This window comes from Dermacentor andersoni, chromosome 2, assembly GCF_023375885.2.
Source record: "Dermacentor andersoni chromosome 2, qqDerAnde1_hic_scaffold, whole genome shotgun sequence".
Classification (NCBI taxonomy): Eukaryota; Metazoa; Arthropoda; class Arachnida; order Ixodida; family Ixodidae; genus Dermacentor; species Dermacentor andersoni.
Window position 1 is genome coordinate 82,623,029 of NC_092815.1, and position 72,089 is coordinate 82,695,117.

The 72,089-nt window shown below is 45.9% G+C and overlaps 1 protein-coding gene across 1 annotated transcript; it reads left to right on the top strand.

Annotated features, from left to right (window-relative positions):
* The first annotated feature begins 14,296 nt into the window (after positions 1–14,296).
* LOC126541763 (monocarboxylate transporter 13-like) lies at positions 14,297–48,810 on the top strand. Its single transcript, XM_050188692.2, has 9 exons — positions 14,297–14,320; positions 20,857–21,105; positions 29,156–29,375; positions 34,076–34,219; positions 35,950–36,331; positions 37,479–37,770; positions 39,371–39,623; positions 46,410–46,559; positions 48,531–48,810. Exons 3-9 carry the CDS (start codon positions 29,189–29,191, stop codon positions 48,557–48,559), a joined length of 1,437 nt encoding a protein of 478 aa, XP_050044649.1. The 5' UTR covers positions 14,297–14,320; positions 20,857–21,105; positions 29,156–29,188; the 3' UTR covers positions 48,560–48,810.
* Positions 48,811–72,089: the final 23,279 nt, after the last annotated feature.

Genomic DNA, 72,089 nt, shown 5'->3' on the forward strand with positions numbered 1-72,089 from the left:
GAGAGAAATAAATGCGCGCTAGCAGTCGTCTCCTAAAATAGACACCACGCCCACCCACTTGAAGAGAAAAAGAAAGCGTCTAGGAAGGATATATAGAAACGTAATAAAGGAGAGGAAAGCACACCACAGCACATCACATTGCCACGTGCAGAGTACGAGCCCTACAAGCGAGGGTCCAGTCTCATGGTTCAGAACAATTCTTGCACAGCTTTGTGCGCCTCATATCATGTGCACGTCCTTTCGGAAACAGCATATCATTAAGCGCCGTTCTAGGGAGATTAAGTTGCTCGAACTTGCTCAATAGCAGTCGCCACAAGTGTGGATAGTTGGGCATTCCGGCAAGTGCTCAATGTTCTCCCTGATTTGTCCACAAGCCAGCCTCGAACGACTTCGCACACGTCCTGGTTCGAGAAGGCGATGTGCTACATAAACAGAGCCGATGCATGAGTTGAGCAGTAGAGATCCGCCGCGGCGGGTTAAAGCACGGCCACAGATTGGTGCGGGGTACGATCTATTGGCCACATGTTCGTGCTGGTGTGAGCCCTATAGGTGGCGCATAAGCAGGCGAGCGTCGTCAAATTCCCATAGTACCTCATCGGTAAAGTCACGGTTGCGCGCAGACGCCACAAGAACGTCAGCTGACTCGTTTCCTGAGATATTAATGTGTAATAGTGTCCACTGAAACCTCATTACTCTTCTCTCAGATATGATTTGACCGGCTATCTGAAATACTTACTGTAAAAGAGCGAAGACAGGGGCAAGGTGGGAGATGGAAATTCAAGGCGATGAGTAAAACAAGAACGAGGTGAAAGCCGGAGCCAACGTTTCGACAAGTACACTTGTCGAAACGTTGTCTACCGCTTTCACCTTCAAATCAAATCAAATGAAATCAAGGTTATTCATTACAAAAAAGGAAACGGTTACATTTTTGTTTTACAGACGAGGGTCCCAAAGTCGAAGACTGCTACCGGGACCGTCTGTGTTCGAAGACTCTGTGTTCTCTTTTTGCTCATCGTCCTTAATGTAAAACAGGTGTGTCAGCGTTGGTGCAGGACAACCTGCTTAGAGATACACGGCAGTCGCTTGGAATAATAGACTGCGATAATTTCAGATTTCTGATAATATACTTCAGGCGCCATATTGATGCTTAGCAGTTGCGAAGACGTCAACGATGCCGTATAATCTATTCGAATACAACGCTCTGCTGCAAGCTCTGCGCAATAAAACGGAACAGCTGTACTGCCTTCGTGAACAGACGTGTCTGTATAAACCATGGCAAAATTTCAATAAAAGTCTTCAAGAAGGGACGCATGCGAGTAGGCGTACGCCTACAGGGCATGCTGCTGTTTTACGCGTATTTCAAACCCACGGAATACTTAAATAAACGAGCGGTAAGGAAGGGTTGTTTTCTCCCTTAAGGGTGACGTCTTTTTCGACACTTAAAATCTCAGAGACGGCAAAACGTCATTTTCCCCATGCTCGACTCCGGTCTGTCCAGCAGTCGCTTAAGAAGCTTCCTGCCGTCGTGGGCCAGACAGAGGCGATTTATATGATGCAAGACCCTTTGATCAGCGTGTATCTTCAAAGGTAGTTGTCTGGCTTCAGCAAGCAAAGTGTTTGATTGGCCGGATTGTGGAAGGAATATAATTGCTCGATGGTCTTTCAATTGAAGAGATTGACCAAAGGCAAGGCAAGGCAAGGAGTACTCTTGACCGGGCAGCGGACTGATGTAGCCATTTGCACGATCTGTCAATGCCATCCCATATTTTACGAAACAGTGGGATAATATATGCACAACCTTAACAGCAAGCCGCCAGCTTATGTTGTCACTAAGTAATACGTCAAGTTATCAGTGTTGTTTTACCCATTGCTATAAGATAATGCTTTGGTCGAAAACACCAGGCATGCTCGTGCTCGCTGTCGAAAAAGAATGCTAAACTGTGATCCTGCGTTATTTCTTTCGTCCCTATCTTGTTACGCAAGTAATCATATCTAATTATGCTCGCTACAAACTAACCCTACTTTCCGCCTTTAGACGACCACAGGCTGGACATTTGGCAAGCATCGGCAACAGCCCACATTTCCGTCCGGCAAGCCAAAGATGCCGCTCGAGTCCAAGAACTTCGAGCCGTCACCTGAGGCCACCACATCAAGAACTGCCGGACTATTCTTTACTAAAGTTTCTTCTTCTTCTTCTTCTTGAAAGTCTTCTTATGGGTCCATGCACAAGATACTCTGTGTGGCAGGCCATGAAGGATATCATGACTATTTTTCGGAGAAAGTTAAGGGGATATGCAACTGTATTAAACGTTGGCAGTTTCTTTTTCTTCCGTTTTATTCACGTGCATCTACTTTTTTCTCATCGTTATTATCGGCATTACTTTTCTCCCGCTCCTTTTATTCTCCTTCCCTCTTACCCCAAGGTTGAGTAGCAGGCCAGAACACAGTAGTTGAAACCAACCTCTCAGCGTTTCTCCCATAATAAATCTCTCTCTCTCTCTCTCTCTGGTTCTACAACAGCTCGCAACCTTTTGCACTGGTTGAAGTGCATTTGGCGGGAACAATACCAACAAAAGCACATGATGAAAATACGACTGCGCCATGGGTTCCATATCCTCGATATTAAAGTTACATAGCCGTGGTTTTGAGAACAGCACTCAATCATCCTGATGTCCAGTGTTTGAACGTACAAAAGGTTCCTGGACCACGGAGCAACTCACCAGCGGAACCAACTGCTCCGAAAGCTGTAGTGGCATTTCTAAGAGATAGTGAAATAGTGTCGCATTATTGATATATAGCGATCAATATCGAGGATGCTTACTAATTTCTTTTTATTATTTTTATTATTTCCTAATACGTAGTTGTCTTCTGTTTTGTAGGTTACTATATTGTGCTTGTGTGTGTGCTTGCGTGGCTTTGATTATGTATCACGTTTTTCGTGTGGTACTGTAAAACATCGCAAAAGCTCTTTCTTTTATTCTTTTACTTAAAGTAACCATCTGTGAAGTCTCTGTCAAATGCCCGTGAGCAACAGAAAACCGTTTTCTACACTCTTTACACAATGCTGTCAGAAAATTGATATATATATATATATATATATATATATATATATATATATATATATATATATATATATATATATATATGTGTGTGTGTGTGTGTGTGTGTGTGTGTGTGTCACTTCACCCCCCCTTCCCTCCCCCTATCTTTTTTTAATTGCAACTGACTGTCCTGCATCCGGTGGCGAATTGCTAAATAACTGAAATGCATCATTTCACCAACCATCATTCTTCATTCACTACTGAATGTGACAGGTTTAGAAAAAAAATGATGCTCCCCAAATAACTGAACTCTCTTTCATATTGAAGTATCACTAACAAAAAGAGAATGCGAAGCTAGACTGGCATGCTGTATGTGCATATAATATAGGAAATGACATGAGAACCCCATTGCATACTGGCTCTTGTCACAGGTGCGCCAATAACCCTGAAAGAAAACTTCCATTTAAAGTTATTTCGTATTTTACTCGGCTATAAGCTATACTGATAACTTTAGTAGGGGGAAAAAAAATGGTCTCCAATCCACTCTGCGAAGGTGGTTGGACAGCGAAGCTGTAAGCGACATCTTGAACGAGTACCCATTGCGACGTAGGTTGAAATTATTCACGTGGCGACATGTGTACTTTACCTAATTATTAGCGTAAGACGTTTCGACGGTCTGCAACTTGGCTTGCGCCACTGCTTCGTGCATCCACAAAGAGTGGACGAGAGAGAAGAGAAATTCGCCCCGCCTCGTATGCACGCTGTTCTTCAGGAGTCTTCAATATACGTGGCCTTCCCATGGCAAGGTCACAGCGCAAATCAGTTGATAGACGGGTTCTTATTCTACACACGAAAGTGCAGTTACGTCACTCCCTGCTTCGTATGCTGCAGTCAAACTGCCATCGCAGCGGCAGCTTGCGCAACAGTAATCTTCACCGGGAAACGTATGCGGGGATCCCTACATGCTTCGCATTGCATGTAGGCGCAGGAGCGCCTTGCCAACAATTATGTTGTTCGATGCTTGTTTTGAGCTTGTTCTTTAATGAAACGTATGCTGTTATGTATGTTGTATGCGTGATTACAAATAATGTATTCACTGCTCGCTTCACTTTGCTGAGCACTTAACGTATTTGTTCACATGCTTGGTTTCGCGGCCTTCTTTCTTCTTTCCGGCATTTTCAATGCGCGGGCACAGTTCTGACAGCTTACATGGAGCGGAAAACACTAATTGTACACCATGTCCGCCAGGGAGGAGGAGGAGGAGTAGATTTTAATGGAGAGAAAGGAGGAGAGGTCGGCCTGGAGAGCGTGTCTCTAGCCTGCTACTCCTCACTGGGGAATGGGGAAGTGGGAAATACAGGGAAAGGTAGGTGGCGGATGATTATGATATGGTACAATGAGATACTATATACACGTTGTCCAATATGCGGATGCGCACTGGAGACGCAACACACTAAGAGTAATCTTTTCCATACAAAAGGTAATCTTGCCACAAAAAGTTTTTGCGCAAACACCTTTCGCACTGACTACACGTCCGCCAGGGACTTTCTTGATATTGTGCGACACTTCATTAATATAAGGCATCAGATGAAATTTTCTTGTTTCTTTGCTTTTGTCAAATTTTCGGCCACCTTTGTTTTTTTCTTTTAAGCTTTACACGTAAGCTCTCAGCTATCGTATTGAGCACTTGTGCAGGAAAATCCGCTGCACTTAGCCTCTGAATTTGATGGTGAAGGCTTTCCTGTAAGGCATGACAACAACCTTTCTGTAGCGCACACGGGAAACATAAAGTGGCTATACTTGTTTTTACTAACTTAGGATGGCTTGATTGAAACGGAGGCAAAGCCTTCTCAGTTCTGGGTGAGTAAATCCAGCAAACGTAGCTGTCGTCTCGAACCGTTAGTGTTATGTCTAAACACCTAATACATTTTTCCTTGGGAAGTTCAAAGGTGTAATTCAAAGCGTCAGAAAACCCTTTGAAGTACGTTAAAATGTTTTCCGCCACAGATTTCGAACAGTGAGGGCAAGTTAAAATTATCAGAAAATTGTTTACGTCTCGAACGCGCGAAGCACTCTATCGTCATTAGCTGTGACCTCCATTAGCCTTTTGTCAAACTTGGACAGAAAAATATTGCAAAACACAGACGCCACAGTGGAACCTATACAGATGCCTTGTTTCTGGATAAAGTGACGATCTCGAAATCGAACTATAGTCGATGATAAATGCATAATTAGCAACTCAAGAAACGCTTCGGCGTTGACACCCCACTCAATATGAAATTTGGCTACGCCTATTTCATCAATCAATTCTCGAATGGCAAATAACAGTTCGTCGTGGTGCACCGAATAGTATAGATCTTCAATGCCAATTGACGCATTACTGGTTGCCCCCGGCAGTCCTTCTTGTAGAACTGCAACCAAATCGATCGAGCTGCAGGTTTCGAGTGGTTCATGTGCGTCCAGGAAGTTGAGCTTTCTCTGTAGGCATTGGCCGAGTATATTCTGTACTTTCTGTCGTGTTTGCGTCTCAATTTTTTCGCTGGTTTTCTCAAGTGACAACACAGCCTTCTAAATAATATCATATTTTAGAAGACAACTACAATTGCGGACCTGTAACCCTTTTCTCTCCCCGTGGTAAATGTCATCGTGGCCAGCGTTTTCTTGCTGCAACTTCCTGCCGGTGTCAGCGGTAATTAAAGACAGGGAAGTGGCAACGCAGGAGGAGGGTAGGAAGGTTGCACTTCCGCTATATCGCATGGTCTTTTGTACGTGAGCCTCCGGGACTAGTGTCTTGCTATGCGGCGAATTGAAAAAAAAAATATTATCTAAAGTGACTAAATGAACGGGAGACAGGCTTGTTCCTTATCTACAGGTGTCAACAATAGCCGCTCCCTAGGCTTGCCGCTGGCAACAGGCAAGTAGAGTTTGTGGCACGTGGCAAACGAGCGCGGTTCGGAGCACGCCAGCTCTTATCGCTGGCGGCCCACAGGTTGTGTCATCGTGACGTGAGTGCAACTGCCTAAGAGATTGGGGGACGGACGGCGCGTCTCTGAATTTGACGTTGCGGTAATGGATGCTGCCATGACAAAAGTACTCGCTGAGACAAAAGCGATGGCTCCTAAAGATGGCGCATAAATTGACGCTGTAGCGACTAATCTGAGTGGATACCGAAAATGTAGAAACAGCATCTAAACATCAGTGACGCCATTAGTTGCACGGAGAAGCGTAATGTTACTAACGAGGTTGCTGCGGCGCGTCTGAATTTTCTGTTCAACCTTCTTAATTTTCCTACTGCCGGAACTTCAGCATTCAAAATGACCACCAGAACGCAAGTGTTCCCGATCCGTTCTCGGGTTCCAGTGCGAAATATTTTAGCGGAAGGCGAAGACCGCATATTACGTCGGAAGATCGGCAGCGCTACTCAAGTCACTCGTATACATTTTGTGCTTGGATGCCGCTACGTCTTTCACGGCGAAAACGATCATCGATGGGGCTACTTTCACGACGGGCAACGCTCTGGCAGCTCTGAAGGACGCAAGATCAGGGTAAACGGTGCCGTAAGAATGCTGGCTGGCAAAGGCTGGCTTAGTAAAGTCATGCCCTAACCTATACTTTTTTCCTCTCTGTTCGTTAAACTTATCAGCAAAATAAATAAATAAATAAATAAATAAATAAATAAATAAGACTCCGTCCCATATTTCAGCTCGTGAAGCTAAAACGAAGCAGTGTCCCTGTTACTCTCCAGCCAAGCTGATGGCTCTGCTTTGATAAATTTGTAACGTAAGATCGTTCACAGCATGAAATCTCTCCAGGGCTCTGATATGGTTAAAGTGGTTCAACTTTGGATCTAACAGTGGGTTATTACTCACTGCGTGGCCCAAAGCTGACAGAACAATGAAGATAAAGCATATCTTCTGCTATGCATTCCAAAAATTATGACACTCACCGTAGGAGGCTATTTGCGATGATGCATGCTCTGGATAGGAGGGTAATATCACTAGATAAAATTGAGGCTGCATGGCGATTAGAAAGCTTGGAAACACTGTGCAGCACGCGTATTATAGTAGCCCACAGTTTCATGAAAAATAAAGAATTTCCAAAGGTTACAAAACCTTATTAGTGTAACTTTGATGACTACGTTATATTCGTGGAACTTCATTTTTTTTTTCGACGTTTTTGAATATTCGTGTTTCCGTAATCACTTTTTGTTATCGCATTCCCACGACTATAGTACGCGTGTTCGCGAGTGTGTTGTGCTTTCCATCAATGAGGCAGGGCATTTGTACTTCAACACGAACGTTCCAATTTTGTCAACTGCTCGAAACATTTTGTTTTTGTGCTATGTATGTGAACTTTCGATCTGTAGTTTAGGAATACAGATACTTCTTTATTCCTTTTTTTTTTTGTTTGAAACGTTTTTTCGAACACATCTATGAATTAAGAGGAGTAGCCGGCGTCGTCACGCAGGCTTCAGCTTATCCTTGAATACTGGTGATGATGACGATGATGATAAAAGGTGCGATGGTGAAGAGTCAGAAACAGCTAAATCCGCGTCCACGTGTCGGTACATTAATGAAATTATGGGGTTTTACGTGCCAAAACCAATTTCTGATTATGAGGCACGCCGTAGTGGAGGACTCCGGAAATTTCGACCACCTGGGGTTCTTTAACGTGCACCTAAATCTAAGCACACGGGTGTTTTCGCGTTTCGCCACCATAGAAATGCGGCCGCCGTGGCCGGTATTCGATCCCGCGACCTCGTGCTCAACAGGCCAACACCATAGCCACTGAACAACCACCGCGGTGTGTATGTACAGTAAATCGTGCGCTTAGATGGTGGACTCCATCAAATTGATAATCGCTCCTGACCACCGGCCAAGTGTCTCACACGAGTTATGACTGCAATGCTGGCTTCAACAGCACAGTTTAGAAAAAAGTAAACATAAAGTTAAACAGGGCAATATTTGTTGCTAGAATCTAGCAAATAGCAATGAAGAATGAGAACAAGCCAATGCAAACGTTGAAATACTGGTGGCAGTGTCAATCCTGCCGGTGTTCCGAGGGTGCCGGCGTCAAAGAAAATTAGAAATATTACGTCAAGTAGAAAACATAAGAATTCCAAACACTGTTCGATCTCTGCGTTTGAAGCAAACCCTGTTATGGAAGTCCGGAATATACCCCACAAATGCATGACTGAAGCGAGAAAAAAAAAATATTCTTCAGCACATCCAAAAAAAAAAAAACAAGATATCACGAGTGATGGTAGAAAAAATTATGATAGGGAAGGACGGAAGCAGGAATAGACGGAAAGACAGGGAGGTTAGCCAGAGAGAGAGAGAGAGAGAGAGAGAGCAAATGATAAAGGAAAGGTAGGGAGGTTAACCAGGACTGAGCCCGGTTGGCTACCCTACACTGGGGAAAGGGAAAAGGGGACGGAAAGATTAAAAGAAGAAGAGAAAGTCTACTGGGTATATCGTTCGGTCACTCAGTCCGGATCACAGACGCTCACTCAATCCAGTAGCCTTCAAATATCGCAGCAGAGCTTTTGTGGCCGAGGTTAGCCAGTTCTAAATCATCGTAAGCCACTCAGCTTGACAGTAAGCGTACAGTTATCATCCGCATGTCTAACTTTATCATTGCTTACATTTATCTTTGCATTGTAACGATATATTCTTTTTTCTTTTTGCTTTGATAGGACTTTTCAAATAGTGTACATGCCGCTCTTCTTTCTCGTGAAATCTAGGTGGGAGTTGGCGCTAACTTACTGTTTTTGTTGTCGTCATTCACGATGAATTAGGTAACCACCAATTGGTCATTCGATTCGATTTGATGACAAGGTGTCATTCATCTGGCTATTAGCCTTGTAAAAAAAACCATATTCCAGGTATTTTGCACAGATGCATTGGCCTACGCTGCGGCAGGTACGGACAGATACACGCACGCGCATATTCTGTTTCTCGATCAAAGGACTGGACGTTCGTCCCATATTCCAAAAAGTATTGTGTAAATTGAAAAAAAATTAGGCAGCGTTCTCGTCGAAGGCAGAGTCTGATGATCAAAAAAAGCTTCCTTAAAGCTTACCACGCCCTCAAACTATAATTTTCTTCATTATCACGCTAGAAAGTGCAATTGTTGGTTTACTAAGCCGTGTCAACTAGATGATCATCCATTTCTACTGTTGTGATAACATCAACGCAAAGGAATACTTGCGATGTCTGGTAAAAAGAGTCATACAGGAGCAGGTTCGACGTTTATTGAACGCCCCGGTGTGGCCTTCTTATTTAGTAATATTTGCTTCGTTATCCCTTTTTATTTATTTGTATTTGTATTTTTTTACTTCCTGATTTACTGATTTATTGTAAAACGCTGAGAAATAGAATAACTTAGGTACCTTCTCCCCCAATCTCTCGGCAAAATCTTATATGTAGCACAACACACCAGGAACACGCATCTTTGCTTTTCATTCCGGTCTTTGTGTATTGATTACTGTTTGAGAGGGATTAAACGACGGTTGCTTCACCTTGTCTCTGGCGGCTCATACAGCCCATATCTACCCGAACAACACGTTGAAAAAGAGACGTTGCGCCAGAATAGACGCAGCTTTGACCTATAGGAAAGCTGTCACAGTTCGCAAGATTTCCTCATGCAAGCCCATTATCTGGCTTATCTTTCGCCGCACTATCGGTCATGCGGTACGCAGGGCCGCTAATGGCTCTACTGTGTTTCGGCAGGTTGTCAGCTTTAAAGAACGACCCTTGGTTCGCAGCCTCCCGAATGTGCCCATAAATTTTGATGGACTTGAATACGTTCAAATGTTTAGGTTCATTAAAGCCCACGTTACGTTGCCTCGGGCTCGCGCAAGGCATCCTGCCTGATGAAAAGCGAGGCTCAAGTCGGCGCTGCCTGCTTGTGTGCACGCGACGCCTAGTTGTATTGCGCAACGGCGCGCCCTATTAAAGGCGCGCCTGGCCAGACCGGGCCAGTGAGCTCTGTTTTACCGAAAAAAAAATTATTTAAACCGTCATCCTGGATGTCTGAATTCTACGTATAAGTCGCGCTTCAATAATTTCGCAACGCCGCAGCACATGGACCTAGAGGCTTTGTTTTAGAAAGGGCTATTTAGCTCACGCCGGCATCGTGGAACGATCGTGGAAGTTTATAGTCGAGGTTATGGCGAACTAGAAGAAAGCGTACGTATACTCGCAAAATATGTACGGACTTAGTCGAAAGTGTACGGGATACCTCGTGCCCTCACAATGTACGTCGTTCGACTCTGTGGTGTGGCCTCCGTGGCGTTCTTGACACTCCAGACCACTGGGTCTTGTGTACTGGAGATTATTTTTTTTTCTTTTTTTAAGTAGCCAGGGTGATGGAAGTTTTGGCGTAATACGTGAACTTCTTTCAGCAATCTGTAGTCAGCATGGCGGTCATGGCAGCGCAACCCGTACAATTTTGGCAAACGCTCTGCGTTGGTGAGCGTACCATTCTCGGGAAACGAGATTCCCACCACGTTTCAGCCAGCTCCAAAGTTCTTTCGGTTGTATGTGCATGGTTGGCTTCTGCTGTGTTCTTTGTCGGCGCATAGCGACACACTCCTCTCTTACTTGAACGCTCCAACTTCTCCCGAGGAACAATCTATGGTAGAATAAGTTGATGCCCACATCTCGGATGTTGAAATCAAGCGCACCGCGGTTTGCTCGGCAACGAGCACCCGCATGTAAAACTTAAGACCACTGGCAAATATCTAAACTCTACCAGCAACACTTGCTTGCGCCTTGCTCCCTTGCCTGCCACCGGGGAACCTCGCCGTCGCCGACAACGCTGTCCCGGAAGGAAGGGATGTAAATAACAGACTCCTATCACTAGGCCGCACACGATTCGCTTTTGTTCGCCTTGAGCCTTACTTGCCAAAGCTTTCCAAAAACTTTACAGTCGGCGGTTTCTGTGCAGGTGCTGCTGGAACACCGCTCCCATCGCTCGTAAGCCCATAAAGCGGTGAAGGCGCTTTTGTGCTTCTTAAGGACGACGGGCTTGTGCGACCATCTGTGACTATTAATGCAATTTCTGTAAGACAACACGCGTCAGCGAACTGATCGCAATTTCCTTCTTTCCTTCCCTCCTCTCTCTCCCTGTCGTCTTTGTTTTCCCCTTTCCCATTCTCCCGGTGTAGGGTAGCCAACCGGACGTTATTCTGGTTAACTTCCCTGCGTTCTGCTTTTCTCTTTCCCTCCTCCTAGCCCTGGCGCAAGGGCCTCAATAAAAACAATTACTCTGCCTGTTGTTAATACAAACTCGAGAAACTAAACAAAATGGCAGACAGCAGACACACCTTCCAACTATTTAGGTCGCAAAGGAAGCTGCTACGATGATCATTCTTCTGCAACCGTGAAAAATTCAGCCTTTGATGCATTTTGCTTAATGGGGGAGTGAACTACTACTAAGAATATTGAAATAAGTATGACGTCCAAGTCTAATGTATACTGCGAGGAAGCTGGAGCACCAACTCATCATATTTAATACGCACCGAAAACAAAAAACGAGCGTCACCGGTGTTGTCTGCGAGATACCGTGTCTAGATTATTGCAAGCTACATTTCCGAAACCGGTAATGACAAGGAAAGATTCAAACAGCAGAACATAATTGCCGCCAAAAGGCAATGCCCATCGCATGCCCTGAGCGAGTAAAAAATTGGTCACGCCATTACAAGAAATTCAGTGTCCGTCAGTGTTAAGAGAACGATTTGACATCCTGCCTGCTTTTAAAGCAATTGAGCGCGCACTATATCACACATAAAATTAAAAAAAAAACGCGAATGGCCCTTTCTATAGATACGTTCGCAGTTGTTGCGTCATGCACTGCGTGTGTATATATATATATATATATATATATATATATACATATATATATTGTGACAAGCACGGGGAGAAGTGGTTTATATAGGCGTGCGAGCGCAGGATACGGCAGGCTGCGAACAACAGGAGTGGCCGCTGCACAGTCGTCGTTTTTCTCTTCTCTTCTTGATCCCCGCGTCCCTTTCAAGCGCTTGGACGTAACATATATATATATATATATATATAAAGCAGTCTCTCTGAATATCGTTCCTTGGGAGCCAAACATCCACACCGGGCGCGAGAACGGCACTACATTAGCTTTGTTTTGCGTTGGCAAGAGCGTGCCTTCTTCTACTGCGCGGAAAGCTGCAAACAGTCCTCAGAAAGCCAATCTTCTCGAAAATCAATCGTCTGTATCTGGCTGCAGCCACGTATACTAAACAATGTCTCGGCTGCTGAATGAGCTTCATGGTAAAGCGCCAGAAATTATGTATATATCTCTCCGTGGAACCAACCGTCGAGCAGTGCGAGGCCCAGCTGATGAGCCCGAGCCCTGAATAGCAGCATCGTCTGGTGAGCAGGGCGAAGCTGTTGGCTCAGGCCCACGCCATCCTGGACTAGGGACGCTACTCTCCTCGGACGATTCCACAGTCAGCTCATTTCTACAGATAAAGCTCATTCCTCCTCCTCCGTAGAGCCACCTGTGGGTTGATATCTTTGTAAGCGTCCCTAAGGATTTCATGTTATGTAATAACGCACACATACGCATATTTATTTACGTATGACATATTTACGTATGTGCACGTCTATTGTTTTTCACGGCAGTCTTCGTTAAATGTTCATACCTTCTTCTTTCCTTTATTGGGTCTGATTTTCTGCTGATACCTCTCTAATCGGCATCGTTGATATTGTCGTTCTTCTTCTTCAGTACTGCCATTGTCTCCTACCTTATTAGGCCCCACAATATGCATATCTAGTTCTCATTCGTAGAAACGCATCTGACGCGTACCAGGGTGCCCTAACTTTTTTTCTTCATCGCGAGCTATAAGGTGCACTCGCTCAATTTTGTAAAACATGATTATTTCCATGACACGTGCCTGGCGCGCAGAGTAAGCGGTAATTGTTTCAACTCTAAATATTAGAGCGGAACCGATCTAACGATAAACGTCGACACTAAGGACCACGAGGGTTGCAATGTGGGCTTGTTGGTAATGCATCTTCAAGGGGAGTACGGTAGCGCGATTAAAATACGGGACAAAAGAAGACACATAGTGACACACACAGCGCTGTGTGTCCCTATGTGCCTTCTGTTGTCCCGTCTTCTTTTGTCCCGTTTTTTAATCGCGCTACCATACTCCCTTTGAAGACACTAATGAGTTTAGCATTGCAGCAATGTAATGACACACCTTACTGACAACACCGAAACGTGTATGCAGCATGGCTCCTCTCTCGCGTTTCCTTTTGCACACGCAGCACCATCTAGTGCCACCACCGTAAGGACCATGCGTGGCACGGATTCAATTACGCCGAGTGGCATAGGATATGGTAGGGAAAACTCTAGGCCTCTAGTACTTTTAATTGTACGAATGAACTTACAAAATGAGTTTCTTTATTTGTGATACATGGGTGCAGTTGATTCTAACTCGAAACCCAACATAAGACATTTCTATTTATTTGTTTAATTTATTGCTAGTGACATCTAATCATCCGACGTTGGCCACCGACGGCCAGAAACTGACAAACCCCAAAGTGGTAAGAAAGAGCCAAAGAAAGTAGCCCCTTTAACAGCGCACGGTCAATGTCCTCCACGACATTCCTTTCGGCCCCATTAGGGAGTAATTATGAGCCACTGAACATGAAAGGCTCATTGCTGCAACACTTTGGCCGAGGCTGGAGACATTGCGTCGGTGCATTGAGCCGTCTACTCTATGGGGCAACACATGATTAATATTCAAGCGACCTCAGCAGTTCGTTAATAAAATGAAGACTTAATTTTTCATTAATGGTCACCTGCGGTGGAGATTAGGTCGAACATGTCTTTTTTTCTGTACAGGAAAAGAAATTTACAAGTCCTGCTGAATTTAACAATACTGCAATGTTTTTTTATCTATGAGTGGACAACCCTGTGCGTGGTGGAATAAAAAAATTATTCCAAAAGCCGATTGAACGTTTACGCAAGGCCACTCATGGGAAACTCTGCCCGTGATTCATAACGAACTCGATCCGAACTCAGCCATAGTTTATGCGGCTGGTTAATTACGTGCGGTTCATTGCGTACAGCAGGTGCTAAGATCACGAAGCTGAAACACAAAGGAGCGTAACCACGCCTTCTACAAAGGAGTGCGGAGTAATTCAAAAACGAGTCGTAACTTTTCGTAACCGAGAACCATTTCTGATATGTATGGCTATACCCGGTATGTTGGAGGCAAGTGAACATGCTTGCTTTAGGTAAGCGTTACTGTACATTCTGCTGATTTCCCTAATAATAATTTAACGTCATAAAAACCTTTTGTGTCGTAAGCAGTGTTGTATAAACTTTCTATATTATGTTATATGTATTTGTCAAAAATTTGAGCGCGGTATTATTAGAGTATCGCTCGCCATATTTGAAGTTTTGTACGCCATTGTTAAGCAGACAAGGGTCGTAATTCATTTCGATTGTAAGACCTGTTCGTCATTGACTGTCAACTTTGCTGATAATACGTTCAGTATGATGATAGGTTGGCACATGTTCTGATCAGTTGCTCTAGTGCAAGAACTTATTTGTGAGTATTTGTTTTGTGTGTGTCAATGCAGATTCTAATTATTTCCTGTAGACAGCATTGAAGCTATAAAACTTTTATTTTTCATTGACAACATTATTCCTGCCGCCGGGAGCCTACCGGTGCAATACGAGGGCGAATCAGCAAGTCTTTGTCCCTATTTTTTATTAGCCAATATAAGGCACATACAGGTAATTACAAATATAACGTAATATTCTACGTATCTTACACTACTTTCCCACATAGTCCCAATACCGCATCAGACATTTGTCCCATCGCAGGAGTAAATTTGAGATGCCCCTATGGTAGAATCAGTCCAGCTGACTGTGTGTGAGGGGGGGGGGGGGGAGCGGGGGGGGGGGGCACCGTCGCATTGCTGTCTTGGCTTCATCGTGGCACGTGAATTTTTGCGAATTCACAACAACACCCTACACTTCCCAAAGCGAGTCACCTTTCCCCATACGTGGGCTGCATTTTCCTGTGGATTTCGACGGGCGTTCCTCTATTTCTTCATAGAAAACGAATCAAACTTCGTTACTCGAACGTCGTGGACATGTGAAGCAGAACCGCCATCTTCAACAACTGACAGCAGCGCAGTGCCGCAGAGCTAGCGGCAGACAACGTCGGGCCAGTGCAACATAGGTGCACCGCTGGGAATGGATATGACGACTTCGCTGTTACAGCCGTGATTCGGCTACGAAAAATTTTTTAGAGAAATTATGATTCGGCCCTCGTAGATGCAAGCGCGCTGCATGCGTGGTGCTCGGCCATTATCGAACCTCAACGCTTGGAAAGGGGTGTTTGTCCTCAACCCGAAGGCGTCCCCACCTCAATAGGTGCTTTTGGGGCACCACATGGGAAATGGTCGTCGTGGAATCGGCCAAAACATCGATTTTTCTTTTTCCTTGGGAAGCTCACGAGGGTTTCGACGGGAATTCACAGTGCAGGCTCCTTTCCCAAGCCTATCACCCCTGAAGCAAGCCTCACGCCATGCCGGGGTACACTTGCGTCAGTTTCAACCTGTGGGTGCCCGGCGGCGATGCGAATGGAACCCACAACATCCCACAGTCGAGGCGGGCACTCTACAACTAGCCACGTTCTTCCTGCTGTACAACTAGGCCAACTACATCAGTATTGTTTCGGCTGGTGGGCAGAGAGCAGTAGTAGTGCGGCAACAACTGATTAACACCTAAATTTGACACCTGAGCTTGTTAGCGAATTACGTTAGTGAACAAGGTGCCATGTGCATGCAAAACTGAAACTTGTCCGTATTTAAGGCCATAGTCATTCGAGACAGCACTACTGAAGTGTTCAATGGCAGGCCGAGCTGTCGCGCAGTAATTTACGATCTCCTTTTTCTCAGGGAGGAGAAACGCCGGCATTCCGGTAAATAGTGTTCAATCGTTTCTAATGAGTTGCAAAAATGGCACAAAAGGGAAATTGCCAGACCAGATAAGCGCATGTATAAATTTAGGTGGGGGGGGGGGGGGAGGAAGGAACAACAACGCAGTCTCGTTAATGTCAGTTCCGTTTGTCTGGTTTTGCAAAATTTACTGCTCCAAGAAAATTGTAAGTGGTGTATTTCCGAGGATGATGTTAGATTTTGTTTTATAGTTAAAAGGATGTATCTCACTAGAAACACACATTCTTACATCACAAGGTGTACGGAACAGTGGAAGGTGGTCACTCCGCGTGCCAATCACTCTACATAAAAGATATCATACACACTACCAACACTTTTAAATTTGTTTCTGAAATCAGGTCTTGATATTTATATAACTGGCGTACGAGCTTTACGTGAATATTTTGTCACTCAATCTTTCTTAAATAATTGAAGAGCGTTTTTCAGGTAATTCGTGTTTTTGCGTCTATTTTTTGTGCATATTTCACATGTAGTCAATTGCTATGTATATATATGTCTCCTGTTCAATCGCTGTTTGCCTTGTAAAGGAGGCTGCGGGCTCTAGTCAAGTCGCTTGACTCTAAAGCGACTTTTACCCGCAGTCTCCTCCATCACTGATGGAAATAAAGAAGTTATTATTATTATTATTAAACCTGACAGACATGATAAAACCAGTCATTGGAAGAAGGGTAAGCCGATAGAAGGTTTGACCAAGCTGTCTGCCACTTCATTCCTAAATAGCTTTGGGCCCAGGCACATATATTAATCGTAAACTCGCAAATGACTTGTAGCCAGTGAGTACAAAGCTTTAATACATGCGACATGGCGGGAGCAGTGAGTGAGGTGCATAGCGATAAAGAGTCTGTGATTATTACCGTGGTTGTCCTGGAAGCTTGGAGCTTGCGCACAGCTAGGGCGACAGCTAGGGAGAGAGAGAGAGAGAGCAAATGATAAAGGAAAGGTAGGGAGGTTAACCAGGACTGAGCCCGGTTGGCTACCCTACACTGGGGAAAGGGAAAAGAGGACGGAAAGATGAAAAGAAGAAGAGAAAGTCTACTGGGTATATCGTTCGGTCACTCAGTTCGGATCACAGACGCTGACTCAATCCAGTTGCCTTCAAATATCGCAGCAGAGCTTTTGTGGCCTTTTGTAGCTGCGATATGTGAGGCCATGGTCCCAAGATCTTCTTCAAGGTGAACGGTGTTCTATCTAGCTGATTGAGAGCTGTGCAGAGGTCATGTCTTTCGTTTTGAAAAGATGGGCAGTAGCACAGTAGATGTTCTATAGTTTCCTCGGCACCGCAGGCATTACAGTCGGCGCTATCAGTCATTCCAATCAAAAACGTATATGCATTGGTGAATGCGACGCCCAAGCTTAAGCGGCACAGCATTGTTTCTTCATTTCGCAGAAGCCCTGGTAACAGCCGCAGTTGCATAGAGGGGTCGAGGGAATGAATTCCAATATGGGTATTGGAGTGAAGTCGGGTAGCCGAACAGAAAAAGACCAATTCAATGATGATGAAAAAATTCCAACTCCGGCTTTTTCCGCACTATGGGAAGCATCTGTTGCTCTAATTACGTTTGTGTGGAGCTGATTCAAGTGATCTTGGAGTAAGCCCTTAAGAATATCTGAGGAAAGCTGCTTTGCAATGATCGGGTATATGTCATCATAAGTAATAACTAATGAATTTGGGATACTATTTACCGTGATTACATCATTTATATGTACACCTAACGGACTCAATAACGATTGTTTTATAATCACTTGTGGCGTGTGGAACCGAGGTCATGAGGCTCCAAAAAATTGGGCTGGTTGATTGATGCAGATTGACTGGGACCTTCTTAGTGGGGATTCATAGAGCGTTATGAACGTTTGAACTGCGAGTATGTTGAATCTCATTTCAAAGGAAGGCATTCGTGATTCCTTGTAGAGCACAGCGTTTGCTACAATCTTTGGTAGCCCCAGACATAAGCGAAGCGCTTCCCGTTCCAGAAAAACTAGATGACGTAGCTTATAAGCAGGGGCAACACACAGCCGAACTCTAGTATAGGTCGGATATACATGCGGTAAATCATTATCAGTGTGTCTCTGCGCATGCCCCAATTATTGCCTATCGTTCTTAATATCCCCATTGCACGGGAAGCTTTTAAGTTTGTATGTTCAATATGATGACGCCAGTTAAGATTACCATCATAAATAATTCCAAGGTACATGAATTTTTCCACTTGTGGAATAGTGTAATGGCGGTATGAAAGGGATATAATAAGTGGGTCTTGTAAAGAAAAGACAAGAACGGCACTCTTATTTACATAAAGGGACAAGCAGATACTGCCCAGCCATGCTTCTAGCTCGCATAAGTATTTTTGTAAGCACTCGTAGAGTGACTTAATATCATTTGCCGGAGCAAAAAAAAAAAAAAATAACGCTGTATCATCAGTGTAAACGTACGTCCTTATATCCTAATGATGAGGAATGGAGCTGAGTAAGATGCTAAACAACAGCGGGGATAAAACTGTGTCTTGGGAAACCCCGCGCGTTTGTCGGAATCTTCCCTTTGAAATTCCACTTTGTGCACAGCAAAACTCCCTGCCCTGCAAGAACTCAGCAGTCCTCGTTACGAAGTATTCAGGTAATCCAATATTCTGCATCCTCGTTATTAATATAGGGTATTCCATACTATCGTATGCTTTAGAAACGTCTAGTGTAACTAGAGTTTCATATTGTTTTTGGTAACGAACCAACTGAATTCGGCTCTCTATAGGTCGACCATTTCACCCATGCGATCACACTGAAACGAGACGTTTTCCTTGTTCGTGCATGGGTTCATTTTTTGTGTCTTTCGCGTTCTCTCATCCTTCTATTCCATACTCCCCTTTCCCCTATGTAGGGTAGCCAACCTGGCCCTTCTGCGGTGACCCTCGCTACCTTCCTTTCTTCATACTCTCACTTTCGAAAAATAGTATGCGAAATGCTAAAGCCTCAGTTTTTTCAAGTGAATATCTTGAAACTGGTGCTAATGTTAAAATACGTTGATAATAGTACTCCTCATTGCTTCTTTTCTGATGCTTATTGACTTGACAGCAAGTAGCCACGAGCTCTTCATTCAGGACATTACTTTTGCACAAATATTTTGATGCCAGTATGAACTATTGAACGAATATGTTTGCGCATTCGCTGCTGAAATGACCATTTTGACATTCATGTTGCGCAACGCGCGTTCCAATTTGGGTAGTAAATTAGAGGATTGAGTCTTCGTTTAGTGCAGAGGTGATGGCTCAGTGGTTGCAGGTAAATTATAAGCTTTTACGTGTCGAAGCTATGATAAGATTATGAGGCACGCCGCAGTACAGGACCCCGAATTCATTTTCACCGCCTGAGGTTCTTTACCGTGCACCTAAATATAAGTACACGACCGCATTTTTTTTTCATTTCAACCCCGTCGAAATGCAGCCGACCCGGCCGTGATCGAATCCGTGGCCTCGTGCTCGGCAGTGCAACGACATCGCCACTGGCCACCACGGCGGGTATGGCTTAGTGGTCAGAGCGTCGTGTGTTCTCCGTAGTATCCCGGGCAAGTCGTGACTGGTAAAGGCTGAGCAAACACCGCCGATATCACTCGGAGCAATCGGTGAAGCTTGAGGATACAGCCGATTCGAGTTCCGGTGCAGCCTGTCTGAGAAAGAAGATATCTGAAAGTAGATAAGATAGACGCGGAGTGCCTTCTCCGGAGAAATCACGTTCCACGAACTGATTTTTGCGATAGCTTACGTTTTTCTAGTAGTCGTCGACAATAAAGTACTAAATACAAGAGGAAAGAAATTGAACTACAAGTTAACTGAGTGCTCGCGAAAGTGCAATAGCCGCACACAACACTCTCGCAGTCGTGACATTCAAAATAAACCATTCCAGATGACGCACGCATACGACAGCCAGGTTATATGCGAGATGGGACAGACCGTGGAATTGCTTCCCTGGCATGTTTTGAGCCCAAACACACCGAGGACGCCGCTGAATGATGTCGTCATACAGCTTTTGATTTAACCCGTGATGCAACGTTATTCGAGTGATTACGTCACACAGGCAAAGTGGTCGAAGACGAAGTATTATTCATCGCGAGCTTCATCACTCGACATGTTACAAGGCGCGAACTAATTAAAGACTCGGCCTACCCTCCCAGTTTGTTTAGTTGTTTTAATGATTGCGTCAGACGACGACACTGATCAACAGCGCTACAGCAGACAATGATTTTTGTTGTTTTTTTCACCACAAACAGCAGCGGCGAACCCGGAAGACCTTGCCGAATCTCTCTGGAGCGCAAGAAGCGAGATAGGAATGGCAGGCCGCGAACTAGAAAAGCAAACAAGAAGCTAGCTGCTGCGCAGAGCGTTAAGAAACGCATGCCCACCAAGCTCATGCTCGGTCAGTTCCCCAGCGAAGGTTTAAGGCACCAGGCCTGATCACCGTGGGGTGTACGACCGACGGCCGCTCTCACTCGGCGCGAATCGCAATTTTGTTGACCGCGCGCGCGTTGTTAACAACGCCCTGCGGTCTTGATAGCGCGCGCGCCACCGAAACCAGACACCGACGGCACCAACTCGAAGCGGCAGCTGCTCGCTGGCTGTTGTAGCCGGTTCCGCCCGAGTGGGACCCGGCGCAGGGCATAGTGCGGTCGGCTTTCCCTTACCGTGGCTTCATTTGGACAACTGCTCGCACCCGCCTTTTATGTTTGAGCCGAACTCTTTCGTACATTGTACGGCGCATGAAGACCGCTTGGGTAGAGCAGTAGTTATGTCTGCTTGACTGTGAAGTGCTGTTTACAGGCATCTGTAAACTCTTCGAGCCGTCTCGTTGCCTTCGAAAGGTGGTGCGTCAGTGCCGATTCTGTGCGAGTGACTGTGCTTCTCCGAGGGTGGTGTTGCGCCTGCGGCCTAGTGCGCAACGAGTGTTGTCGCACCCTCCGGGAGGACGCCACGCCTTGTGAACCTGGCGTCGAGGCTTCCTGACGTTATCGCCCTGGTCTTCGGTTCAACGTAGTCCTGGCAGCACCCGGAACCTTACTGCAAGTCAAAGTAAGGGTTGACGGCTGTTGTGAAACGGACGCCGTCGTGCCGCTTTATTTCGTCGCATTTTTTTTATGAAGTAGCATTCTTAGAGCGAACAATGCAGTCAACATTTATAGCACTGCTGCCAGTATCACATGGCCCATTCGGTGCCTAGTTCTTACGTTATAGTACCATCCCGTGCTATGCGACACCGTGCTGCTATCAGTTTATCGGTTTGTAATGAACGGATTGGGAGCTATCCGCTCGTAAATCCGGGCCTCGAAAGGAGTGTACGCATAATTTGGCCCCATTGTTACACTAGTACAGTCTAGCGTGATTTGAAGGTTATCGTGCGAGCGTCGACCAAGTACAACGCCACGGCCCAGAATCCTCTTTCGAGGTGGGGGAGCTATCAGGCCAGCTTTCCTCACTCTTCTTGCTGTTCCTTAAGCTGCGGTCACTCCCGTCCGAGGAAGTGGCTTTTACAGCGAAGCTGCCTTATGCTAGTCTCCAGCGTTTCGTGATGTGCGTAGACAAAAACGATGGCGGCGTCTGTAGAGCTAGAATAGCTTAAGCATAAGGCAAAATCGTATCAGAGTGTGTGTCCCAGCTGCGTTTGAGAGAAACGGGTCAGAACCGGTGATGGAGGATGGGCGATGGTTCGATGCGTTGCCATCAACACAAACGACAGCGTGGTCGTGGCATCCTATGCCTTACCGACGACGGGTGCAAGCGTTGCCATAGAATGTGTCGACGCGTGCTCCGTACGAACTAGGGACGGAATTGTTGTCGCCACCGTATACGTTTATTCCGGAACGTCAAAGAAGGACCTTGTAGACTTTATGATCGACACATTTGGGTGGATACTTCCGGTGGTCCCCAATTCCAGTCATTGTGGGTGACTTTAACGTCGATGTGTCTCGTCCCGACGGAAAGTGGTTACATGGTATTGGCGTTTCTCTTGGAAAGGTTCCGCCTTCAATGTTACACCAAGACCAATCTCTCCACGACGCGCAATTGGTCGTGCACAGACCTAACATTCGCTAAGAACCTAATCTCCAGTGTCGTCACAGAGCTCAGGGCCGTCTATCATAGCGACCATAAAGCCTTATGTACTGTGGTCGCGAGATAAGCGTAACTACAAATAAACATAACAACCTGCACATTTGTGTTATATTGTTTTGCTGTTTTACTTTATTTCTTATAGTTATATGCAGCTCCGCTGGTCATCCACCTTCACAGAGTGTAATTGCTCTGAATCTTTCCTTCTTTTTTTTTGGTACTTCAGGGAACAGGCAGTGATAGTATTGCGCGCAACGAATTCTTCGGTATCATAAAAAAGAAAGGATGGCGAGTTCGTCGCGGGGGTCATTGTCGTAGCATGGGACAGTGAGCGAGGGAGAGAAGAATGCAAAATCTTGATTTTCACAGTTCGAAAACGAGCCGCTGGGCGCCTGGGACGCCAGGCCGGTCAACGCTCGCGCCATAACCGTCAAATCGCGCTCGACTTTACACTGGGAAAGAGGGCTATCAGAGTGTTGATATAATTTCCCTCTTCACGTGCATTCTGCTAACGAATGGCGTCTTGATGCTCTAGGAAAATTTTAATACATAGCAGATTTTAATATTTCAGTTGTATCGCGTTTTTCAACATGCATACAAGTGCATGAGAATTAGATGTCAGCACATACGGAACCTTTAACGCAGCCTTCGACAGTGATTCAAGACAGGCTGAGTTGCAAAATGTCGCGAACTGCAATGCTTGTCGTAGTTGGTGTCCTACAAGCTCGTATTCGACGTTGCCTGAAGAGTGGCTGACCGATCGGAAATTTAATCAGATTTATACGAAGCCGTCGTGCTAGCATGAGCCTATATGGCAGCACTGCAACGCCGCTGTCCAACGAGACTGCTACTGCTGTTGTTATTTGTTGATTTTGCTTTCAGCGCTGTTGTCGATACCTTTTGAGAATTTCAAGAGCACCTCATTAAGTAGTATTTAAGGTTACTTCTATAGCGAGCCAAGCACACGTGACAATGCTGCGGTGTAATTTTTTCGCGATCGGGGGGTGGACGTTTCTTCGCCCGACCATTCGAACAAACCCATCAACAGTGAATTTCACGATGTATTACGGCAGAGCGCGCATTCCAACGCGATAGAAAGAACACCGGATCACGAAGGATCTAAGTGGGGCCAAAAATCAAGCGAGGGCGTGGCGAAGCAAACCTTTAGCGCGTGTCCTATATAAGAAACAAGAACTCGCTCAGGAAGCGTCCTCTCCTGCTGCGCATTAGGCCAAGAATGCAGAGACTCGCGCACGCGTCCTGCACATTTATTGCATTCGTGCGCTATTAAACGAAATCAGGCGCGCAGCACCGAAACCAGAATTTCTACGAGCTTCAGTGAGTCAACGATCTGTGTAGTACAGAAAAAAATGTTTAATGTGGATGACCATTCAAGTTACTTTGTACATACATTCACGTCCGGTGGAAGACCGTAGGTTGGGAGTAATAACTGCTTGGAAAACTAGTTTAGAAAATCCCTATCATGTTTCACACGGGTGAACAATATGTCTGGCACAAAAGAAAAATAATTTGCAGTTCCACCTTTGAACAGTGGTAATATTTGCATTTTCAAAGGTGTCTTGGAGTCTGGCGTTTACGATTCGGGAAGCAGACCATCAGCTGTTGCTCGACTATGTGCACAGTTGGGAACGTGGTTGTGTAATCTATATCGAAAGCGCTGTTAGGTATCTCCTATCTGAGGCTCTCTGGTGCTCGTATTTGCGCTCATGTTTCCCTGATCGCGGTGCGAATGCCGCGAGCAGAACTTTCTAAAAAACCTGCCAATTGTGAATCACTGAGCCCTCCTTGCGTTCTCCTTCCTTGTGTGAACTTCTTGACATTGAGTAAGGTATTCAAATATTCTTTATGCATAAGGTACTCAATGGGCAGTTGGGATGACGTAGAGGGTAAAAATGACTATACATGCACTTGTCTACGCTTCAGAGAAATCCTGTATTGCGGGAAACAACGCCACATGGCTTTTTTTTTTACATAGCAACAATGAAGAAAATAATGAAACAATAAAATTTGTTTTCTTGTGTGGTTTCATGTTAACGCACAATAAATTTAATAGTAACTTGGCCTAGATTGTTCGAGAATAAAGAAAACATTCTAGGGATTATTATCTAGTCAAGATCATTATCTAGTCATGATATAATTATAAGGCATGCCATAGTGGGGTCTCCGGATTAATCTTGACTACCTACGATTCTTTAACGTACACCCGATCCATGGTACGTGCTGTATAAGAATTCACCTCCAATTTCGAAAAGGGCGTTTTTATCCCGGCCATGGTTCTGAAAAGCGTAAAAGAACACGGAAGGGAAAGTCGCGTGGCGACATCACCTTGAAGATTTCGCATCAGATCGACTTGACGCTATAGATTTTGGCAGTTTCTGCTCAGCTTTAGTAAAGTTTACCAATGAAAATTAAGGAAAATTACATTTTCCTTAATTTGGCTGATGATGACATTTGAAAGTGAGCAACAACTGAATGTGGGAAACTTTGCAAGCATTTTGGGGATAAAGGGGGTAGAGGTGTGTTAAAATAAAGTGTAATTAAATAAACTTCGAGTGACACAATTAGCGCTGGGGTTTGGGAAATCAACAAAATATTTTGAGATTACTTTCCTTACACTCAATAATCTTTGTCACAGAAAAAGCGAATGTAGTTTCGACACACTAATCCCTTGGTGCAAAAGGGACGTGTTGATTTGTAGGGTTCCTCTAGCATGTATTTTCGCAACGTCCGTTTGCGACTGTAGCCCTTGATTGTGAATATGTGAGCAGCCTATTTCTCAGCATGCAGGTTGTCAGCGTTTATTATAATGCAACGATAACGTAGTTGGCGCTGCAGAAACAGTAATTGGGCTAATTGGGGTTTTTCATAGACTGCGGTCCTGATCCGGGAAGCAAAGGCGATTTCCCTGGAGTGGCACCATTTAGTTACGAGCAGCAGTAATGGTACTGCGAATTATTTCTATTGTGTCAACTGCTGTATCTCAATCCTACGGTGCCTTGGTACAAGGAAACGACCAGTGCGATGTCCTCCTTGGATATGTTATTATTCATTTGTTTAGTGTGGATGCTTGAACACACAAAGAAATTAGGTGAAGTGGGATAAAAGACATCGTTTCTAAAAGTTCTTGAATTTTAATATGTTGGATGAGACAGCGAGGAATGCCAAAATGAGGTGACAGTCACTCGTTGTCCTTTGAACAAAATAATTTAATAGTTAATACAGCGTAATTTAGTGTACGCTTTAATTTAGTGATCCATTAATAATTCTTTTGTAAACATTAAGTTAAAATCAGAACAAACATAAGTCGTGCTCTGTCTTTATGTAGTCATTTTGTTTACTATACTGTCAGCCTTCTCTGGCTGCCACAGAGCGAGCATAACAACATAAACTTGACAAGAATCATTTCCAGTTTTCCTAAAGATACGTCAATGGAATTACGTGGACGAACATATCAAGGCCAAGCGTGTTCCAATCAATTATGGTTCGCGTGTGCGATAATTTAATTCTTGGTGAGAACTTTTTATGACAGCAGCTATCCTATACGAGAACAAATTAAAGAAAAATTATGATAGTGTAACTTTACGATTTCTAAACGCTTCCATAAAAGCGGTTAAACTTAGCTAAGTCCCGTCATATTCGTCTAATGCGCCTATTGATCCTAAATGATATTACTCTTCATTTATGTTCCCTTTAATGTCTGATATTTTTTCTCTGGAAGCTACTCGCAAATAGCAGCCGCCAGGTTGACTAGAAAATGTAACCTTTCTTTGGGCCAACATTATTACTCCGTGGCGTTATACATCCGTTCATTAAGAATTGGGCAGGCTTAGGAGTGAGGATCAACGGCGAGTATCTCAACAGCCTTCGATTTGCAGGTGACATTGTCCTGTTCAACACGAGTTACAACAAATTATTGAGGACCTTAACAGGGAGAGCTTAAGAGTGGGGTTGAAGATTAATATGCATAAGACAAAGTTAATGATCAATAGCCGGGCAAGGAAACAAGAGTTCAGGGCCGCCAGTCAGCCTCTAGAGTCGGTGAAGGAGTACGTTTACCTAAGTCAATTACTCACAGGCGACCCTGATCACGAGAAGCAAACTTACACAAGTATAAAAATGGGTTGAAGCGCATACGGCCGACATGGTCAGATCCTGACTGGAAGCTTACCATTATCATTGAAAAGAAAGGTGTACAATCAATGCATTCTACCGGTGCTAGCATATGGGGCAAGGACTTGGAGACTTACAAAGAAGCTCGAAAACAAGTTAAGTACCACGCAAAGAGCGATGGAACTACGAATGTTAGGCATAACGCCTATGTTAAGAGACGGGAAGAGAGCGGTGTGGATCAGAGAGCAAACGTGGATAGGCGTAATTCTAATTGACATTAAGATAAAAAAATAGAGCTGGGAAGGTCATGTAATGCGCAGGTTAGATAGCGGATAGATTGTAACCATTAGGGTTACACAATGGGTGCCAAGAGAAAATAATCGCAGTCGAGGACGGCAGAAGACAAGGTGAGGTGATCAAATTAAGAAATTAGCAGGCGCTAGTTGAAATCGGTTGGCGCAGGACAGGGACACATGTAGATCACAGGGAGAGGCTTTCGTCCTGCAATGGATATAAAACAGGATGGTGGTTATGATGATGATGATAATGCCGCTACCGTGTTTGGTACACGCTGCAATATGTGGTACACGTGCCGATATAATTGTATTTAATTCAAGCGCAATCTGCACCGACAGCTGTCTGCCCTATGTAAATCAGGCTATTGAATTAAGTTTTGATGTTTCCTTTACGTGCCAAAACCACGCTATAATTATGAGGCACGCCATAGTAGGGCACTCCTGATTAGTTTTGACCACCTGGGGTTTTTAACGTGGACTCAGTGCATGGTACACGGGCATTTTTGCATTTAGCCCTATCAAAATGCGGTCGCCCCGGCCAGGATTTGATCCCGTGGCTTCGGGCTTAGCAGCACACCGCAATAACATCTATGCCACAACGGCGGCCATAGCTAAGGAGAATTCACTAAACAAGACAAGTTTATAAACAGAATAACCTGTCAAAAGCTAGAGGTGAGCGAATATCGACCTATTTGATTACGAAGCGAACACGAATAGTAAGTATTGAATGCCGAATCGCATATCGTATAGTCCAAAGCAGACGTGTATATCTACAGCAGGAATACTTATTTCGATAAAATTACAGGTAACACACCTATACCCATAAGTACACGTAAGGCAGCCGACAAGTAAGATAGCTAACTATCATGGACAAACTAACAGGTTTAAGTATGAGATCACTGAAGTTGTCAATAAAAGCTGCACGAATAGCCTCTCAGCTCCTGTTGGGCTAAGCACGAGGTCGCGGGATCGAATTCGCGCCACGGCGGCCGCATTTCGATGGGAGGAAATGCGAGAACACCCGTGGTGCTTAGATTCTGGTGCACGTTAAGGAACACCAGGTGGCGCAAGATTCCGGAGTTTTCCACTACGGCGTGCCTCACAATCATATCGTGGTTTTGGCAGGTAAAGCCCAATATCTTTTTTTTTAGCCTCTCAGCTCCTTTAGATGCTGGTTGCATACAAGCTTTCCAAGAATGAATGAATGCTGTATGACTAGCTCTTCGACAGTGCAAAATAAGTGGTTGCTGAAGAAAGATCAACTTTGGGAAAGAAAATTCACCTACGATTACGTTACTCCCTAATGCGAAATTTGAGCCCAGCTCTATACGTGTTCTTATTTCGCAATATATTGGCTGGCGCGGACAATCTGTCTCGTGCGGCACGTTGCAAACGGAGTGAAGTGTGGCGCGACTGCCTCGCTAATAGGGAGGTCACGAGAGGCAGCTCATGGATTACGTGTGGACGCGATTCAGAGCAGCGGCCACACACAGATCTCCTTTCATACAGCGCTTTGTTTAGATAGAGACGACGTGGGTTAATCTAGCGCCATCGCATAGCCACCGTCCCCGCACAGCCCGTCTTGCGTGGTACTACGCTTTTTATCTTACGCTTTCGCCATACCCTCCTCCTCCGCTTTCCGCCTCACGCTCTCTTCGCTATCGCCATCTCCCATCTCTACCTGCGCTCAGCTGTCGCTGTTATCTTTCACTGTGCTCGCTCGCTCGATTACTAGGTATGACGCCGACACTCGCTGCAGGAATGGGCGCCTATAGGAGCTGCGCTCTAAAAAAAATGCTGTAGTACTTATGTGCCGTAAGAGCACGCAAAAAGGCTGCGCCAAGAAATATGTCACTGATTGCTGTGCAAAAGAAAAGCAAAAAAGGCTTCATGACTAAAATGCCAGAACACTAAACGACAAACTACAACAAAAGATCACAGGCGGTCGTTGTATAGCTTCCGAAGCGAAATTGAGAACGAAACTTGCCTTACCCATTTTTTTTTCTGCACTGCTCTAAAAACGTCGGGAAAAGAAGGCTGTACTTGTCCAGAGCAATTCGTCAAGGCGAATTGACGTCAAGGCGTGACGCGTGGCGCGTGACGTGAAGGCGGCATACAGGCGTTGACGCGTGCGTTGACGCACGCGTCAACGCCTGTATGCGCGTGCGCCTCAAAGAGTTACTTGGCGACCAACAGTGCTCTTGCGACTCGATTGCGCGAGAGCGCGCACCCTTTGCGTTCGCTCCTTTGTATCGCAAGTCCAACCACCGGCCGCTTACCGCCAACCAGAAACACGGGAGAAAGCGGCATAGAAAGCTGTTCGCTTTAAAAAAAAAGAAAACAATCCAAGATTCTCCCCCATGTACACAACTTTGCCGCTATTTCATCATCAGCAAAGCTATCATTATGTTGTCGCCATTGTCATAGTCGTCATCGCTTTGCCGTTGTCATCGTAATCGCCGTCGCCTGAGCTGCTATCACTGCTTTTGGGTGACAATAAATGATCTGTTCTGAGTGATCCTGTAATGATTTCCTTTTTTCCTTTTGAACACAGCCTTGTTCCGACCATTGTTCCCTGTCCTTTGCAGCGGTGACAGTCAGCGACAAGACCCATCCGAACCATGGCGCTGCCAGACTCTCGGGCCTGTTGGCCCGTGGCCATCTCTGCGGCCATCTACGTGTTCGTGGCAATGATGCTAATCAAGTCCGAGTCTGTCATCTACATTGGCTTTATGGACATGCTGAAGGTTAACAGACAGGACGCCTCCTGGCCCCTTACCGTGGCTATCATCGTGTCCCAGTTGGCAGGTATGAACTCGGTGTAGACGTCTGCTAGTTACCATCCTGACGAGATGGAAAGAGGCTTCATGTAGGAGATCTACCTTTTCACAATTAAGTTTGTTTTTCTCGGATTTAATATGCACCGCCATACCTCTTCCATTCTTTCTAGTCATGCCCGAAGTTTTGTGGTGGCGCGCGCCACACCAAATTCCAAAATTTTGAGTGCTCGTGTCTGTGTGTGTGCGCGCGTGTGTGTGTGTGTGCGAGAGCTCTGCAGCACATGTCCGACGGGCGTGCAAGCGATCGTGTCAACCCTTACTTCATTTGTTTTTCATTATCTTTTTTTTATTTCAGTTTTTGTTTTTGTTTTCATTTACCTTTCGCATTCATTTCGTAATTTGTTTTATTATCCTTTCTTAAGGAGGTCCATTACTGATGTTAAAGTAACCGGCTCCTTAGTACCACATTTTCCCAATATGTATCCCTTACCAACTCCTTCTTATGCTCTATCACACAAATAGCTTGAAGCATGCTTGAGTCACTGCAACAAGAATTCAGTAATCATCGGGTACGGCTAAATATTTCTTTACGCATGTCTGACTTAGATTCTTGCTCTACGCACTGACACATCGTGGTTGGATATGTGAAACTAATAAAATGTAGTAACAAACGTAGGAAACAGCTGTAAGACTCCATACCCGCACAGACGGTTATCTCAATATGTGCGCACCTGAATCTACAGGTCCGTACGACGCTGTAGTGACTGAATCGCACATAGTTGTATGTTTAACCGCTTAATCTGCGGAACAGTGTCCGGAGCTAACTGTGAATTTAACATAAATTCGGACAAGTGGGCAAGCATGCATTATGGTGAAACAGCGCTGGTAAACACACATGACAGCGCAAGAGAAAAAAAGGACATCGACTTTTGGCAAATTCTTTTTTTAGGACGGCAGGAAGCGTGCAAGTTAGCCTTCCGGCATGCTATCTCGGGATAAAATATTGTTGTTTGAAAATACATGTAATTAACAACACTTTTGTTTATTGTTTGTCAAATATATTCAACTACCTTGCTTTTGTAATGGTAGTGTTCCAGTTTGTGCGTGTATATCTACAGAACACGCTTGAATAACTTAATAGATGGTGACCTCTGTTTCATGCACGTATCTGCTTCTCTGCAAGGTATATGTACACATCGTAGCGAAGGTGCCATAGAAGCTCATACATCCTGCAACGGCGGCTTGTGGAAGCACGACAGAACCATCTACATTTCGCGGGGCCAACTACTAGGTGGAAAAGAAAAAAAAACTGTTTGCCGTTCGAGACTTGTTGCGCCAAGTCGTCTGTTGCGCCAGCTAACATGACATCGCATATACAAGGCACACAACAGTACAAATGATGTGTGAGAATATTCGCCCCCAACGTCGCGTCCCAATGTGAACTAGATACACCCATTTGTATATATCGACCTCATTTTACAACGGCACGCTTTACGCTGGTGAGCCTTGAGAGTTGTCCACGAATTTATAGGAATGGGTTCCTCCAGATGTTGAACTAAGTACCATATGCCTGTGTCTCTAGTACCAACACACATCTGTTATTTTGGTGTTAAGCTAAAATCAACATCACACTGAAATAATTCACAAAAACACTTTATTTTTCACTAATATAACACGCGTGCCAGTTGCAGTTTATTTATATTACTGAACGCATACGACAACCTAGTAGTTGGTGAAAAGGCAGTTACAAAATAAAGTTACTGATCAAATCTTATGAATTTATTCCATATATATTTTCATTAACTTTTATGGCTACGCATAAGAGAGTTTTGGCCATATACCCGCCGTGGTTGCTCAGTGGCTATGGTGTTGGGCTGCTGAGCACGAGGTCGCGGGATCGAATCCCGGCCACGGCGGCCGCATTTCGATGGGGGCGAAATGCGAAAAACACCCGTGTACTTAGATTTAGGTGCAAGTTAAAGAACCCCAGGTGGTCGAAATTTCCGGAGTCCTCCACTACGGCGTGCCTCATAATCAGAAAGTGATTTTGGCACGTAAAACCCCATATTTACTTTTGGCTATAGTTTCCTCCATTATTGCATGAAACTCTATGGTTTTGGCGACATTACAGTGCTAAATACGGTAGTACAACCTCGGCCTATCTCAGCACGCATCGCCATGAGCAAACAGTTTAGTACTCATAATTATTCGTGGATGGAAGAAAACAGCCTGTAACTTCACATTTATTAAAAATTCTAATTACATTGTCTGTGCTTTTCAAATGTTTCCATTGGTGACGTATTATACGCCTAATTTTCATCAACTAGTGTTTTGCTCCGCCAGATGTAGTCGCGCTTCAATCGCACGACCGCAATTATTGATGTAGCTGCTCATTGGTTTGGGACCGTATTCCCGCCTCGCCTTCGCGACCATGTGAACTGACTTTGCTCCTTCGTTTCATGAAATAGCATTGAAGTGAGAAGGAACGGATAGTAGCCCTTTATAGTGCGAGCGCCAACCTCTTATTACATCATATCGATATCACGTAAAATAGGTTGACACCTTTAGAAGGCACTGTCTGGTCCTTGTTACATGGCAAAAAAAGAAAATCACGAAATGTGGGGAAAAACACCAAATACAGTCAAAGAGCACGAATGCAATGTCCGGCACCTGAGCTTTGAGCGAGAGAGAAAAGTTTAATGATATGGAGTGCAGGATGTCGGTCTGAGTTATTACATTCCTCTATCCAGCAACTCTGCGCTGGGGTGAAGAGACGAGGGAAAGAAAGAGGGAAGAAAGAGGTGCCTGATGGATGACGATAACGAGAGGAAGGGGATATAAAACCTATAACAAGCAATGTGGTCTACTCAAAGCGTACAGTCCAGGCCCGCAGTTCTTAAAAATGAAGTAAGGCCTGGATGGCCTCAAAACTCGACTTAACGTCTGCCCGAGGGCCTAAAATAAGGTCCTCCTACAATGGTGGCCTGTCGAGGCGCGTAAGATCACTGTTCAACTTTTGTCGCTCTTCCACGTACTGAGGACAGTCACACAGCACATGACCTATTGTCTCACTCGCATGGCACAGCTCACAGTATGGAGACAGTGCGTCACATGACGTGCACGTTCCCGTGGCTAAAGGCCACACCCAGCCCAAGTCTGTGGAGAAAGACTGGAACAGCTCCGTTGAATTTTTGGTCCAAACTTAAAAGTGGTCTGTGGCGACTACTCGGATTGTCCCAGTGCTTTTCTGTCGCTCTTCGGATGACATTTCAGAAAAGGCAGTTGGCGTCCGTTCTTGAAAAAGGAATTGCAAGCAGTGGCTGTGGTTCTTCGAGTGCTTTCTTCGCTTCCGCATCGGCCAGTTCGTTGCGCGTACAGCACAATAACTGGGAATCCACTGAAATATAATGTGGTGGCCGTTCTTTTCTGCTAGAGTGCGCAGTTCCGTTGCTTGAAGAGCCAACACTATGTAAGAAATTCCTTGCATTACAACTCCTAGTAGCTGCACAGGCGATTTTACGTCAATGAAGGCTGTCCATACTTGAGGAGGCTGTCGCGAAATATAGTAAACTGCCTCTCTGATTGCCACTAGTTCCGTGGATTTCGACGTCTTCTTATACAGACGAAACGGCCGAATGACTTGATGCGCAGGCACGACGAAAGCCGAACCTGACGCATACGATGAGCTTGATCCGTTTGTATATACGTTCACAGATGGGTCATATTCCTGTGACGTATATTCAACTGTCAGGTGCCTGAGGTTCGCGGTAGGTACTGGCGGTTTTTTAAAGATTCCGCGAATAGACAGACGTAGCCATATTTGTCACATTACCCATGGGCATACGTGAAAGGTCAGGAGGGGCAAAGGATGATGATATGGCAGATTTGTGGCGCAATATGGAGTCCGGCTGTATGTCGGGAAGCATCGATAAGGAGTGGCGTCAGCGACGGCACAGCAGCTGCAGGAATACTCAAAAAGGTTCCCATCGTAGAAAGACAGGTACAGGGGTGACGCGAACTTCCTCAATTGTACAATAAGTTGACGTGCAACGTGGAACCCCTAGGCGTGTTCTCAGCATCTGGGTCCAGCGTACACAAACATGCTGAGCTCATACTTTGCAAAACAAGCATGCTATATCGAATGTAGCCGAGGTAAAGAGCCTGGTACAGCTGGAGCCGCGAGTGCTAAGATGGGCCTCACTTCATACCGGCCATAAAGCGAAAGACTTGAGTAAGTCCAGTTAATTTTTTCTTTAACATTGCCACATGCTTCGACCATGAAACACAACGGTGAACGACAAAGCAGAGCTATCTGTGGTGAGTCGCATGTGGAATGACATTGCCGTTGATAATTATCGGATACCGACACATTGGCACCGTGTGAACGCTAGCGCAGCGACCTGAGCTTTGTGTTCATGATCTCCGAAATCTGAACTTGTCTCCATGTTTTCATAAATTTATCCCCTTTCCCTTGTTCTCCAGTGCACTGCAATCAGCTCGGCTCGGCCTGGCAAACCTATCTGCCTTCCTCTTATCATTTCTTTGTTTCTCACGTCGCTCTCACGTCGACATCATCTGCCAATGAACAGAAGCACGCAGCGAAGTACGAAACCGATAGCCTAACTTTATCCGAAGCCGTAGCTGTGTCATTTCAGCCTTTCTCATCTGTTTACTGTCCGTCCAGGTGGTTTTTCATACGCGAAAGTGTGACAACGATTATCTGCGCAGGCCCCGTGTACGGCATTCTGGGCATGTGGATGTCCGAGCGTGCCATGCTGGTGTGCGGCGCCCTGCTGTGCGCGCTGCCGGTGATGATCTGCTCGCTGGCCAACAGCCTCGCACTCGTCGTTTTGCTGTACGGCGTGATTTACGGTGAGAGGTGCCAGCCACGACGACGATTCTGATTTAATGAATGTAAACGAGTGAATGTCTGACCACAGATAGGGCCTGCTACACTTAAATTGTATGTACGAAGCGCAAGCTCAGAAAGAAAAATACAGTGAAAGTACCAAACACTGTCAAAAGTCTATAGCGTAATGCCAAACCACTAACAGAGCAAGTCCGTGTATCACGTAGGAAAGAAAAAAAAATCTTACAAGCCTGCGATCACAACGCAATCATGAACAGGTCGCGTTAACTTAGAGGAAATTAAAATTACCCATTAGCTACACTGCTCACCAGGTATTTATCAATTCACTGTCTACGAGAAAATCTAGTAGAACTTTCAGAGCCAGTCTCTGTTTCTTGGGAAACGACCAAGGTCCAAATGCTTTCTGCGCAAAAAAAAAAAAAGGCGTCGATGAAAAAAGTTAAGGCGGCTGTGAAAAACCTCTCGCTGCTAGTCATGTTGTGGGCACTCAGCGAGACAATGCTCTACAGAAAGTTCCATTGTACCGCAGTACGGGAACTTAGATTATATCCTCTTCTTTAAACAATGCGCTGCGACTGAGGCAATTTCCTGCATTATAAGTTTGGGGTTGCTCGGCCCACGATATGTTGTAACGCACAAATAAAGCAGGGTTACTCGAGACTGTAGACATCGTACTAAGAGACATTCACGGCCTTAGCATCAGCCCGGTAGTGCTACACTTAAATATGATAGATTGGAGAGCTGACCAAGTTAAAATATTTAACGCAGTGAAAAAACAGCCCGACGACGGGAAACAGAAAAAGACACAGGATAACTGCTGCTGTTTTTTGAGTCCTGTATTCCTGCGCTAGACACGTACCGTTCTTCGAGGAGCATTTTGGAAATGATAATCCACTCTATTTACTTCTTTACTCGCCAAGAAATGAGGCTATTGATCGCTGGAAAGTGCGATGCCGACAGTATAGGCTAGCTTTTCACTTTTTATAACGTCTGGAGTTACTAAGACGGAATGATGGGCGAGTTGTCGGGGGCCGATTTCTCGTTCTCGCTGACCGTACTCCGATGAGACAGAATGCAAAAAAAAAGAAGAAAAAGAAAATTGCCCTCATGCTTTACAGGAAGATTTTTGTAGTTCCTGTGCCAGTGCATATATTTTGGAACTTATTATTCATGATAATTGTACTAATAGTAAATTAATTGTAGTCTTGGTACTAAATGCAATCAGTAAGTCGAAAGAGGGTCTCTCGACGGAGCATGGATGCTTAACTCCTTTTTTTTCAATTATCATGACTCTGAAGAGGCAATGAGCATTGCTAAAGTCACTGCACTACGCGGTGGCAGCTGCCCAGGGCTGCTTGTATCACGTGATGATTGCCGCGGCGCGAGGATGCTGCTCGCAGGTGTTTCAATATGCGCTTTAAGAGCACATGCAGCTGGAGCCCACTTCCGCGCTACCATGGCTTTCGGGCCTGTTCGCTTTTAGCGGAAGAACCCCCTATAGCGAAGACAATTTTATGTGACGACGGCTTTGTTATAATGAGCGTTTTATGCAGTTAGCTTCACTGTGTGTGCTTGTGCAAATCATGCGCGCACGTATTCTGTGTTTATGTACCTGTAGTTTCATACACCACTTGCACGTAATCAGAAGTAGTAGGCTATACGAATGGCCGGGGATACGTTTGCGAAGTACATAAAGAAATGTTTCTCTTACCTCACACGCGCGCGCCGACAGGCCTTGGCGTGGCGTGTGAAGAAGTGCTCCCCTTCACCGTGGTGGCCCGCCATTTCGTGAGGTATCGGGGCACCGCCATGAGCTTGCTCTTCGTCGTGACAGCGATATCAGGCTTCGTGTCCCCTCTCATCACTGAGGCCTTGCGCCAGGCGCTTGATTTCCGGGTCGCTCTCCTCGTGCTCGGGGCCCTGCAGCTCAACATGCTGTTCGGCTGCATCTTCGTCAACCGTGTGCCGCCGTCCAGAGAGCCCGACTGCGACCAGGATGACGACCACAGCACGCAGCCCGTCACCAGCCGGATGCGCAGGAGCAGCTTTCAGACTGCGTCGTTCGCGCACTCCTGCTCCAAGGACCTCGTCACTTCTTTTGCTACCTGCGCCGAGTAAGTATCCGACATACAACGAACGGCGAACATTGAGGGGTGACAAGACAGAGAGAGAGAGAGGAAAGAACGAATACAAGGCAGGGGTATGTTAACCAGAAGAAAGTCTGATTGGCTACCCAACACTGGGAGATGGAAAAAGGGGAATCGAGGGAGAGAGAAAGAGGAAGGACAGATATTCGATAAATATGCTGGAATACGAAGAGATGTTAGCAAGTTCGTACACCAAGCGTATGGATGAGGGATGAGGAAAAAAATGAATGGACGTGCCCGCACACTGCTCGAGTGCAATTGGAAATGCCACATAAAGTTTTGAGGTAGACATGTCGTTCTTTACGTTGTATGAGTGGAGTGACGCCATTCTTGGGGACACTGTCAACAAAATTGTAAGGCAAGCCTGTGCATAACTTTGGGAGTTGGAGCTCATGGCCCAACTCTTAAGGGCCAGGACCACTGCTGCTCAGTCAATCTCTGTGGACAGTAGTCAAGAGGACAGGAGAATTGGGAAAATACCTATGTTTAAACGACAACATAACTTACGACTAGCTTTAATTGGGCACACTACTAAGAATTGAGTAATCAAATAAACAGGTAAACAATATTTCTGTAGTTGCGGAGCTTTACTTCACGTTGTTTATTTTTATTGGTTTCCTTTTTTCTGTTTTTTTTTTAATTTTGCTTAAAGCATCAAGGAAGCATTTCTCCGACTGCGTAAGACAAGCTTACTCGCTGCTTTACATTTTATATTCTACCTTCTCTGGCGGCGCATGTTAAGGCTATTGCGCCCGGCACCTGTTCGAAGCGTCGTGTGCCAAATAATATGTGATCGACTGTAGCAGAAGTTGCAAGATATATGCACTACGGCTTCGGAATATATCATTGCAGCTCATGAATTAACAAGGCAGGACGGCGCAGAGAGCATGAAAAAAAAAAAAAGAAGCTGGGGAAAGTGAGACCTTCGACTAGCCAAATTATCGTGACATAACTCAGACATTTGAAGCGAGCTGTAGAACGTGATTGGGCAGAGTAAATGGCAAGACGCACTCTGTGTATGTGTATGTAGCTCTGCGCCGGCGCACAATGACATGTCACCCAGCAATCAAGAATAACTATAGGTTAACCGATAACCTTCGAATAACTTACGCAGACCAGCCCCTGGCGATCAGCAGTCGGCCGAGTCGAAGCCTTTGCTTGCAAAGAATCGTGGACCCTGCAGTCGACTCAAGCGCAAACTTCGGTCGCTGTTTACCGTAGCGTTCGCACACATCAGTGCCTCCCGCGCTGTCTCCGTGCTCGTGCTGGCGTCGTTCCTGCTAACTGCCGTCGATTTCGGCAAGGACAACGGGCTGGAGGGCTACGAGGCCGTCGCCCTCGTCACCGCTGTCGCGCTCGGTGACCTGGTGTCCCGCATTGGCACGGGCCTCCTGCTGGATTTCAAGGTGAGGAACGTGGTCACATTTGCGATGTTCTCTCTTACTACGGTGGAAGGCTACCGCAATTGTTGGCGAAACGCAACGGCGTTCTCTAAATGTGGCGCCGGCGAACGTTAAGAACGCTAATAATGTTGACTTGCCGCCGTTGCGCGGTTGTAAGGGCACCAGAATTCGAGAATCGGGACGTGCTATTCTCTCTAGAGTAGCACCGGACTGATTAGTGTCGCTTACAGTTGCACTGAAAATAATGTTCCTAAAGGACGTTAGGCGTGGAAAATGCAGTTGGTGCCATAATATACAGAAGCCATTCGTATCACGCTAAATTTTCGTATTGTGTAGCGCAGAGCCAACAACTACAAAAGACACACGACAACACAAGGTGACTTGTGCTGCCGTATGTCCCTCTTGTATCTGTGCTCGCCATGCTGTACTCTATAAGAAGATCGTGTACCAACAAGTCCGAATTTCTACCACATCACCCATCTTGTACTCCATAGTGGATGGACAATGTATGTAGGCTACGCCAAGCAATAAATTAAAGTGCACTGCTAAAATGATGCGGGTGTGTTTCCACAGTGCTAACACATTATACAGGCTTTCTCGGTTAGAAAACATACTCATTTCTCTCTATCGCTCATTGTAATATATAAAGCAACGTATGTGTATTCCACCTGCCGAATAATGTCACTGCGTATTATTTGAAAGCAAACAACTTCTGTGAAGATCGGCTGCTCCTAGCTCATCTACGGTAGTCTCTGTGGATAATATTTGCCTAGCGTATAAGATGGCAGCTCACTTATGCACGCATGTGCACAGGACAATATTTCTATTAATGTGAGCGAGTGACAAGAAACACCAGACGCGTTCAATTGTGCATAGACCACGCTTTCTTTTCTACGAAAGGAAAGTATTTCTTGGTAGTACGACCGGAGGTGTCAGAACCTTTGTCTCTTCCATGTTTTAGAACCACTTTTCGATTGAATATTCGCGCCTAAAATTCTGAACTGCCAAACACATACGCAAGATGTTCCGTAGCACAACTCGTGGTGGTTTCTTGTGTGTGCTTTCCTTCAAAAAATGCCAGCGTCCTTGATAGGGAACGACCCATTTTTAATAAAGAATTCTGAGGAGGTGGCTCAACATATTGCGGGTCTTAAAGAAGGTGGTTACAAGGGCTTTAGCGTTGACAGGCCAGTACTATTCTCTGCCACAGCATGTTCTACTATTGTTTTCTGTAATAAGAGTGGAATGTCACTAGAAGCTTTTATAGAAGTATTTCCCATGTACTTCGAAAGCACGTATGTGTAGTTTAAAGATAAAGTTTTCCTTCACAGTACTGGGGCATGCGTAGGGTCGAACGTAGCCCCAGGACTGCGCAACAATTTTCTTTTTCTTGTGTTGACAGACATTAATTCCGATTTGGTTGGGAAGGTGCAAAGAATGTTCAAATATCTAGACGACTTCTTGATCTTAGGCCTGTACAAAGATTTATATGCGTTCACATGACGTGTGTTTGAAGTGTTTGAAATGATAGTTCATGCCCTTCGACGTGGTTCTATTTACCATGATTTACCAGGTGACCCGCCTGCCTTCTTTCGCTGCGCAGTTGATGAGCGCAGACTGCCTGATGATGTGGGGATTCGGCGTCCAGGCCGCGGCCCTGGCCACCACTGCACTGGTCAAGCAGTACTGGCTCTTACTGGTCAGCTGCTTCATAGTAGGCCTGTCCGGTGGCGGTCGCATCTTCGCCAGCACCGTCATGGTCTCCGAACGGGTCGACCAAGATTCGCTGTCCCTCAGTCTTGGGGTCATGAACTTCATCGCAGGCGTCGTGTGCCTCGCGAGGCCACCGCTCATCGGTGAGTATCAAAAGAGCAAGCTCGTAGAGATCAGCAGCGCGAATTTCTTGGGCGTGGTTCAACAAAACAAACAGAACTCAGACTCACTCACATTATACATGGATATATTTAAGTTGGCGGTTACTAGGACCTAGACTCGTCAGAAATTCGACTCATCCGACTTACTTCGACTTGTAATCACCAAGTACCAAGCACCTCACTAATAGTAATAATAATATCAGGTTTGCCCGTAACTCCAATTTTCTACTGTCTAAGGTGCATTCTAAAAAAAGAAAAATGACATCATCATTCGCTGCTATACAACGGCGGAATGGTTTACCCAACACCATTAAGTGTTCATGTTTCTGTGCATTTAGTCATGTCCTTAAGTTTTTTCGCATGTGTAACTAAGTTTACATCGTTTATTACACTAGATTTGCCATTTGCATGTCCCCGCAGGGGCGTCTGCGTCAGCAGGCGTTTGGTGTGTTGCGACACCACGTACCCGAGCACACGAGGGTTGGACCCTCCCGCGTGTAGCCGTGCGCGGCTTAGCCGTGTCTGGGGAAAGGGGGATCCTGGGGGTTGAGCCGATGCTGGGTGTTTGGACCTTTAAGGCCCCCCGGCGGAGGCAACACACCCCTTTGGCCTCTGCTTCACATAGACGGCACCCCCGGACTGACCCACCCGGGGGAAATCGGTAGTTGCCTTTTCCTGTCCTTCTCTCCAATCTTCGTCTTTCTCTCTAACTTTTATTCTTTCCTGTCTTCTCTTCATTTCTTTTTTTTTACTTCCACTCTTCCCGGCAGCAAGGGTTAACCATGTGTAGTGCAATCAACCTTGGTTGTACATATTTGGTTATAGCGGAAACGTACAGTTGGCGTCCGCAGGACTTGTTTCTTTATAAGACCTGTGGCGTCCCCTTGTTGGGCTCCATGGTGGGCGGCTGCCGTTACTGCCGAAAACTGAACATTCCCTTATGGATTATTCCTTTCCAAAACTCCCTGATCGCCCTCATAAGCGAGGGCTCACCGAAGAAGTATTTAAATTTTTTGGCCGACACACTGAAAACTTTCCCCGCTATCAAGTCATTCATTCTGAGAAACCTGGAAAGACAACGAGAATGATCTCGCCTTTCCTGGTTTCCAAATGCCTAACTGAAACTATTGGCCCAGGCTATAATGCATCTAGGCTAGCAAGTGGCGACCTCCTCCTAGAACTGCATGACAAAAACCAGTACCAAAAACTAAGTAACCTAGTGTCTATTGGGGACACTCCTGTTTCAGTGACCCCACACCGCACCATGAACACCATCCGTGGTGTGATCTCTGAAGACGACTTAATGAACCTGACTGAGGCTGAACTTTTGGAAGAGTGGAAGGATCAAAATATCGTCAACGTAAAACGAATTAGAATCAGGCGCGACGGCAAAGAAATCGATACTAAACACCTAATTCTCACATTTGGCTCCAGTGTACTACCAGAAACAATAGAAGCAGGTTACATTAAGATCCGAGTAAGGCAGTACATTCCTAACCCTCTCCGTTGCTTCAAGTGCCAAAGATTCGGCCACAGCTCGCAAAACTGCCGAGGCCAGTTGACCTGTGCTAAGTGCAGTGCACACGAACACCCCACTGAATCCTGCGATAAACCTCTACACTGTGTAAACTGCGATGGGGACCACGCGGCATACTCGCGGTCTTGTCCATCCTGGAAAAAAGAGAAAGAAATCGTAGCAATTAAAGTAAAGGAGAACCTCTCATTCAAAGAAGCGCGTAGGCGGGTGTCCAACCTGACAAACAGCTTTGCCGATGTGGCGCGTCAGGGGGCAGCGCCACAACGGATCCCGGCATCTGTCCGACCCACAAGCAGTGAGTCGGCAGTTACGCCACCTGCCCCCGCGGCGGTTGCAGCTAGCGCTGCTCCGTCACCCCAGCAGAAGGGGCCATCTACCTCCGGGCAGGTGCCCCCAAAGGCCTCGTCCAACGTGCCGAGGCCCTCTCGCCAAACAAAGCTCTCGGAAGAGCGCGTGTCCAGCGCCTCGCAAGAGGCGATGGACACAACGACCAGCCAGACGGCGCCACCAGCGCCTAAGGAGCGGCGAGCATCACTCGACCGCTCCAGAAAAGACAAAACTCCCGTCACGGCACCTACAAAGCGCTCGTGAACTAATCTCAGTCTCTTAAACACACAGCACCCTACACATTTAGCATAATGGATACACAAATACTACAATGGAATGTTAGAGGACTTCTCCATAACCTCGACGACATTCGAGAACTCCTACACAAACACAATCCCAAGTTGCTGTGTGTTCAAGAGACACATCTCAAACCTACCAATACAAATTTTCTTAGAAACTACACCATCTTCCGCAAAGATCGTGAGGAGGCTAATGCCTCCGGCGGTGTAGCAATAATAGCGGACAAGTCTGTAGCTTGCCGACACGCCACCCTTCAGACGACCCTTGAGGCAGTGGCAGTTCGGGCCATTCTCTTTAATAAATTAATCACTGTCTGTTCTATTTATATACCCCCGAACCATCATCTGAAAAAAACAGACCTTTACAACCTTACTACCCAACTTCCCGAACCTTACATACTTGTGGGTGATTTTAATGCTCACCACACGATGTGGGGAGACACACGATGCGACGCGAGAGGTCGATCAGTAGAAAACTTTTTACTAAACACGGGAACATGCCTCTTCAATAAAAATGAACCGATTTATTATAATATGTATCACCACTCACATTCTTCCATAGACTTAGCTATCGGTTCCGCAGATCTTTTACCTTACCTAGAGTGGAGTGTCATTAAAAATCCATACGGAAGTGACCATTTTCCGATACTTTTAAACTTAATTGAAGAACATCAATTCCCTCCATATACACCTCGGTGGAAGCTAGCTTCTGCCGACTGGGAGCATTTTAAGCAATCGACCTACCTATCACGAGATTTTATCACAGATTTTAGTATTGACGACGCGGTAGCGTATTTTACCGCTTTTATCATCGAGGCAGCAAATAACTTCATCCCACAATCAAGGGGCACCTCATCCAAAAGACGAGTTCCATGGTGGAATGAGGAATGCAAGGAGGCGCGGAAAAAACAAAATAAAGCATGGGGCATACTGCGCCGATACCCCACTGCAGAAAATCTGATAGAATTTAAAAACATTAAATCGCAGGGAAGGCGGACGCGAAGGCAAGCAAAGAAGACAAGCTGGGAGAGATTCTTGTCCGGCATTAACTCCTACACACAGGAGGCAAAAGTATGGAACGGGCTGAGGAGACTAAAGGGAACACAATTTCAGCCATTGCCCCTTGTTGACGAAGAAGGAAACAAGTTGGAAGACCAGGCTGATGCTCTTGGTGAACACTTCGAGCGCGTGTCTAGCTCCACTCAGTATTCGGAGAACTTTCTTAAACGTAAAGCAATAGAAGAACTTAAGCCACTGAATCGGAAATCCGTCCCAAACGATCCTTATAATCGTCCTTTTACGATGGCGGAACTTAAAGCCTCCTTGTCAGTATGTCGGAGCTCTGCACCGGGCCCCGATAGAATCATGTATGATATGCTTAAGCACCTACACTCCGACACACAAATCACGCTACTTACACTTCTCAATACTATCTGGGCTGCTGGTTACCTCCCATCAAAGTGGAAGGAGGCTATTGTAATCCCTGTTTTGAAGCATGGTAAAGACACTTCATTGCTCACTAGCTACCGTCCCATAGCGCTTACAAGCTGCCTCTGTAAGCTTTTTGAAAAAATGATCAATCGCCGTCTCATACATCTCCTTGAGTCCAGTAAAATGCTTGACCCATTTCAATGTGGTTTTAGGGAAGGGCGATCTACAACCGACCATCTCGTGCGCATCGAAGCGAGCATTCGCGATGCCTTCGTGCACAAGCAATCTTTTCTATCTGTATTTCTGGATATGGAAAAAGCGTACGACACAACCTGGCGGTACGGTATCCTGCGCGACCTTTCAGCGCTGGGCATCCGCGGTAATATGTTAACTATCATAGAGAGCTACCTAGCGAACCGTACATTTCGGGTTAAAATAGGTCCTGCACTGTCGCGTACATTCATACAGGAAACTGGGGTATCCCAGGGTGGAGTACTAAGCTGCACGCTCTTTCTCGTAAAGATGAACACGCTTCGGGCATCATTACCACCAGCTATTTTTTATTCCGTCTACGTAGACGATATACAAATAGGTTTCAAATCCTGCAATCTCACAGTCTGCGAGAGACAGGTACAGCAGGCCCTAAACAAGGTGTCCATGTGGGCAGATCAAAATGGATTTAAAATCAACCCCCACAAAAGTTCCTGTGTTCTCTTCACAAGAAAGAGAGGCCTGGTCCCAGATCCCTTTCTAGAACTGGGCGGACAACAAATTCCTTTTAACAAAGAGCACAAATTTCTAGGTGTTATACTTGACTCCAAGCTTACATTCATTTCACACATAAAATGTCTAAAAACAAAATGTCTAAAAAACAATGAACCTACTTAAAATCCTATCCCACACTTCATGGGGTAGTGACAGGAGGTGCCTGTTGAATCTTTACAAGAGCTTAGTTAGATCACGGTTAGATTACGGTGCCGTAGTATATCACTCTGCTGCACCTAGTGCGCTAAAAATGTTAGACCCCGTTCATCATCTGGGTATCCGCCTCGCCACTGGCGCATTTAGAACAAGCCCTGTTGAAAGTCTATATGCAGAGTCAGACGAATGGTCACTACATTTTCAGAGAACGTACATAAGCTTTACCTATTTTCTCAATGTGCGCTCCAATAAAGAACATCCGTGTTTCAAAACTGTTAATGACTTAACGTGTCAAACACTTTTTAATAATAAACCCTCCATGAGACTTCCTTTCTCACTGCGTGCAAGAGAACTTAGCACGGAAATGGATGTCCCTGTTCTCGAACATCGCCTAATGCCTCCAACTAAGCTATTACCGCCCTGGGAGTGGCAGGTGATAGACTGTGACGTATCCTTTGCAGAGGTCACAAAACACGCACCTGATATCGAAATCGCTATGCATTTCCGCGAACTTCAATCGAAGTACAACTGCTCTGAATTCTATACAGACGCGTCTAAATCACATGCTGGTGTATCTTATGCTGCTGTTGGTCCCTCTCTTTCTATATCTGACTTACTGAACCCGCAAACAAGTATCTTCACTGCAGAAGCTTATGCAGTACTGTCTGCAGTAAGACATATACAGAAATTAAAACTCGACAGAGCAATTGTATACACAGACTCGCTAAGTCTCGTAAAAGCGTTAATTTCATTACAAAAGCCTAAAAATCCTGTATTCATTGAACTTTACTCCCTCTTATGCAGTATTTATATATCACATATACATATAGTAATATGCTGGGTACCTGGCCATAGAGGTATCGAGGGTAATGTACTGGCTGATAGAATGGCCACATCACTCACATCACTAAACACTTCTTCTGCAGCTGCTGTCCCGGTCACAGATCTGAGGCCTTTCTTGCGTAATAAACTGCGACAACACTGGCAACGCATGTGGAACGCAGAAATAAACAATATACTGCACATTATAAAGCCACAGCTAGGTTTTTGGCCCTCGCCATCAAAATCACGGCGAACAGATGTCCTATTCTGCCGCCTCAGAATAGGACACACATTTGGTACACACAATTTTCTCCTCACTGGAAATGAACCGCCAACCTGTGGTCGATGTGGTGAGAGGCTGACCGTCCTCCACGTCCTCTTGGAGTGTCGCGAAGCCGAACCTGAAAGAAAGAAGCATTTTCCTCTAGCATATCGTTATTGCATACCTCTTCACCCAGCTATGTTTCTTGGCAAAGAACCATTTTTCAACACCAAAGTAGTCCTCAATTTTTTAAATGAGGTTGTCCTACATGTTATGAGCCCAATAAATTCGTAGCGCATCCTCTCTCCAGAGGATGCCGCTGTGATAGTTGTTTTATATAGCACATGCCTCCAGGCCCTTGTGCCTCAAGGGCTCTAACGAGGCCATGATGCTCTAGTTAATTTTAGAAACCTATGCATTTCTTTATATTATATCATTATTTTGCAATGCACCTTAATGCACATAGTACACGTCATTTGTCATCGCCATAATTTTATTACACGTACATTTTACGCACTTTACAGTGACTATATTTTAGGCCCCTTTACAGCCACGTCACCTCAACTTCACAGAATTCATAACTCCACTGCGAAATCACTAACACCTGCATGGCGCTCTTTGGCCATACCTGGCCCTTGCGCCAATAAAAACCACACATTCATTCATTCATTCATTTGCATGTATTGACAGTATATTTATGCACTATAGGCTGGTGTACTGATAATTGTTTTTCATTCATTTATTTGTTATGTTGTCTTTTACGCGATTGTGTTTGTTTTACCTGGCTTGCTCATCTTCTATAGGTCTCTCCATTGTAATTATTAACCGAGGGTCCCGTTGCTGTCTTTGACTTTGGCACCCGCGTTCGTAATTGTCTGTTACCCATTAATTGTATTTTAAGAATAATTACCTGAATTGAAACTGAAACGGAAGTTAAGTCTGCGCGACGCTTACTCGGACTCGTACTCACCAAAAGCAGACATAGCCAAACCATAGCCATAGCCAGACTTGATGTGAGCTGAGTGATTACCCGACCTATATTTTGGAGGGATAATAAGGCTTCAGCAGCACGTGGACCAATAACCGGCTAAATGTATTTTGCCTACTTTGTTTGATTAGTTAGTCGGTTTGCCCTCGAAATTTCCTTCCAATGCATCTGCACAACGCAGGTTACGTGCGAGACATGCTCGGTTGCTACGACCCGCTGTACATTGCTTTCGCCATCGCCAACGCCATCTTCACAGTCACGTGGGCGGCCAGCCTGTCCTGGGAGACGCGCCGTCGCAGTATTGACGATAGACAAGGCGTCATCCCGTCAGGTGAGCGCAGATACAGTGGCAGGGCGCGAATACCTTGCGGATGTTACTAAACGCGTACCCGTTTATTGACAATTGCAAAATATGAAACGTTTACCGAAGAACTGTGGCTACTGAACGGATTGCCAGCAAGGATCCCAGATGCACAGTCGTAATCAAAGGTTTAAATGCCCCTGCGCATGTAAAGGAGGCCGTCCCGCGAAATGGCTCTCCTAGAAATTGGACACACTAGAGAATTCTGCATCCCGCCTCTCATTCAACGTATGTATTGTGACGTAGCAGTTGTCACTACGTTTATTCCGAGTCGAAGATGCGGCGAACCGATCACGCCCACAGCACGGATCACACTCGAGAGCCAGCCCCCCAAGCGATGATGAAGAAGAACCCCATATGAAACCCACATGATGATGATCATGTACAGATGAAAAAGAATAGCTTATAAATGGCCACAGTATACTGAAATATTTGTGTAGTTGCCGCTCTCTCTTCAAAATGAATTCGGTGGTCAATGTGTTAGCGCGTGCCTGCATGTGTGTGTGCGTATGTGCGTGTGAGCATATGTGCGCGTGAGTGCGTGCGCGCGTGTGTGCGTGCGTGCATGCGTGCGTGCGTTTGCATTAGGATATTTAAAAAAAAAGTCACCAAAGTTCACAAGCACAGCCGAAAAAAAAATGTAAATACGTGTGCCAGTTCCGATGGAAGTGATAAACACAAGGTTATAACTTTTACGTTTATGTAAAGAGCAAGGTGACACTTCTGCTTCTTATATAATCTTATTCAATGTCGATTTACATGGTTACCTTATAATCTGGTACGGTTACGTATGCTGTTGTGTAGAAACTTCTTCCTTGCTCACCTGCTGTCATCATTTTCATCGTCACTGTTGTTCCATACGAACGCCGTATTTGCTCATCGACCGCACCTCCTTTGCGGTCTTTCATGGGTTTCTTCAAAATGATGCCGAAACCAGGCAGCTGTATTAAACAATAACCAAACAGCCCCCAGGGCCGACTGGCGACGAGCCCACGCATGTATTCGCTGGGAGGAGCGGAGTCAACGGAAGCGACTGGCTTCATCCATCCACCGAGCTGACCATAGATAGGGCCCCTATTAAAACGACGCTAAGCCTCATCTTCGAGAGAGAAACAACTTTATTGAAGTTACGATTGCGCTTGGTTACTGCGGGTGGAGCCTCTCTTCCAGGGCCCCACTGGCTATTGCTGCTCACCGGGCCTGGTCGAGAGTTGGCAGTTGGCTTCCCAAGTCCCGTTGGGAGAGTCGCGCCTCCCACTCATGACGTCGATGCGGCTCTACAATGCTTCAAATGCACCTCGTGAGCAGCCGGCTCAAAATTCTTCAGGAGAGGCATTGTTTCGTAGATGAAAAAGTTCTGACGATGAAATATATGAAGAATTTTCCTTTCATGTAGATTAGAGATAAACTCGTTACACTGAAGCGTAAATTTGGACTTGCTATTGAGATGAGACCTTCATCAAGATGAGACAGAGTGCAAACAGAATAGACGGGTCACACATCTATGGGAGCGGAATGGCCATATTATTAATAATAGCCTTGAAGCACAGCAAAAAATACAACCGGTAAAATGGTGTCCGACCGAAGCTGCGAACCTTGACTGCATTGAAGAAGGTAAAAGAAACAGCGGCATAAAGACAGCTTTCAATGACACAAAAGTACCTACTGAAGACAAAATTGTCGTGTTTAAACCCAGTAGTAACATGGTTAGTGACGAGGATGACGGAACCGAAGACAGCTATCAATTTTGTAGGAACCCGCTTAGGTCCACACAGAAAGAGCAGTAATAGTGAGGATGATGACAGCAGGTAAGCGAGGAAGAAGTTTCTACCTCTGTATTATAATTATTCCTTGTAACGAAAGCCCAAGTTGGATAGGGTGATACTGGTGTTTATGACTGTTGCGGTTAGGCCTGTACAGCATTTCTTAAACCTTTTTCAGCGCAAGAAAGGCAACCTGTGGAAGACTGAGCGACATCCAAAGGCGCCGAGATTCGTTGTGATATAGGAAGTTTATCTTGGTGGGTGCCACGACACTTGCCCGAGACTTCACATTTATGGTTTTAACTTATTCTTAAGCTGTGTACACGGCCTGGTTTCTTTTATTTCTTGCCTTTGCAACTTTTTTAGCTTGTAATTTACGTAGGGACAACGTACTTGCTTTTTGTTTCTTCTAATATCACTTCCAAAAAGAAAAAAAAACGAAAATTGTTTTTACGCTACATGCCTATTTGTCATTTTCAATTGCATTTTTCTTACCTCTATTTCCAATAACCTTAGTGAAGCTGGCGTCCTGCTGCCGACGACGAGATCGTGGGTGCGTTTCCCGAACGTGGCGGCCCCCTTTTGATGGGAGCGAAGTCCAAAAACGCTCGTGTGCATAAAATTATATGTACTTTAGTGAGCCCCAGAATTAGGAGCACTGCTGCACGGGCAGCGAATGGAAGTCCCTGTCACGGGGCCTCTGTTTATTATACTATGCTTCATGCTTAGCAGGCAACGCCACGAAATCCATCCAAGTATAGTATGGTCTGAGGCGTCGCTCTTAACCCCGGTGACCATGCTCGGCGACGCTAAACATCAGGGATAACTATTTTCATTCATGCAGTGCATCGCCAAAAACAGAATTTTTTTGTTCGTTGTAGCTGCGTAAACAAGTATATCAGCTTAAATTGAACCCATGAGAACAATACGGTGGACTACAGATTGGCATCAAGACATGTGTTTTTACATAGCGCAGATAAATTTTCTAACTCATGTTCTCTTTCTTAGGCACCCTTCGCGATTAGTGATCGTCGTGACGATCATCCCGTAACCGCGTTGACCATCATGCATTGTGCGTGGTGGGAGCCCACACACCACCGAATTAGGAAGTTCTATTACGCATAGTAAGTTTCGTGAATACGGTTCCTAACTCCTATTGCCCGAAAACCTGTCTCGCGTGTAGCGAGTTGAGGTTGCTGTCACGTGACTTCTGTTTGATATACTTAATTTGATACTTAGCAGGCGACACCACGGAATTTACGCGAGTATACTCCGTTCCATGCTATAGCATTCAACGCTGTGGAGGCTCTAGAGAGACTTCTTGCAGTGGCTTCATTTGCACTTGGAGTTCGATGCTTTTTTACTGCAATTGTGTGCAACTGTTGTTTATATAGGCTCAGTATTGAATGAAACAAGTTTGAATCCTTAGAGACAAACACAGTGTTGTATACGGCAGCTAATGCGTCGTATTAGACAGTTTTTATTTTTGTTCTTTTCAGATTTTTCTATTTGCAACCAGTCGCGAGGAGCCTCACGTGCATGCTCGCGCGAGCGAACGCTGTTGGTGCTCAGCGAAGCATGGACGGAACGGGCGGAGTAATCACTTTTCTTGACCGAACTTCTAGCGTAGGTTCCGTCGCGTTGACTGCTATGTATGGAACGTAGTATAGTGCGGTCATAGACGTATGCCTCCACTCGTTCTGAAGTTGTTTATAGTCTGCGACTCGATCGTATTTTGTAATAACTACTTGATAATTATTATTGTATCTTACAACTACAACGTGTATACGCAAGGCTACGTCAAATCGCATATCATATGGGCCCCTCCGCGATTTCAGCGTACGAGACGCATTTTTTTTTTCACGAGCGCTAGTGGTGCGCTGCGCCCACTGGTTGCGATACGAGTCGCTGTGCACGTTTGGTGGTAAATAGGTTCGCATCTGCGACGACTTTCATATAATAATTATGCCATACCTTGCGACGCAAAGCTAGAAGACTTACAACAAATTACATGATATCTATATCATGTAATTTGTTGTATAAGTCTGTTGTAATGTGACGAACCATGTACGTGTCGCTTTTAAGGGATCTGATTGAAAAATAAACAATTTTAATGTGAACGCCAGCCATGTATCGGCATGTTTTAGCCTACATTTGGACACTTTCAGTCACCGTGAGCAGCATGCTATTTCTCACTAAAGTCCTGCTAAATTTCTTTGGAGTGACCAGCACACATGAGAGGCGTGGCTGCAGCGCGGGTGCGTCTCTCAATAAATACGAAATTATAAGCCAAAATGGGTGACCAGCTGGTCAAGGGGGTCATACGGAATGCTTACCTGGCTCGTCCCTAGATGTTACCAAAAATTTTAATCCGTCAAACGAAACGAACTCCCAGAAAACCTGTTCCCTTTCTTTTTTTACGCGTTCATCCGATGCTGCATTTGAGGTTTTATCCCAAACATGGATCACGATACATCAAGAAACATCTGGTTATAACCTGGCTCCTGGGATGCTCTCCACCTGTAGCGCCATCAACGAGGCTATGGGGGCATCTTGAAGATGCTTCAAGCTGCTGGTCTTCTTGCAAAATTGTTTCTAAGAAAACAGAAGTCTTAAAGTAGGTCAAACCAAACAGGTATGCTTCCGCGAACGAACACCCCTTGCCAAAGGGCCTCATCAGAGGCAACGCAGGGCTAATTATAAGTTTCGAACCGGAACCGTACTCGCTGTAGACGCGACACCCAGGTTCATTATTTCCAAGGCAAAGAAATGGCAGCCGACAAACTCGTACGACACTCCGTCACCTGCAGTCATCTATTCGATTAGTGGAAATGGCACACCAGACCTGTGACGCCTCATCTGGTTTTGCTAAGCACTGAATTCGCATCAGTAACAAGCCCAAAGGCACGCATTGCACATTGTACTCCCGTGCTGTTCATTTTGCCTCTCTAGCACAGTTTGGCGGAGAACCAAACCTCTTTGCGTATTTCTAGTCATCCCCTTGTTATCTGCTATCTAGGGGGCTTTTCCTGTGCACTCTGTTTAATGACGTGATGCTACTCGGACCGAAATTTACTCTGTCAAGCCCGGCGTGACGAAAACGCTGATGCCAAAATCACCACGGCCTACTCGGAAACATTCCCGTTAGATTCTATGGCAGTCGAGCAATGCCGAATGACGCCATGCATCGAAGTGCACAGACATTGTGCTATCTAGGAGGCGTACGCACAGGCCTACTACCGCTCTGCTCCGTCGAGGAGCGCTCGTGCCGAGAGTGAGAGTGAGAGTGACGCGGCGTCGTGGCGATGCTCTCTCCTCTCGCACCACTCTTGGTGCGTTGCTGCGGCAGCAGGTGTTCCCTCTTGCACGCTCTGCTCTGTCAAGGCAGAGCTCGTGACGTGGCGTCGCTGCTATTGGCGTTGCGAGTTCAGGTGCTGTTTCATTGCTCCAGACAACAGACGCCGGCTTTTTCGCTCAATGAGCCATTTCGCGCTTTCGCATAAAAAAAAAATTAAAGAAGAAAGCAATGACTTGCTGCAATATGAAGAATGAGAACAATTTGTTTAAGTTGAAATGGAGGGAGTGGGATGCAGTGAAGGGGTGACGACATGCGTTGCCAGAAAACGTATTCTGAAATAATCAAGCTACAGAGCCGCACTATAAGGTGCAACTTCCAAAGAATTCAGGAAAGAGAGCGATAGCTGCAGCTGCGGTCATGTGAGGTCTGTCTCTCGGCGGGGGGCTATAAGTGCGCGTGCCACTTGGACATTTATACTTTGCCTGCTTTGCTACAGTGTTGCAGTGTCACATCGCGACAACTGCATGAATTAGGGACACGCGCAGTTAGCGTAACGATGCGTGACAAACGCGTGCGCACGCCACAGGGGAAATGCCCGCGCGAGGCGCCGGAATGGTGCGGATGTAGCGCGAACCAGCAACGTTTCCGTGGCAGAGGCGTACGTAATGCCCATTGTGGCTGGGAGGCGGAAGTAAGGTGAGCAAATAGGCTCATCTCACGACGTGAACAAGCAAGGTGCTTCAGGGGAAGGGTGTGTCGTGTGAGAGGGAAGAGGAAGAGATGCAAAGCACAAGAACACTGAGGCGGAAACATTCGTCGCGCGCGCCAGGAAAGTTGCCTGTCGTGAAACGATGATTGCTCCACGTGCTGGCGGTACAGATTTGGGGAAAGGAACAGAAAATAGAAGGCAAGAGGTAAGCAGGACAGCAGTCAGTGAGAGAGAGTTGGATACGACAACCTGGGTTTGGAGACCTGCAGAAAGCGAGGGGTGGGGGAGAACAATAGTAGAGGCATTCTTCGCGGGTAAAGGCAGTGGGACTAGGCTGTTGAGAACTTGCCAGCGCTGGTCGGGGGTTGCACCAGGCGTTTGTGCGTTGCCGACAACACGCAACACAAACTGCACCTCGTTCTCTTCGGGACACCGAAGGGTGCCGTCATCGTCGGTGGGACGCCCAGTGCGTGCGTTATTTTTATCTCGGAAACCTTGAAGGAAGTGCGCGACACCGGGCTCTCGTGAAGAGGGACGTGGCGAGCGGAATACGTGCCCAGAAAAAGCAGACACTGCCGTTACCTCTTGTCATCCCTACTTCCCGTTTCGTCTTTTTCACCTCCGCAGACCAACTTCTCCGCCTATAGTGCCACCCTTTTCGATCCACGTTTTTTTCTTTCTCCCCTGCGCGTGCCGTTGCCTATCCTGCTCACCTTCTTCTGCATTGCAGCGCAACCCGTCTCCGCCTCCTCCTACAGTCGTGCTTTACCTTCCTTTTTCCGCCCTTATAGCATCCCTATGTTGTTCTATTTGTTCTTCTTCCGCAAATAAAGGGGGAGCTGAAGTAGTGGCAAAGCACGATGGATTCGGGATGCTGAGTGCGTATTTCATCTGACAGGAGAAAAACGCAGGGGGGTGGCGCTAACTCAGCCTCCCCGTTTTCCCTACAGCGTTTAGTTCCTTTTTCTTCCCGGCACATTTCGTGACTGCCGCATTGCACACGCATGCCCACGCTTGTTCATGCGCGGTGACGCCTTACCCTGCATTGTACGTGTGCCGAGGGGACAGTGACGGCATTGTCTTTCTTTTTCTTCTTTTCTGTCTCTCCTCGACTCGTTCGAGGTGTTTATGATAGCCGCGGAGAATACGTCTTGTTCCGGCCACCACTAGCGTAAGAAGAAGGTGGGTTGCGCACAAGGCGACGAAGCAGAGAGGTGGGGGGGGGGGAGGGGGGACAGCCACGTTGCTGAGTAAGCGACCGCGATGAAAACATAAAACGGGAAGCGATGGTGGGATTCGGAGAAAAAGAAACAGACCGCCGTGGTGAGCAATAAGAGAAAGCGCAAATAAAGGTTTCGAAACGGGGCTGGAGAGGCGGTGGTGCAGGAACGGCCGTAGAGACGTGACAAGTGAGAACAAGGAAGCTTGCTGATGTGGACGCATTGCGCTGCCTATAGTCGACAAGGCTGCAGGAACGGTGGTGCCATTCAGAGCGAGCTAAATGGCTAGTTGGGGTGTTGAAGATATCGAAAGAATGCTTGAAGCGTAAGCCGCGAAAAAAGTTACAGGAAACGAGTAGTTGGAGACCAATAACATATGGAAAAAAAGGAAAGTTCATCTAGGGAAGAGAAGCGGAAGCTCATAAGTTATACTCGTCATACTGCGAAAGTCATGCTGTAGTGTTAGTGAGTGAATGTATATGTTTGGGGGAGGGGGAGGGCAGCATACGAAAAGGAAAATTATAGATGCAAATGCTAAGAGGTGGGAAGATGGCAATGTAGGTTAGAGATGAGACGTGGACAGACGACAGCATATATATAGCTGAAAAAAATAGAGTATATATCGCCTTCAGGAGCCGATTGACGCTGTCCATTTATAAATAAGTTCATGACAGAGTTTTAAGAATAATAAAATCCTTGTGGTTCCACTACAGCTAAATAATTTTACACAATTTCTAACTTTACAGAATGGGGACTCATACGGGAACACTCTCCAGACAGGTCAGATATAAGAACATCAACTATGTCACGTCTAACATAAATGGAAGCACCTATCCAAACACTTGAAAAACGTGCCTAGTGTAAATACTGTGAAGGACAGTGAAAGTAGTGAACCCGCTACATGACTGCATTCGGACGCAGAGAGAAAACACCCTAGCCGTCTGCCTTCCTGCTCGTTTTAATACAATACTTTACGCATAATATTTGAGCTTGCGAAACAGTTCCAAACAGAAGTGTTTCAGCTTGTATGCGGCATGTTATAAATGTCATAACCAGTGCAATTGTGTTTGGTGCACTATCCTGGAGTACAGATTTGCACGCACGGCGCCGGTAGGGAATAGGAATTGTGGGATAATACAATGCGCGAGACTAACAGCCTGTGGTCCCTAGTTGAGTGGGTGCCAAAGAATGGAAAGCGCTGTGGGGGGCTGCACTATATGGGGCGAAGTAGAGTGATGATGGAGGTTTGAAATTTTGAGCGCCTGAATGGGTGAGCTCGAAATGTGAATATGGTGATTATGACGGTGTGTATGGTGAGCTTGAAGGCGAAGGAACTGCAGAACACTTTCGGTGCTACTGCCCGCCCTCTGAAAATGAAACGATTACCTTCCGCGCTGCTCTGAGCGAGCTGGACGGAAGACCTTTCTCGTTGAACAAGTCTATGGGGCCATGGTCTCGCATATTACAGCTGCAGAAGGCCACAAAACCACTGCTACGATTTCTGGAAGCAACCGGACTGAGTGAGCGTTTGCGAAACAGCGCCAGGAGCGAGAACGCGAGAAGAGAAAAAGTAGTGAGGCCAACCAGACGGGAATCCGGTTTGCTTCCCTACAATGGGGGTAAGGGAAGGGAAGAATAAAAAGAGTAAAAGAGGGAGGGATGAGTCATCACTGCGCGCACATGGTAGTACGCACAGGAGGACGATTCGTTATACTGCGTCGACGTTCTTCAAAAATTGCAGTACCGCTCGGAAAGCTACATGCGCCATCAAGGGATGCCGCCAAGGCCCAAGCATTTACGTTTGAGAAAACGTTCTATAGTCCAGTCGGCCTAGTGCGGTTTGTAAGGAGATGCACCGGACGTCGTATTTAGTGCAAGCGTGCAACATACGTTTGATAGTTTATTTAGACCGCACATTGGTGTGTCGACCATTCCAAGACGGAGAGAATGTGCGTTCTTAAATGCCACAACAAGCCATCGGCGGTAAAGCAGTGTTGCATTCCTGTGGGAAAGGCAAGTCGGCACTTGCAGCCGTAACAAATGTACTAGGGTACGTAGGCGGCAATTGCAGACGCTCGGAGAGCTGCATGAAATTTAGCATATTTTCCTCTCATTTTGCTGTCCCTCAATTCAAGGTATAGCCAGTCAAGCTCAACCTTGAGTAACCTCCATGACTTCCACTTATCCCTCTCTTTCTCTGAGTAGTACTTGCTTTGCTGGGAACGTGAGTGATCACGGTGATGGGAGAGGGAGAGAGCTTATTGATAACCATATAATTCGCCTATTGATAGCCTTGGCATGCCACAACTGCTGAGGACGACTGAGGACACTAACCAATGCCATAGACAAAAACGGCTGAACTTTTGTACAGGCTGATCTCTAGTTGATAGCCATATGTCATCATGATCACATTATCCTTAATGATTCATTTGCATCATTTCAATCATGGTGTGAGACTTGGTAAATGCAAATCAACTTCCGGAAAACTATATCTGCGTCATTTACCAAATGTTCTTTCCCTTCTCAGTTTACCTACTCGTATGATGGCTGCCCTATATAGAGATTTCTCACAGTATAAATATCTAGATATTCTAGTCACTCAGCATTTATCTTGGTCGCATCACATCAAACTCAGGTGCAAACTTGCGCTTAGAAAGTTAGGCTACTTGCAACGCACATTACGTTCAGCTCCACATAGCAAACGACTCCTCACTTATAAAACACTAGTTCGTCTAATACTGGAGTACGACTCTGTTGTATGGAATTAACACAACATATCCGACATCAACGAAATTGAGTATGTACAGGAGAAAGCTGTACGCTTCATTTACCGTCGCTTTGGCAGGTATTTTAAACCCACTTCCCATCTTAGCCTTCAACTTACCAGTCTCTCTTCTCGTCGTCAAATTGAATCTTTGAAGTTTCTTTATACCCTAACTCCCCAAGATTTTCCCTACATAGCAAATACATCGCACCTGCTAGACCCACAACCACCAGACATCACCATGAGTGGAACATGTCAACTTTTCACCATCACACTGATGCGTATCAAAACAGTTTCTTTTTGTCCATTCTATATAATTGTAGAATGCTCTGTCTGGTTACGCAAGATTTTTACCACTCGATGAATTTCTATTGTATATTACTAATCATTGATGTACAGTGCTCTTTTTATGCTTTTCCTTGTATTGTATTTCCGCACTCCTGCGATAGCGCTTCGGGGCTGCAGTACGTTGAAATAAATAAATAAATAAATAAATAAATAAATAAATAAATAAATAAATAAAGCTAATGAAGGAAGTGCGAAAAAAATGGTGGTCAAGAAAACATAGCATCTAAATGCGTCGTAATAGTTGAAAGAAAGATAATAGCAACGCCTGCAAAATTCACTGAAGGTTGCAAGATTACTGTTTACGTGCCCGACGTCATCTGTAAGTACATCCGTGCACCACCCAGAAGTATGAAAGAATAATGAAACATCAAGGGTACCCTGCACGGTGTTCAAGTCACAAGATAATTAAATCACATGCGCTGCCACGCGGAGATTCTGCCGGGCGAGAAGTACCGAGCGAGCAGAATTTCCTTCCGGAATAATAAGGTGGACGAGCAAAACTGAAAATTTTCATGGCACGCGAAACACTGCCAAGGAACGCTGTGTGAAGACGAGCGAAAAACTGTGAAATTAAAGTTACATCTGCCGACTTCCAACAGCTTTACTCCCACAGAGAGAATACATTACGGCAGGGAACGCGCAATACAAATATGACTATGGTTAGCGTGGCAAGATAAAACGCAGTTGAAAGTCAGCAAAACGAGGTGCATTCCACTGCTCGCTGTATTTGTTTTTAAAGAGTTATTTTTTTACTCATCGCGCGCAAGCAACTGGCGAGAGTTTTACGTTATGTCTGTTCAACACACTGGAACAATAACCAGTCTGCACAGACCTTACTTGCTTGTCCAAACTTTTCAAAGTTTTCTACGTGAAAAAGTAAGGAGGGATGCGCAAGTGAAACAGGGGGTCAAACTTGCTGAATGCGAAGTTCATATCTCCATAACCAAAAAAAAAAAAATGAAAAAAAAGAGCGGTACCGAATGAAAAATAACGTCTGAAAGAAAGTTCTTGCTTTTCCCTGGAAACAACTAGTCTGCCGAAATAAAGTTTTCCTTCGAAACTTCAAGGTAAGCAAGAGCTGTACTTTCCAGTCACGTACGGTCGCGAAATGCGAATGCTCGCTTTTACCTGTGCGCAAGTGCGTAAGCCTCCGCATAGTGAAGCAGGAGCCAAGACGAATTTGCTGCACATAAAATTACCACGAATGGGCGGCCACGGCTCGCAAGCGCGAATACACATGCAAAGCGAACATTCTCGTGTTTACGAACGCCCAGTAGTACAGACTAAAGGAGAGATCTTTATTAGGAACGACAAAGCGAATCGCACAGAGGGACGCCATGCAAGCGCCAACGCACCTGGCTGCGTACGTGAAGTGCAAGATTGGAGTCGACGCGCTAAAGGGTGCGAAATAACTTGTCGACGAATGAAAAAGTAGAAGACGACGAGGGACAGTTTAGGCTCGACGCGACAACAGAACAAGAAACAGATTTTGCCGCTCCTAATCGCGGTCGCTGTGAAGCCTCAAATGTTTTTAAGGATGCTTTTTTTTTTCAACTTCTTTACGGGAAATTACGTCGACGAAAAGGCAGCAGTGTCGTGTCTGAACGAAAATGAGTTCCCGCGTGCATGTGTGTTTGGAGCCTTTGTCCCACTAGTTCATTTGCACTGCTTTGTAGCATTGTTTGTGTCTTCTATGGTAGTCTGAGCAGCCTTTAAGCGCTATCTCTGTGTGTCTGTTTCTTTCTACGTTCTCGTCCAGTCGCACTTACACACTCTATCATGCATTTAAGTCAGAGTTTGAGAATCTGTAAAATACGCTTTCTTTTTCATTAAAACGCCCCCTCAGAGGCATTTTTCATACAACTAACGTGCTATTTTGTACTCGTGATGATACACGCGTTTGTCTCTTACCTTAGCATTACTGCAGAGTAAAATTTCTTTTTCCGCAGTCCACTGATTGGACAGCTTGCCGTCATTACTTCAGTACTATTTTTCTTTTGAGAGTGATTACTGCAATAGAAATTGCTGGTAAAGCCTAGCTCCGACAATGGTTGTGTTTGTTCAATTGTAACTTCCTACATCCAACTGCTCAGCTGGTTGTTAAAGCTAGTTTTTACTTTTGTCACCCCATATTCTCAACTTTCCTTCACTCGACCCTCCTCCTTGAATCAGTTATGATGATGAGAATTTATTGGCATCCCCTTTGAAACGCGGTGGTGACGAATTGTCATCCAGACTGTTTGAGTTATTCAGATGCGCTATAGATGTTTTTCATTCTATCATTTTTGTGTACATATCCTTAATCTATTTTTTCTTTTTCAAAACTCTTTTATCTGCCTATGCCTTTAACGAATGTTGTTGTCATCATCATCATCATCTATTTCATCATTAGCCTATTTTATGTCCACTGCAGAACGAAGGCCTCTGCCCACGATCTCCAATTACCCCTGTCCTGCGTCAGCCGATTCCAACTATTTAGCACCCGCAAATTTCCTGATTTCGTCGCACCACCTAGTCTTCTGTCGTCCTCTACTGCACTTCCCTTCTCTTGGCACCCATTGTGTCAACCTAATGGTCCAACGATTATCTAATCTACCAATTTTGTCATATCAATCTCTTAATTCCCGGCATCCTTTTACACCAATTCTCTAAACGTCTCTTGCTTTTCTCGACTGCTGATCGGTTGGTGCTTCTGTACATATTAAATGGAAGTGCTTGTGGAAAGTGTACATCACCTACAGGTCTCGCTGGGTGAATACCTCCGCATTTCATTAGGATACGCTGAGTTGTCTGATCGCCGTCATCTTGACGCCCGAAAAAGAGAGAGGAACGACGAGGAAAACGCAAGGAGGTTAACGGAGCACGTGCCCATAGCATGTTCTACGCTACAGTTGGGGAGGGGGAACAGATAGGAAAATGGAAAGATGAAAAAAGTAATAAAGAGACAGTCATTGTGAATAGACTCGCAGAGGAATGTTCGCTAACCGTCGCAAGCGTTTGTAAAGTTTGACCGCCTTTAAGAAGTGCAATAGAGATTTTGTGGCCTTGAAAAGGTAAGAGTGACAAGGCCAACTTCCACTGATATTTTCCTATGAGATGGTCTGTCGTCCAAGTGGCTGAGACTAGCTGCAGAGCACATCGTCAAGCTTCGAAAAGAGTGCAGTGGTACAGAAGGTGCGCCAATGTTTCGTCACGCCCATACAAACTGTACGCCGCACTGTTGGTCATTCTTATTAAGAAATGAAGAGGCACTCGTAAATGTGACACCCAATCACATGGAACACAATAAAGTTGTATCGCGATGCTAGAGTCCAAGTGGCAGGCGAAGACACAATAAAGGGGGAGTTGGTGAAACGCGATAAAATCCATTGTAGAAGTGTGATGTTTGTGAGCCCATGATTGAAGTTGCCATGACGTAGAGCAAACTGCACAGGTTGCAGGACTGCCTTCAAATCGCAGAAAATGGCGCAGCGATTAGTTGGCTGCTGGAGCGCATATTTGATTGCACCCTGAAGAGGCACAAGCTATGTTGTTGACGTCAGCATGTTAGAAAGCTTCAATCGCCAGGAGAAGCTATCCGATGAAACAATTACTGCTCTGATAGAACTGTCGGTGTAAATGTATATGCGGTCAAAATAGGACTCGTTTAGCAAAAGCAGACACAAGTGTTTCTGGAGGCTAGCTGTGCAGGTCTGCTCTTCTTAACCATCTCAATAACTGGGAAGCCTGTTGTTTTGATGTGGGGTGGGGGCGGGGGCGATCAGCATAGGGCCCTTTTGCGTTTAGAGTGTAATGATTTGCAGATATTCCCAAGCCTTTAAGTGTGTCGTTTTGGTGAAGGTGATGTACCCGGATTTTTCACTTTATATAGCGAGTCTTCCTTTCTGTAGGTAAAGATCTGTGGCGTCTGTGGCCGACTGTACTGCGTGATGTTTTCGTGTGTATTTTATTTGTGCTGGTAAACGTTTTCAAGTCCAGAGGCCGATATCAGCGTACGTTGCTAAGGGAAGGTCTGGCATAGCTCCGAGGAGTAGGAGGAGGAGGAAATAAAGAGAGAAGGCAGGGATGTTAATCAGAAATGCACCTGGTTGAGAATGGCTATTAAGCTCGTGGAGAGAAAGGAAAACAATGGTTAGTGGCAGAGTATAGGTTCTTGAGGGACCCCTAACCCGTCGGAGGGACTTCGCGCGTAGTGATGTTCTGGACCCGCTACCTGACCAACCCACAGGTCCGTAAAATACTGATACGCACATATAGTCAAGCAGTCTACAGAGTCCTGTTGACTGGTGGCATCCCAGGCACGGTTTAGAAAGCACTAGCTTTGCTACCCACCCAAGCGAGGCGCAAGCTTGTTAACCTTCCTTCCGTTCCTTTTTTTACATTCCTGTATATTTTATTCGGGTTCGGATTCAGTGAATACCTGCTCAGTCAAGTATAAGATAGTGAGGTGGCACACGCCACAATCCGCGTAAGACTCTCTGGCCATCCCCTGAGGTGGCCGGATTTATTGATTTGTACCAGACTGCCTGCTCTGGCTCGCTCCAGCCGATGCTCAAGATTAGAAGGGAGGCGTACCAACCACACAGTTTATCCCAACCCGTCCCACTCCGAGACGCGAGACGAAGCGGTCCTATTGAGGATGGCACAAACACACTCTCTGCCGAGCCCACGCATTCAAACCCTAAAAGTAAAGTGAGAGCAGTTCTCCACTTGCTAAACGGGGAAAAAGTGCTACAGAAATTTTAACAATTGCCTGTTAATGCGTAAGAATTCTTTCGCTCGACTACTACTTTGTATTTGATTCCTTAATTAGCTAGCTTCTGCCTGTCTACTCATCGCTACGAATCAACTACAATTACACTATTACAGTCGAACCTCGATATAATGAAGTTTCATTAAATCGCGAATTATCGTTAATGCGAATTTTGACAGTTTCAGCATTAAAAACAACACAAATTCCCACAGCATTTCTGGTGAATAGTATCACATTAGTAAGAGCTTATAAACAAATTACGAGAAGGTGGATACCTAATAGCGCGGTTATGAGCGCCACAACATGCGAAGCAGATCGCGCCGGGAGCAATGCATAGACGGGGCTGACGGCGTCCGAGATTTGTGTCTGTTGCGTCGCGTGGTGCCATAAATCTTGGACGTCATGGCTGACCGCGCTTGCATCTGGTGACAACTTTCTGTGGCAGTGCAGCGAAGACTACGTGGGCGGAGCCTATGCATATCTGTTACTGCGCCAAGTAGTCCGAACCTTTCGCTCGAGGTTTCGATTTTCGGTTGCGCTAGTGCTTTCCGCAAATGGGTGATTTCAACGACTGCTTTCGTGCATGCATGTGGTAGATATATATTAGCCGTGTTAAGCCACTGGAAACTTTAATCATACGTATGTCGCATAATATTTGCGGAAAGCTTATATATATATATTATATATGAGTACTTCAAAATTGGTTGTTTCGCGAGCAATAAGCACCTTTAAGAAATCGCTGTTGTAGCTACGTACGAACTCAATTTCAGTTGAACTCTTATGCAAAATACACTATTTCTGTAACATTTGGAAAATGCCTCCGACTATGCGCTTTTCCACGAATTCTATATAAACAATGCACGGCATGCCGCGCTGCGACATGCCATGCTATGTGTTTCATTGCAAGGAGCAAAGTCAACGGCTTTATTTATAGGAACATTCCAGAACTACTGCTGCAACTGTTATGGCCGCCATCGAAATGCACATGTCCTGCACCTACCACGACTACTTAACCTATGCGCTGCTAAGCGCCAGATTGCGGGTTCGATCACTGCGGCCAAATTTCCATGTGGGCAAAATGTAAAAGCGCCCGTATATTAAATTTCGGTGCACGTGAAAGAATGCATTTGTTCACGTGTTTTTCACGGCCGCTTGGTTAAGGCTAAGGGGAAGCTTTCAAAATTGAAAGGAAAAACATAAAGTGGGCACATATTATGTAGTGGCACACACAGGGTGGAGCTCTACGCTGTTCCTTGTGATCATACTGTGGTGTTGGCAAGTAAAACCTCACACTCAAATGTTTCATATGCTTCGTGATTAGTAAAAGCTTGAGGCAGAAGCCGAAGCACAAAACACAATGTTGCGGAAGCTTCTGGGACCGTGCCCGCATTCACAGGGGCTCTTCCATTCCGCTCATCTCACATCACCCGCCTCACTCTCCCTGCTCGTATATGATACGAGTGAAATTTCAAGCCTGTAGAGGCTTACATCAATGATGCCGTCACGCTGCCAGAATTCCTTTTCGATCCTCTGATAATGAGAACACGCTCTAAGCCACTTGTCTGCCGTTACAAAATTGATGCTTTCCTGCAGCAACTTTTCGACAGCAGCAAGGGTGAATGCGATATTGTTAGCCGCTACGTCTCTTTCACTTGGCTCTTAATCAGTTCGATCAGATCCAACTCGCAGTGGTATGGAGGAAGCCTCACGACGTCGTGAGCGGCAACCTTAGCAACCACATCCACGCGATAGGCCGAAAACATCTTCTTGTGTTGGTTGACGAGCTCCAGCAACACGGGCTTTAATTCAGAGAAAACGGGATGCCTTTCTCCGTTAGCCAAGACTGAATGTCAACATTTCGTGTTGATGCTGTCGGTACTCTCTGGAGGTGTCCACTGTGCTAGGGTGCAATGTCCATTACTATACGCTGCGTGGTTTGATGTTTGGTAGAAGCTGATCAGAGGACCACTTCTCGAAACGTGGCCCATCCATTTCTTTCTGGTAATCACCAGCTCCTATCACTGCTCGGAAAACGAGGCAAGCACCATTTCAAAGCCATCCTCGCTACCGGCGTACAATAGGATCAGCCTGCCACCTTTGCCGCTGGGTGCGCGAAGGCCTGTTGTCAGACCTTCCCGAAAAGCATCCTCGCGTGTAACGACGTTAACATCCTCCCAGATCTTTTCCTTCATATGTCCAGCGTTGACCCAAGTTTTGTCAAGTTAGTATGTGTGCCTGCAAAAAACAAAGAAACAACGAAACAAATTGAAGCATGTCGCCAGGCATACATAGCTAGCAATTTCTCAACACGAGCGAAGGACTGAGTGAATTTCCACTGCTCAGCTATTATGATTAGGCAATATTCAGGCACCGCATGTTCGTGAGATGCAATAAGCGAAACACACATATTCTGCGCAGCGTACAAACGCTGGCCAGGTGATTGGCGTGAGCTACACGACGGGAATCGAAATGCGGTGATGCACGACATGCGGCCACAAGAAACGCCGTCACTTGCAACGCTAAACTTAACATCTATTTCGCGAGGATAAACAATGCACCGAACTCTCAAGCAACAACGCTTGCGTTTGTGCACACAGCGCTTCTGTGAGCAGCGAAAGCCTGGGCGCTACCACTCTTTATGCTAACAATTACAGCCAAGCGCAGTTCGCGTCTTTTGCGTCTCGGAAAAATTCTTTTTACGGAACAATTAAAGGTTCAGGTTTACAGGGTGATAAGAACATCACTTATTCGTCCATATATCCACTATAAGACTTCCAAAAAGTGTCGATGGTCGTACGTACCACTTCTGGGTGCGGAGTTCCCGGATGGTACGCAGGTACTGCCGCTGCCACAAGGTGGTGTCGTTTGTCTCGAGGAGAGCAGAGTTTCTCTTCCGCTTGCGAAAAAAAGAAACCCAATGACGTCGAGCAGCCTTTGCATTGTACATACACGCATTTGGGCATTTCAATGTCACTATCACAGGCCACATCTTGAGCAAGTTCTGCGGTTGGTGCACTTTTCTTTGTAGAGCGGCTAGGGAGAAACTGTTGTGCAGTTGCAGTCTCGTTCTTCCGATTCTGGCTGGGAGACGCGGCCGTTTGGGCTTCGGTGACTTCAAGGTGCCACACTGTACGTCGTGCTTAATCCGGTACACACTGCTTTCGTTAACCCCAGTCAACTAGCTCACCTTCCGACAGGCGCCTGTGATAGCCAGCTGCGGGTCGATTTTGTATACTTGTGCGTCAACGTTGTACACGACTTACTTGGCCTGCGTGGACAGCTTTTTCTTTGGCAGATCTTGCCACAGATGGACGACGGCTGGGGTCACGAAACGCTGTATTCGTGTATCGGCAGGCGACGTTGACGTGCTGCAACCCGGGAACGCCATATTCGTTTATAGGTGATGGAAATTAGATACGAACGCCATAAAATCGCAAAGCATGAAATAGCGTGAAACGAAGTTCCTTGAACAAGGCAACGTTTTTCTTGATTAATAAATTATTATCTTCCATTAAAAATGTTCAACTTACTGCAACATGTTTATTTAACCTGCATAGCGTAAATATTATTTCGGTAGGGAACTACATGCAGGAGCGTAGCAAAACAGGTGCGACTTGGCACCCTAGCGTTAGCTTCACTACCACAGAAAGTTGTTACCAGGTGTAGTCCCCGCATCCAGCGCCCGCAAAAAAAAAAAAAAAAAAAAACAAGAGTCTAACAAGATACGGGTATTCGTCCTGAGCAAAAAAAGGAAAGGAAAGTCACAGTTCCGCCAGAAAGACGGAGCATTGGTGACGAGCTACACAAGGTAAGGCACGTAATTTTATGAGGGTCATGCGCGCTCAGGCAAACATAAAGATATAGTCAATGTCCGCGAACTGACAGTCACGACGCGAGCGAGCGCTTAACACCGTGTCTTCAAAACGAAATTATGCGACCGCCAACAGTAGGACGCGTGGGAACAACAATATGCGCTTGAAGGCACCAACCATTTCGACTCGAAGTTTCCACTTGACGCGGAGAGAGTGTACGCGGGAGAGTAGGAGAAGCGAGCATTCCTGGCCCCCTCCCGTTAGTTAGTATGCATATGTTCACAAGTTTGCACGACCGATAGAACTACTATCCTGCTATCCTAGCTAGCTGTGCCCTAATTTGCTATTGCAATCGATGCCTCACCTTCCGGGCGAAACTACGACCTTTTTTTTTTTCAATTTCCATTCCTTCTTTACCGGTTCTAAACCTACCAATAATCAAAATTTACACTACAGTAGCGATGAAGTGTCTTCGCCAATTATGCATTTATCTTGCAGATAAAGGGTTTGACATTTTTCGCGTGATCGACAGATTTTGCTGAGCTACTCGCTAAAGAATGCTAACACTTTAAAACAGAGTGGAAAAAATGACTTAGAACGTGGGATAAACCCAACGCTCCATGGGATTGGTCAGGTGGCCGCGAAGCCGTGCACGGAAGCCTTGATCGCATACTAGTAATACATAGACTTGCGACCCTGAAGAAGGGGTTGGCGGACTCTTTCCTACCCTTCATGAAGACACTGCTCGAACAACTTAGGCTTCCACAGGCCTGGCCGACGATTAGACGTCCCTTCCAGCTGCAGACACGAACTGTGCTTCCGTGTTCAGTAAGGTTGTCCCTCTTTGTAGGTGGTTGGCTTCCTGTGTAGAGCCCCCTTACCCGGCTGAACGAAGTACAATTTTTGCACCCTCGTTAATTAGTGAAAATAAGGATTCGTTGGAACATTAATTAACTACCGTGTGCGACTAACACACCGCATGGCTCGCAGGTCATGGTGACATGCGCATTTCCAAAAATTCGTCGCCAAGCGATATTCAAAATTTTCATTTGCAAGCAGCAGCAAGTGACAACCTTGGGGAGCAAGAGGACAACACACATCACTACGTAGGCAATGTATAACTATAGGGTGTGCGCACACGATGCCGACATACGACCAAATCTTATCACAGAATTGCGGCGCGCGGTGACAAAACTCTATTACTGGTTTTATGTACGCTTTCATTTCAGCACCCGCCGTGGTTGCTCAGTGGCTATGGTGTTAGGCTGCTAAGCACGAGGTCGCGGGATCGAATCCCGGCCACGGCGGCCGCATTTCGATGGGGGCGAAATGCGAAAACACCCGTGTATTTAGATTTAGGTGCATGTTAAAGAACCCCAGGTGGTCGAAATTTCCGGAGTCCTCCACTGCGGCGTGCCTCATAATCAGAAAGTGGTTTTGGCACGTAAAACCCCATAATTTAATTTTTTATTTTAGCGCTTGAGTACTTCGATTTTTCCTTTGTGTACAGAACGTTCGGATATTCCTTCCTTTAAGAGAGAGTGCCTTTACTTGCAGAAAAAGCGGAGAAAAGAGCCCTAGAGAGATGACAAGATTAATACGCTACACGCGTTTCAGCTGAAGTGTTGCTCGTTCGGCTTGTTTTTTTACCTTTAGCCGGACGTAAAGTCAAAACTCCCGTCCCGCTCACGGTGATGGACAGTCAGCGGGTATGGTATCGGCGAGTTTGCTAATTACGGCCTTTCATGTCACTTGCTCCCTTTATTCAAGGCTTCGCGCTTGGTTTTTTTTTTATTGAACATGAGAATGTTTTTATAAAGGCAGAATGAAACATATTCCTTGTTGCGCAACTGATGGTTGCGTTTCGAGCTTTCCGAAGTCAACGACTGGAAGCCGATGTTAGAAGCTTAACTTTGCGCGGATTTCTCATAGCAGCGTCAATTGGACTTATTCGTGTGGTTTACTTAGAGTATTTCTTCTTCAAGATAAGTGTGTTGCAGCAGTTCTCCTGAAAACATTCTTTCTACCCCCGCCTCACTCAAACTTGTGAGAGGGATAGTAGCCCCTAATGCCGAGGCATGTGGCAGGGCGGAAGGATTCTCGGATCTGCCAACGTAGGACCCAGGTTTCTCTGAGTAGTGGCAATGAGGTTTCCTGCGTTCCTACGTTTTCCAAAGTACGTCAATACCACAACAGACGGCATTGCAAGTAATGCGCATTGCTAAAGTGCTGCATGTAAAATAAGTGCGTGCAAACGAGACGTTTTCACCCCGTGTAATTGAAGGCAGGGAAGTTGGTCTAGAGCGGAGAAGCCGCTAGTGCCCCTCACAATACTTTTGGCTCCAATAAAAAGAGAGAGAGTCAGCAAGAAAGAAGCCTTCTAGACTGGCACTCTGCTCCGAGGAAGACGATAAAAAGAACAACACATGACTGTGAGTGAGTGAGTGAGTGAGTGAGTGAGTGAGTGAGTGAGTGAGTGAGTGAGTGAGTGAGTGAGTGAGTGAGTGAGTGAGTGAGTGAGTGAGTGAGTGAGTGAAGAAACTTTACTGCAGGTCCGGCGAGGACGCGAACTCGTCGCGCACCCGGCTAGTCCCACGTCGGGACCGGCAGGTCTAGCCCACCGGCTCGGTCGCGGGCACGCCGGACGGCCAGGATTTGCTAACACGTGACTGTGAGCGTAGACGCTGGGTTGAGCCAACGCGTCGACAGCTGGCATTACGAAAGGGGCTCACGGAGAACCACGCTGAAGCCGTTCGTGGCTGATCTCCTCGCAACTGTGCGCTCGCCGGCACCTCCCGCATCCTGCGTGTTCTCTCCCCCGCTTTGTGGGGAACAGCACGGCAGAGCATCAGAATGTGAGCTGCGCGACTTTATAACGTGGCCAGGCTTTCATGCGCTTACGGCTATGTCTGTTGGAAAATGTAGGGTCGTGTAGGCAGTGCAGTCGGTATGCACTTGATCCGCCACAATGTGCCGCCACAACAATGATCCGCCACAACAGCCAATGTGGTGGATCTCATACCCAAAGGCAGTTCTGATCCGCCTCAGGACAAGTGACTGGGGCGCATGAGTCACTTGATTATCATTATTACGGAAACACACAAACACCACGTTAAGAAAAAAAAAACAAGCTAACAATTGTCTCCTGAAAGGAATAACAAGCATAGCTGCTTCAAAAGGATTCAGTATAATTTCAGAAGAGAGAGAGATAGATGAGAGGAAAGCATGATGCATCAGATCACACACAGACTACCCCGTAGGAACACTACAGAAAATAATTGACTTTCATGGCTAAACAGAATTCCGCTGCAACGTTTTAGACCTCGTGGCAACTTGAAGATGGGCCTTGAGGAAATAAAAGGTCACTAAGCGATAGCCGTCACAAATAACGCGGCTGAAATTCGTTAAGCAGCTCAGAGAAGAGACTGCGTTTCTTTTAATCTGATATACCAGAAAATGTCTCAAAGGCTTTAACCATTAAGTGCAAGTGCGAAATCTCGTTCGGGGCCCTCGGTTTCTGTGGTTTCTTTGTGATCGATCTCCTCGGTTTCGTCGACTCGGTCCATCGTCGTATAAGCCACGTTTACGTGGATGCGACAGTGGCGCATCGAATCGCACTTCTAGCGTGTTGCGTTCATGTAAAAGGCGGTAACGCGATAAAGGAAGACGAATTGCATTAATGCGCGTAGAGTGTCGCACCGTGAGGGGAAAAGTAATATGACTGTGCGCTGTGGTCGTGAGCGCTCAACGATGAAACGCGCTCACCGGAAGTAGGTCTCGGCTTGTCTCGGACAAAGTATTGTGCGCCACGAGAACACCCTTTCCCACAGTATATGCACGCATTATTCGTATTGCGCAAATAAGTGCGATACGCTACATTCGCATTCATGTACACGTGGAAATGCACGAATTCGAAGAACTTGGGCAACGAGAGGACGATGCCGGTTCTTCTCGCTGTCTCGACGGCTTTTACACATTTCTAGTATCCACGTCACGGTTGAAGAACATGTAAGGGAAGCGGAAGGCGGGCTTCGTGGGGTGGTTATCGGCTGGCACGTTCTATCGCAATGTATTGAAGAACAAAAATCGTCTAATTTTTTCTAGTTCCTGGCTCCTTTGCTCGCGCTGTCACAGGATTCAATGCATGCTCCAGACGCTAATAAAAAAAGAAACGGATGAAACTAAAGCGCGACGCTGTCCGTATTTTTCTCCCCTCAGTTTCTTTTCTTTCATCAAGTCGCCGACGTGGAGTAAGGCAGGCCCGTGCCCATGACTGCCGGAAAAAACTATCCGCGCCATTTTTCAACTCAGTTTAGTCGAGCTAACTCCGAACCGGTTTTAGAAAGCAGCGGCCATCGATGGGAATAGCTCGGATCCGGCTCCCCGCAGGTCCGCGAGGCCCGGTTTACGGAGTTTATTATAGCGGGCAATAAGCAGCCTATTTCCCGGCAGCTCGCGTGCCTCGCGTAAGGCCATAAATAAAGCACAGAGACGTATCGTATAAACGAAGAGTAACGAGCCGATGGCACTTGGGGGCCGCACTATTCGCTCGCCCGCTTATATAGGGCGAGAGCCGCCGTCAGCGTGACCGGAGGAGCGCGGGCTTGATCGAAGAAAGAATAAGAGCGGCCCGTGTCTCACCTCCTCGTCTCGCGCGGGGCTCTATGGAACCTGACGTTCGAGCCGCGTACAAAAGAACGACAACGCGCGCGCGCCCGCCGCCGTGGGTGGCCGAGGAAAGCGTATATAACCGTCCGCGCGGCGACCAAGTACGATACTGCGCTTCGGCATGGCCGTGCAGTTGCGTAAAGGGCCTCCGGGCACGCTTGTTGCTGCCGAGTTACGACCCGGGCCACGTTGGGAGAGAGACGAACGAGGAAAGACGACGACCGCCAAGCACCGCGCACGCAACCTCGATTGGACGCCGTGAGCTGCGGCCTATACAGGAACGCTGCTTATCTATGTAGCGACGGCATACAGTAGACGCGGGCCTCTCCTCCTGGGACGGGGCGATACCGGCGACGTTGCGCGCGGACACAAAGGGTCCGAGCGAATGCCGCGGATGACGCGAGCACAAAGAAACAGTGGGAGGGTTGAAAGATGTCAGATAAACAAATAAAGTAATGGAAGACGTAGGCAGCTCGGGAGACTATTGTGAACATGTTATCAAAGTTGCGAGGTAATGCTTATCCAAATAAGCATAAATAAAGATTGTTATTTCTTTTCTTTTTTCCCCCGCAGTTAGCTAGATGAGAAGGAGTACTTGCCCCAGAATAGCCACATTGCGAAGGAAATCAAGGAAGTGGCCTCCTACGCCGTAACGTGGAATGTGATCCTCAGAACGAAGGTCTCCGAGCGAGCTTTATTACGACATAGTCCAGCTGGAAGGATTCGTGGCAGTTATCGTTGGCCAACGTGGGGGAAGCGAGCGGAAGTGAGACTGATGAAAAAGAAATTCGCGATGACGGGTCACGCCGGCGCAAGCCTCCAGGTTGATGCTGAGCGTTCATGTCATAAAACGGTTAGTGTAGACTGCGGAGCAAGGCGGCTCTGCGTAGAAGTGTAAAGGACGTGTGCAACATTTCAGCGAAGAACGAAAGAGGAAAAAGATGTTCCAGGCCAATGAAAATTTAACAAAACGGAAGACACGCGCTTCCTTAAATTGGAAGGTGCGTTGTTTCTGACGTTGGACAAAGTAGACGTTGAAACGTTTAAGAAGATTGAAATAGGCCTTACATCAGCTCCGAGCTTTAGTGATAGCAAAAAATTAAAATAAAAATGCTTCACGCCCAATTACACCAGTCGACAGTTCGTTGCGATCTCGGCATCTATCCCTGAGTGAGCACGTCCTCTTGGGTTTTTGATGATTGGGCGGATTAAGGAGTGGATGTCAAAGAAATAAGCGTGCGTATTGCTCCTTGTCTCCCGCCTTTCTACTATTATTAAGACTAGGGTTGTTCAAACAGTGAAATTTCTGAAACAAATCAAATACGGATATTCGAGAAAGAAACGACCGCTGAATATTGAATTGAATGTCAAATATGCTTTCATCTATACATCAACATGATATGCGAGGTTTACGCGGAGACCGTTTGATTAAAAAAGGGAAAAAAAAGATAACCAGACTTTCAAACGATAGAAAATGCATGTAATACCGTTCACAAATGCACGTTCGGACCACTAAGGAATTCGTAATTGAAAAATAACTACTTTGACTTATCTGGAGCTACATGGTAACTAAGCCATTAAATTAATAAAACAAGAGAACAAGCACTAACGCATTTATGAAATCAAGGAAGAGGAGCAGCCAGCGCCTTCTAACAAGCACTAACGTGTTGAATACAGTTAACAAAGAGAGAGAGAGAGAGAGAGAGAGAGAGAGGAAAAAGGTTGTTACGAAGGGCACGTAGTTAGCGCTGAAAGAGAGAAGTGTGATACTTGAGCACCTCACATTGTTTTACAGGGATGCAAATATGGTGAGGCTTGCCAAATAATAAATTTGATTAAATTTGTATATAGGATGCCCGAAAGCGAGCTATCCTTAGTTAAAAACAATATAAGTGGAAATTATTGGGCAAAAGTTATCCAACTCATGCGTTTGCTCAGAAACTTGTGTTTCTACGCAACAACGTCCTACAGCAGAATCATTCTGAACAGTCCTCGATTTAGCCGATCCCTGGACACTCCAGAAAAGTGTTGTTATCCCTTATTCAAAACTCGACCTTTCCCTTCAATCACTAAATAGCCGACGTGACACATCACTCCTGTACTTGCTCCATAGTTATGTTCACCAAATAAAACCATCAAACTTGCCACCGCAACACGCGTCTTGC

Coding starts and splice junctions, on each gene's coding strand:
- LOC126541763 (XM_050188692.2), top strand. CDS start 29,189: ATGGCGCTGCCAGACTCTCGGGCCTGTTGGCCCGTGGCCATCTCTGCG. Junction 34,220..35,949: donor GCTGTACGGCGTGATTTACG/GTGAGAGGTGCC, acceptor GCGCGCCGACAG/GCCTTGGCGTGGCGTGTGAA. Junction 46,560..48,530: donor ACAAGGCGTCATCCCGTCAG/GTGAGCGCAGAT, acceptor AACCTTTTTCAG/CGCAAGAAAGGCAACCTGTG.